This window comes from Rattus norvegicus, chromosome 6 (genome assembly GCF_021556685.1).
Source record: "Rattus norvegicus strain SHRSP/BbbUtx chromosome 6, alternate assembly SHRSP_T2T, whole genome shotgun sequence".
NCBI classification, from domain to species: domain Eukaryota; kingdom Metazoa; phylum Chordata; class Mammalia; order Rodentia; family Muridae; genus Rattus; species Rattus norvegicus.
Window position 1 is genome coordinate 138,310,421 of NC_141539.1, and position 70,976 is coordinate 138,381,396.

Below are 70,976 nucleotides of genomic sequence, written 5' to 3' on the forward strand. Positions count from 1 at the left end.
AGACACAGAGAAACACTGATGGGAGCAGTGAGAAAAGGAATGAGAGACAGGGGACCAGGCACACAGAGTATTTGAGAAGATACTGTGTGGGGACAAAGGGACACAAAGACATGGACGCTGGGAGAGATGAGGACAGACACACAGAAAGACAGAAATATCCAGAGGGACAGAAATGGGAACAAGAGGACACAGAGTTAAAGACTGATAGACACTGATGCAGACATGGGGATGAGGAGAGACCACAGGAAAGAAGAGACACAGAGACAGGAGAGAAAAGAGACACAGAGAGGGAGAGACAAGAGAGACAGATGCAGACAAGAGAGACAGGCCAAAGGAAGGGAGAGGCAAAAGGACAGACACACAGGGAAGGCAGAGGTACAGCATGGAGCCCACCAAGCACTCAAATGAAGGCAGCAACACTCTCTCTCTCTCTCTCTCTCTCTCTCTCTCTCTCTCTCTCTCTCTCTCTCTCTCTCTCTTTCTCTCTCTCTCAGATGAAAGCCATGCACCAGAAGAAAGAGACATGTGTGAACATTCCTCAGAGACATAGCCACAGCACTCACACCCAGCTCCACACAGACACACACAGCACCTGCCTGCCTGATCCAAACCCCAAACCCATGAACCCACTCCCTCTCCTCCAGGTCTTTGTTCTCAGAGTAGCACACTGAGGGTAGCTCAGCCTGGACACTTCCCAAGGGGCCTGGAGACACAGCAAGCATCTCTGGTCCACAGCCCCCATCCCTTGTTGGCCCTGTAATCCATGTGATGTCTCAGGAGAAGATGTTGTCTGAGAGCAGGGCCTGGTACAGTGTCCCTGGTACAGTGTCCCTGGTACAGTGTCCCTGGTAGAGTGTCCCTGGTGCAGTCTGCCTGGTAAAGTCTCTCTGGTACAAGATGCCTAGTATAGTCTGTGTGGTACAGTCTGCCTGGTACAGTCTCCCTGATACAGTCTGCCTGGTACAGTCTCCCTGATACAGTCTGCCTGGTACAGTCTCCCTGATACAGTCTGCCTGGTACAGTCTCTCTGGTACAGTCTGCCTGGCACAGTCTATCCCTGGTGCAGGCTTCAGGTCAGGCCCAAGTATGAAGAGTGCAGAAGACAGTGGGCAGAGCTGAGAGAGCGCTAGTCAGTTTTGTTCAGAGAACAGTGATGGCCGCTCCAGGCTACTGGACATCCCAGGTGTGCTTCTTACACTTCTCAAAGCTGTGGGAACACAACCGACCCTCTACTCACTTCAGTGTAATTGCCTATAGCAGGGCATGCCTCTGGGCATCAGGGAGTCACACAGAGGCAGGTAAGACTATAGACCTGGGGACTGAGAGGGGAAGGCATGTACAAGAGGGCCTCATCCTTAGGACACAGGGATTCGAGGCCTCTGGATAGCCAGTGAGCAACATATGCAGAGTGATGTGGCCCCAGGAGACTGATGGGCACCAGGAGGTCACAGAGCTAGAGGCCTGGAGGGCTAGAGTCTGTGGGAAGGGGGACTGCTTAGGTTCTTCCCACCCATGTCCAGGAGCAGAGGCTGAGCAGGGCCACAGAACAGGGTAAGGCAGGGAGACAGGGGCATGAAGGAGCCTTTGGGACTGTGTGATGAGAACTAGGCTGTGCTTTTACTGAGCCTGAGTTTGTGGCAGCTGCCTCATGGGGAAGGCACCCAGAGGTAAGGCAGAGGAAAGGAGTAACCAGGGCTGAGGGCACCACAGGATCTGAGGATTTAGAGGCAGCTATGACCCATTTGTCATGGTATTTGGACATGTACTTCATGGACACAGATCTGAGAACCAGGCCTGGCTCTCACTAACCGGCAGGAGGTGTCCCACTTGTGGCTGTAGGTCTTTCAGCACACCATGCCATGGGCCTCTCACACTGGACGATCTGTCTGAAAGGCTGATGTTGGGAGGTGGGAGCCCAGGCCTGGGGTCTGGGACACTGGGTGACAGAGGTGTCCAGAATGTAGAGTGCTCAGGGTGCGGGTGGGGACAAGCTGTAGAGTGTCCCCATGAGGGGACAGGCTGAGGTAGGGACTGAAGTCCATCCACAGGCCCACCACACTCCATGCTCTGGATGAGAGCACTGAGCTCTGCCACCCTACAACAGCAGGCACAGCGGCCTCCATGCTAGGAAAGCCAGGCAGCAGGGACAGAGTTCCTGGATGGGGCAGGTGGAATTGTCTCTGCTCGGCATCAAACTAAGTGGACCTTCAGCAGTAAGGTCTTACTGTCTAGTCATGGTGGACAGCCAGGAACATAGTCAATGAACAGCCTGCTTTGTTTGGATTCCTCTGGAGACTTCCTGATCAATAACTTGTAGGCCTCCATGTTTCATGTGACAACTTACATCTCTCTATGTATAACAGGGGCTTTCTGTGTAGTCCTGGGTATCCTAGAACACCCTGTGTAGACCAGGCTGGCTTCAAACTTGGGACATCCTCCTGTCTCTGCCTTCTAATCCATGCTGGGATTAAAGCCTGTGCCACCACACACAATCTAACCCATTTCTTCTGGAAACAACACTGTTCACCCAGCCATACACTGAGTTAAAATTCCTTAATAAATGTTAGTTCATTTACAAAATAGTGACTTTCCATAAGGCTTCTTCATGGATCCTAATCCAACTTTTACCTTCTCTTTTCCCCAATCCTCCAATCCCCCTATTCCCACTTAAATCTGAAATCCCCCTCCCTCCATTTTCAAGCTGCCTGTGTTCTATGTCCCCTCATATTGTTTTTTTCTTGTGTGGAGGTTTGCAGATTTGAATGCAGGAACCCTTCACTGGGGCTAAGCCTCCTGCCACCCAGCACTTCCCATCCCCACACCTCCTCACGCTTGATTTAGCCCATGTCCCCTCATGTGTATGGGTGTTTCTCTTCAGTCTGAGGCATTACTCCCCGTGTCCTCTGGAGAGCTGCCTACTGTCACAGATACCTTTCTTCTGTTTCTGCTAGGGGAAGCTTTTATTTCCCCTTGAATTTTAATCATTGTCTGGCTGTAATACCCTGGGTTGAGAGCTGTGGTCTTTCAGAACTTGGACTTTGTCTATCCAGGCATCTGGCCTTAAAGTTTCTACTGTGGGGCTGCAGAGATGGCTCAGTGGTTAACCACACATTTCTTCTTGCAGAGGACTTGGGCTTGATTCTTAGTACCTCCGTGGCAGCTAAGAACCATCTGTAACTCCAGCTGCACAGGATTCGATGCCCTTTTCTGGAGGTCATCTGGAGTAGTCAGCTCAGCAGGGCCCCGGGATGAGGCATGGAGAGTCCATGCTGACAGGCAGGGCTCCACAGAGAGAGAAAGACGGAAACACAGGCCACTGAAAGAGACAGTAATGGACTGAGGGGACAGAGAGAAACACACGGACAGACAGACAGACAGACAGACAGACAGACAGAGATAACAAAACACCGACACTCATAGACACAGAGAACAGAGGGGACAGGGAAGTTTTGAGAGCAATGGGTAGGAGGTGAGAGAGACACAGAGGCAATACATACAGAGAGTGACTCCAGAAGACAGAGTCTGAGAGGAGACACTGCAAGAGACAGAGACCCCAAAAGGGTTGAGAGCACTGGATGCTTTCACAGAGAATCCAGATTCAATTCCCAGCAGGTTCATGGCAGTTCATACTGCAATCCCAGTTCCAGGGTGCCCTGAAGGATCCTTCATGCATGTGGAGCACAGAAGCGCTCTCTCTCTCTCTCTCTCTCTCTCTCTCTCTCTCTCTCTCTCTCACACACACACACACACACACACACACACACACACACTGAAATGAAGGCAGTGGCACACACACACATACACACACACACACACACACACACACATACACTCTAATGAAGGCAGTGGCGCACACACACACTCTCAGATGAAAGCCATGAACCAGAAGACAGAGACATGTGTGAACACTCCTCAGAGACATAGCCACAGCACTCACACCCAGCTCCACACAGACACACACAGCACCTGCCTGCCTGATCCAAACCCCAAACCCATTGACCCACTCCCTCTCCTCCAGGTCTTTGTTCTCAGAGTAGCACACTGAGGGTAGCTCAGCCTGGACACTTCCCAAGGGGCCTGGACACACAGCATGCATCTCTGGTCCACAGCCCCCATCCCTTGTTGGCCCTGTAATCCATGTGATGTCTCAGGAGAAGATGTTGTCTGAGAGCAGGGCCTGGTACAGTGTCCCTGGTACAGTGTCCCTGGGACAGTGTCCCTGGTACAGTCTCCCTGGTACAGTCTCCCTGGTACAGTCTCTCTAGTAAAGTCTCTCTGGTACAGTTTCCCTGGTACAGTCTTCCTGGTACAGTGTCCCTGGTACAGTCTCTCTGGTAAAGTCTCTCTGGCACAGGATGCCTAGTATAGTCTTTCTGGTACAATCTGCCTGGTACAGTCTGCCTAGTACAGTCTCCCTGGTAAAGTCTGTCCCTGGTTCAGGCTTCAGGTCAGGCCCAAGTGTGAAGGGTGCAGAAGATAGTGGGCAGAGCTGAGAGAGCGCTAGTCAGTTTTGTTCAGAGATCAGTGATGGCCGCTCCAGGCTACTGGACATCCCAGGTGTGCTTCTTACACTTCTCAAAGCTGTGGGAACACAACCGACCCTCTACTCACTTCAGTGTAATTGCCTATAGCAGGGCATGCCTCTGGACATCAGGAAGTCACACAGAGGCAGGTAAGACTCTAGACCTGGGGACTGAGAGGGGAAGGCATGTACAAGAGGGCCTCATCCTTAGGACACAGGGATTTGAGGCCTCTGGATAGCCAGTGAGCAACATATGCAGAGTGATGTGGCCCCAGGAGACTGATGGGCACCAGGAGGTCACAGAGCTAGAGGCCTGGAGGGCTAGAGTCTGTGGGAAGGGGGACTGCTTAGGTTCTTCCCACCCATGTCCAGGAGCAGAGGCTGAGCAGGGCCACAGAACAGGGTAAGGCAGGGAGACAGGGGCATGAAGGAGCCTTTGGGACTGTGTGATGAGAACTAGGCTGTGCTTTTACTGAGCCTGAGTTTGTGGCAGCTGCCTCATGGGGAAGGCACCCAGAGGTAAGGCAGAGGAAAGGAGTAACCAGGGCTGAGGGCACCACAGGATCTGAGGATTTAGAGGCAGCTATGACCCATTTGTCATGGTATTTGGACATGTACTTCATGGACACAGATCTGAGAACCAGGCCTGGCTCTCACTAACCGGCAGGAGGTGTCCCACTTGTGGCTGTAGGTCTTTCAGCACACCATGCCATGGGCCTCTCACACTGGACGATCTGTCTGAAAGGCTGATGTTGGGAGGTGGGAGCCCAGGCCTGGGGTCTGGGACACTGGGTGACAGAGGTGTCCAGAATGTAGAGTGCTCAGGGTGCGGGTGGGGACAAGCTGTAGAGTGTCCCCATGAGGGGACAGGCTGAGGTAGGGACTGAAGTCCATCCACAGGCCCACCACACTCCATGCTCTGGATGAGAGCACTGAGCTCTGCCACCCTACAACAGCAGGCACAGCGGCCTCCATGCTAGGAAAGCCAGGCAGCAGGGACAGAGTTCCTGGATGGGGCAGGTGGAATTGTCTCTGCTCGGCATCAAACTAAGTGGACCTTCAGCAGTAAGGTCTTACTGTCTAGTCATGGTGGACAGCCAGGAACATAGTCAATGAACAGCCTGCTTTGTTTGGATTCCTCTGGAGACTTCCTGATCAATAACTTGTAGGCCTCCATGTTTCATGTGACAACTTACATCTCTCTATGTATAACAGGGGCTTTCTGTGTAGTCCTGGGTATCCTAGAACACCCTGTGTAGACCAGGCTGGCTTCAAACTTGGGACATCCTCCTGTCTCTGCCTTCTAATAAATGCTGGGATTAAAGCCTGTGCCACCACACACAATCTAACCCATTTCTTCTGGGAACAACACTGTTCACCCAGCCATACACTGAGTTAAAATTCCTTAATAAATGTTAGTTCATTTACAAAATAGTGGATTTCCATAAGGCTTCTTCATGGATCCTTAGTTTTGGATAACTGAACATCTCTCCTCTCCTCTCCTCTCCTCTCCTCTCCTCTCCTCTCCTCTCCTCTCCTCTCCTCTCCTCTCCTCTCCTCTCCTCTCCTCTCCTCTCCCCGGTCCCCCATCCCTGTTATCTACACTTAAATCTTTAATGCTAAAAGCATCCTCCATTTTCAAGCTGCCTGTGTTCTACGTCCCCTCATATTATTTTTTTCTTGTGTGGAGGTTTGCAGATTTGAATGCAGGAACCCTTCACTGGGGCTAAGCCTCCTGCCACCCAGCACTTCCCATCCCCACACCTCCTCACGCTTGATTTAGCCCCTGTCCCCTCATGTGAATGGGTGTTTCTCTTCAGTCTGAGGCATTACTCCCCGTGTCCTCTGAAGAGCTGCCTACTGTCACAGATACCTTTCTTCTGTTTCTGCTAGGGGAAGCTTTTATTTCCCCTTGAATTTTAATCATTGTCTGGGTGTAATACCCTGGGTTGAGAGATGTGGTCTTTCAGAACTTGGACTTTGTCTATCCAGGCATCTGACCTTAAAGTTTCTACTGTGGGGCTGCAGAGATGGCTCAGTGGTTAACCACACACGTTGTTCTTGCAGAGGACTTGGGCTTGATTCCTAGTACCTCCGTGGCAGCTAAGAACCATCTGTAACTCCAGCTGCACAGGATTCGATGCCCTTTTCTGGAGGTCATCTGGAGTAGTCAGCTCAGCAGGGCCCCGGGATGCAGCATGGAGAGTCCATGCTGACAGGCAGGGCTCCACAGAGAGAGAAAGACAGAAACACAGGCCACTGAAAGAGACAGTAATGGACTGAGGGGACAGAGAGAAACACACGGACAGACAGACAGACAGACAGACAGACAGACAGAGATAACAAAACACCGACACTCATAGACACAGAGAACAGAGGGGACAGGGAAGTTTTGAGAGCAATGGGTAGGAGGTGAGAGAGACACAGAGGCAATACATACAGAGAGTGACTCCAGAAGACAGAGTCTGAGAGGAGACACTGCAAGAGACAGAGACCCCAAAAGGGTTGAGAGCACTGGATGCTTTCACAGAGAATCCAGATTCAATTCCCAGCAGGTTCATGGCAGTTCATACTGAAATCCCAGTTCCAGGGTGCCCTGAAGGATCCTTCATGCATGTGGAGCACAGAAGCGCTCTCTCTCTCTCTCTCTCTCTCTCTCTCTCTCTCTCTCTCTCTCTCTCTCAGATGAAAGCCATGAACCAGAGACAGAGACATGAGTGAACGCTCCTCAGAGACATAGCCACAGCACTCACACCCAGCCTCCACACAGACACACACAGCACCTGCCTGCCTGATCCAAACCCCAAACCCATTGACCCACTCCCTCTCCTCCAGGCCTTTGTTCTCAGAGTAGCACACTGAGGGTAGCTCAGCCTGGACACTTCCCATGGGACCTGGTAACACAGTATGAGCCTCTGGTCCACAGCCCCCACCTCTTGCTGGCCCTGTAATCCATGTGATGTCTCAGTAAAAGATGTTGTCTGAGATCAGGGCCTGGTACAGTCTCCCTGGTGCAGTCTCCCTGGTACAGTCTCCCTGGTACAGTCTCCCTGGTGCAGTCTGCATGGTAAAGTCTCTCTGATATAGTGTGCCTTGTACAGTCTGCCTGGCACACTCTGCCTGGTACAATCTCCCTGGTACAGTCTTCCTGGTACAGTCTGCCTGGTAAAGTCTGTCCCTGGTGCAGGCTTCAGGTCAGGCCCAAGTGTGAAGGGTGCAGAAGATAGTGGGCAGAGCTGAGAGAATGCTAGTCAGTTTTGTTCAGAGAACAGTGATGGCCGCTCCAGGTTACTGGACATCCCAGGTGTGCTTCCTACACTTCTCAAAGCTGTGGGAACACAACCGACCCTCTACTCACTTCAGTGTAATTGTCTATAGCAGGGTATGCCTCTGGACATCAGGAAGTCACACAGAGGCAGGTAAGACTCTAGACCTGGGGACTGAGAGGGGAAGGCATGTACAAGAGCAACACATGCAGAGTGATGAGGCCCCAGGAGTCTAATGGACACCAGGAGGTCACAGAGCTAGAGGCCTGGAGGGCTAGGGTCTGTTGGAAGAGGGACTGCATTCACTCTTCCTATGCTTGCCCAGGAACTCTTGTCTGTGCAGGAGCACAGACAGGCTAAGGCAGGGAGACAGGGGCATGAAGCAACCTTTGGGACTGTATGGTAGGAACTAGGCTATGTTCTGACTGAGCCTGGGTTTGTGGCAGCTGCCTCATGGGGAAGGCACCCAGAGGCCAGGCCGAGGAAAGGAGTAACCAGGGCTGAGGGCCCACAGGGTCTGAGGAATTAGAGGCAGCTATGACCCATTTGTCATGGTATTTGGTCATGTACTTCATGGACACAGATCTGAGAACCAGGCCGGCTCTCACCAACCCTCAGGAAGTGGGTTTATGTTGTTCAGCACCATGAAATGGGTCTGTCACACTGGAAGATCTGTCTGAAAGGCAGATGTGATGTGGGAGCCAAGGATGGGACCTAGGACACTGGGTGACAGAGGTGTCCAGGACGTAGAGTACTCAGAGTGTGGGTAGAGACAAGCTGTGCTGTGTTCCTCCATGAGGGGACAGGCTAATACAGGCTTCGAAGTCTCTTTTGTATCCATAGGCACAGCCCATACTGCCCTTGTCCATGGTCCCTGTGGGGTCAGAAACTCAGTGCCAAGTGAGCCATCACCACGAACTAGAAGGGTCTACACTATCCTTGAAGTGTCTACACTCTTCATGATTCTCAACTCACACAGACTCTGTCCCAATCCACCATTGTGTTCAGTGTGCAGTCATGCCATGAACAGAGAGGGGAAGGGTGACACACCCAACAGTCTTGTGCATTTGACACTCATGTGTTCAAGCATGTTCGTACCCACTGTAGTTCTCCATCTAACAGGAAACAGTGGTGTCCTCCTTGGGAACTAATTCTCACTGTCAACATCTCCTCACACCAGAGGCCTATAGACTCAACCTCTTTGAGGAGCTAATGTTGGTAGCTAACAGGGCTCGATGTTGGTGGCTATAGCTGCTGTCCCAGTGGCTGCCAGAGATGCTTGACCACCATAGTCCCGGACTTGAGTATAGGAGTAACCTGGAATCAACCAAGTCCAGACACTGTAGGGTGAAAGAGGGTCGCCTCTCTGTCTTCCTGCTGTGTAGACAGATCCTGTAGGTGTGATCACAGAGTGGTGTTTCCCTTCTTGGCCAGTTTCAAGCCAGAGCATTCAGGAGGAGAGAGAATAAAACAGGGAAACATGGCAAGGGAGAGACAGAAACAGGCAGACCTGGAGACTGGGGGCTTGGGAAAGAGGTAAATGTGAGTATGAGGAACAAAGATAGGGAGTTGAAGATAGAGATAGAGACCAAGAGATAGGGGCAGAGAGAGACAGAGACAGAGAGAGACAGAGAGAGAGACAGAGAGACAGAGACAGAGAGACAGAGAAAAGTCCATGAAACAGGCAGAGAGATAAAGACAGTGAGAGAAAAGACAGAGAGACAGAGACAGGGAGTAACAGAAAGACAGAGAGATGAGGAGATAGAGAGATGGGAAGACAGGAGAAGGACCAAGAGACACATGCAGAGGCAAGTGTTAGTAGAGAGACCTCTGATGGAATTGGCAGAGACAGAGGCAAACATAGATGGACTCTCTCCAACTATGGCTGACAGACTGAGCAGAGAGAATCCCACTCAGAGAGAGACAGAGGCTAAGCTGGGAGAGGCAGGGGTGGCCAGAGAGGGAGACAGAGGAGAGCCTGTGGGACAGGTCAGACACCATCTTGGAAGACCCAGTGACAAGCCAGGGAGGTGACAGGTTAGTGCAGTTTCTACCCCACAGTCCACAGGCTGGAGCCACAGGCCTGTGTCCATGTGGCCACAGGCTAGCTCCCAGCCTGCCAAGCCTGTCTGTGGAGGGATTGCGGAGTGGGGCTGGGCTGAGGCAGGCCAGGATTCTTCCAGTGGAGCGGCCAGGAGTGGGCTGAGGGTCACTGCCCACCATCCCTAGGATTCTGGGTAACAGATGGCCTTTATTATTTTCCTTCATGTTTAGGGTGGAACCTGCTTAGGTCAGCTAGGGCTCACCATGATGGCCTGGACTGTGATGAGTTAATGGGCCCCTAAGGGTAGTTTTTCCACATGGGCTGGGGCACGGGGGCACAGATATCAGTACCTGAAACAGGGCTTGCTCACAACATCTCTCTCTCTGTCTCTCTGTCTCTCTGTGTGTGTCTCTCTCTGTCTCTGTCTCTCTCTGTCTCTCTGTCTCTGTGTGTGTCTCTCTCTGTCTCTCTCTCTGTCTCTCTGTCTCTCTCTCTGTCTCTGTCTCTCTCTCTCTCTCTCTCTCACACACACACACACACACACACACACACACACACACACACACCTGCCGAGTGACTCACTCTGTGCAGGGTTGGCCCTCGGGGCACATGCAAATGGATGTTTGTTCCATGCAGAAAAACATGTTTCTCATTCTCTGAGCCAAAAATAGCATCAATGATTCCCCCACCTGCAGCTGCAGGTTCACCCCACCCTGGCCAGGTTGACCAGCTTTGGGGATGGGGCTGGGGGTTCCATGACCCCTAACGGTGACATTGAATTCAGTGTTTTCCCATTTATCGACACTGCTGGAATCTGACCCTAGGAGGGAATGACAGGAGATAGGCAAGGTCCAAACACCCCAGGGAAGTGGGAGAGACAGGAAGGCTGTGTGTGCTCCAGGTCCTGGGTCTACCCAGAATCACGGGGATGGTGGGCAGTGACCCTCAGCCCAGTCACTGGCTGCTCCACTGGAAAAATCCTGGCCTGCCTCAGCCCAGCCCCACTCCGCAATCCCTCCACAGACAGGCTTGGCAGGCTGGGAGCTAGCCTGTGGCCACATGGACACAGGCCTGTGGCTCCAGCCTGTGGACTGTGGGGTAGAAACTGCACTAACCTGTCACCTCCCTGGCTTGTCACTGGGTCTTCCAAGATGGTGTCTGACCTGTCCCACAGGCTCTCCTCTGTCTCCCTCTCTGGCCACCCCTGCCTCTCCCAGCTTAGCCTCTGTCTCTCTCTGAGTGGGATTCTTTCTGCTCAGTCTGTTCCTCAGTTGCTGTATCTCTGTCTCTATCAAAACATAATGCTTTCTCCTCTAACACCGTGTCTCTCCTCTTTCTCTCCTCTCTCTCTCTCTCTCTCTCTCTCTCTCTCTCTCTCTCTCTCTCTGTATTATCTCTGCCTGTGCTTTCTTTCTCTAGGTGAGAGAGAACATCTTCAGGCATCTCTCTGTCTGTCTGTATTTCTGGCCTATTTCTCTGTCTTCCTATCTTTTGTCTTTTCTGTTTCTTGATTTTTTTTCTCCGTGTCTTTCTCTCTACTCTTCTCTCTCCCTCGTTGTTTCTCCATCTCTGTTTCTCTCTTTCTCTGTTTCCTGTCTCTCTCCTTGTATCTTTGTGTGCCTATCCATGTCTCTCTGCTGTCTCTTTTCTCCGGAAAGCAATTTACTAAAGGAACAATCATGTCTTTTCCCTGATGTCTGTTTCCGTCGGGCGTCTCCTTGTCTCTCCCTGCAATCCTGTGCTTTTCTCCCTTTGTCTTTCTCTGTCTCCATCTCACCTTTATTATGTCTCCCTGTCTTTCCTACCTTCCTGACTTTCTGTCTCTGGCCCTGAGTTCCTGGCCTGAAAATGGCCAAGAAGGGAAACACCACTCTGTGATCACACCTACAAGATCTGTCTACACAGCAGGAAGACAGAGAGGGGACACTCTTTCTAGAAAATTCCCCATTAGCAGACAAAGAGGAATAAAAGGAATAGAAGATGTTGTTGCATAAGGTTTTGTGAAATAACACACTAGGAAGAGAGGCCTTGGTCTACATAGAACTCTGGCCAGTGCCCTAAGTGTGTGCACTCTGTTGACCCCAGGCCATTCCTATATCTGAGGTCATGCCGATCAAGCATCTCTGGCAGCCACCGACACAGCAGCCGCAGTCACCAATACCAAGGAGCAGCTAGAAATGGGAGTGAGCCCAAGGAAGACCCCACTGACCCCTGACAGAGGGGTATGAGCATGCTTGTGCGTGTGGATGTGAAAGGCACAAGATTGTTGTGTGTGACAGTCTGAGACCACCACATTCCTTGCTCTCTGTGCCTGGCATGGTTTACAGTTGAGGACAGTGGTGGACCAGGGCAGAGCCTGTGTGAGCTATGAGAGTCAGGGAGAGCAAGCAAGGCAGGAAGACATCAGAGGCTCTGGTTTTCCAACAGTCTTCATGGTGATGATTCAGTGGGCACTAGATATGTGGCCCAAGCTAGGGCCATGAGCAGGGCCAGTATGGGTTAGGCCTATGGATGGACAAACAGCTTCAAGACCTCTTTCTGCTTGTCCCAACATGGAGGAACACTGCAGAGCTTGTCCCCCCCCCCCCCCCCGTACTCTGAGCACCATGTATACTGAACATGTTCTGCTACCCAGTATCTCAGGCCTCAGTCCTGAGACCCAGTCCCACAGCACAACCATTTTGAAAAGCCCTCCAGAGTGATATGCTATGGGATGATGTGCAGCTCCATATGAGGGCCTGTGGGAGCCAGGCCAGCCACCTCCACGTCCCCAGACCCTGTGGTCCGCTCAGCCCTGATTACTCTTTTCCTCTGTCTGGCCTCTGGGTGTCTTCCTCATGAGACAGCTGTCACAAACTCAGGCTCAGTCAGAGCACAGCCTAGACTCTCATCATACAGTCCCAAAGGCTCCTTCATGCCCCTGTCTCCCTGCCTTACCCTGTCCTGTGGCCCTGCATAGACAGTTGTTCCTGGGCAAGCATAGGAAGAGTGAATGCAGTCCCCCTTCCCACAGACCCTAGCCCTCCAGGCCTCTAGCTCTGTGACCTCCTGGTGCCCATCAGTCTCCTGGGGCCACATCACTCTGCATGTGTTTCTCACTGGCTGTATTGAAGCCTGAGACACCAGTGTTCCAAGGATGAGGCCCTGTTGTACTTACATACCTTCTACAGTCCCCAGGACTAGAGTCTTACCTGCCTCTGTGTGACTCCCTGATGCCCAGAGGCATGCCCTGCTATAGACAATTACAATGAATTGGGTAGAGGGTTGGTTGTGTTCCCACAGCTTTGAGAAGTGTAAGAAGCACACCTGGGATGTCCAGTAGCCTGGAGCAGCCATCACTGTTCTCTGAACAAAACTGACTAGCGCTCTCTCAGCTCTGCCCACTGTCTTCTGCACCCTTCACACTTGGGCCTGACCTGAAGCCTGCACCAGGGATAGAATGTTCCAGGCAGACTGTACCAGGCAGACTGTACCAGAGAGACTGTACCAGGGAGACTGTACCAGGCAGACTGTACCAGGCAGACTGTATCAGGGAGACTGTACCAAGGAGACTGTACCAGGGAGACTGTACCAGGCAGACTGTACCAGAGAGACTGTATCAGGGAGACTGCACCAAGGAGACTGTATCAGGGAGACTGTACCAAGGAGACTGTACCAGAGAGACTGTACCAGGCAGACTGTATCAGGCAGACTGTACCAGGCAGACTGTACCAGAGAGACTGTACCAGAGAGACTGTACCAGGCAGACTGTATCAGGGAGACTGTACCAAGGAGACTGTACCAGGGAGACTGTACCAGGCCGACTGTACCAGAGAGACTGTACCAGGCAGACAGTATCAGGCAGACTGTACCAGAGAGGCTGTACCAGAGAGACTGTATCAGGCAGACTGTACCAGGGAGACTGCACCAGGCCGACTGTACCAGAGAGACTGTACCAGGCAGACTGTATCAGGGAGACTGTACGAGGCAGATTGTACCAGAGAGACTGTACCAGAGAGACTGTATCAGGGAGACTGTACCAAGGAGACTGTATCAGGGAGACTGTACCAAGGAGACTGTACCAGAGAGACTATACCAGGCAGACTGTATCAGGCAGACTGTACCAGGCAGACTGTACCAGAGAGGCTGTACCAGAGAGACTGTATCAGAGAGACTGTACCAGGCAGACTGTATCAGGGAGACTGTACCAAGGAGACTGTACCAGGGAGACTGTACCAGGCCGACTGTACCAGAGAGGCTGTACCAGAGAGACTGTACCAGGCAGACTGTATCAGGGAGACTGTACCAGGGAGACTGTACCAGGCAGACTGTACCAGAGAGACTGTACCAGGCAGACTGTATCAGGGAGACTGTACGAGGCAGATTGTACCAGAGAGACTGTACCAGAGAGACTGTATCAGGAAGCCTGTACCAAGGAGACTGTACCAGAGAGACTGTACCAGGGGGACTGTACCAGGGGGACTGTACCAGGCCCTGCTCTCAGACAACATCTTTTCCTGAATCATCACATGGGTTATAGGGCCAACAAGAGGTGGCCCTGTGCACGCTATGTAACCAGGTCCCATGGGAAGTGTCTAGGCTGAGCTACCCTCGGTGTGCTACTCTGAAATCAAAGGCCTGAAGGAGAGGGAGTGAGTTAATGGGTTTGGGATTTGGAACAGGGAGGCAGGTGATTTGTGTGTCTGCGGGGAACTGGGTGTGAGTGTTGTGGCTATGTCTCTGAGGAGTGTTCACACATGTCTCTGTCTTCTGGTTCATGGCTTTCATTTGAGAGTGTATGTGTGTGTGTGTGTGCGTGTGTGTGTGTGTGTGTGTGTGTGTGTGTGTGTGTGAGAGAGAGAGAGAGAGAGAGCGAGAGAGCGAGCTTCTGTGCTCCACATGCATGAAGGATCCTTCAGGGCACCCTGGAACTGGGATTGCAGTATGAGCTGCCATGAGCCTGCTGGGAATTGAATCTGGATTCTCTGTGAAAGCATCCAGTGTTCTCAACCCTTTTGGGGTCTCTGTCTCTTGCAGTGTCTCCTCTCAGACTCTGTCTTCTGGAGTCACTCTCTGTATGTATTGCCTCTGTGTCTCTCTCACCTCCTACCCATTGCTCTCAAAACTTCCCTGTCCCCTTTGTTCTCTGTGTCTATGAGTGTCGGTGTTTTGTTATCTCTGTCTGTCTGTCTGTCTGTCTGTCTGTCTGTCTGTCTGTCTGTCTGTCTGTCCGTGTGTTTCTCTCTGTCCCCTCAGTCCATTACTGTCTCTTTCAGTGGCCTGTGTTTCCGTCTTTCTCTCTCTGTGGAGCCCTGCCTGTCAGCATGGACTCTCCATGCTGCATCCTGGGGCCCTGCTGAGCTGACTACTCAAGATGACCTCCAGAAAAGGGCATCGAATCCTGTGCAGCTGGAGTTACAGATGGTTCTTAGCTGCCACGGAGGTACTAGGAATCAAGCCCAAGTCCTCTGCAAGAACAACGTGTGTGGTTAACCACTGAGCCATCTCTGCAGCCCCACAGTAGAAACTTTAAGGCCAGATGCCTGGATAGACAAAGTCCAAGTTCTGAAAGACCACAGCTCTCAACCCAGGGTATTACACCCAGACAATGATTAAAATTCAAGGGGAAATAAAAGCTTGCCCTAGCAGAAACAGAAGAAAGGTATCTGTGACAGTAGGCAGCTCTTCAGAGAACACGGGGAGTAATGCCTCAGACTGAAGAGAAACACCCATTCACATGAGGAAACATGGGCTAAATCGAGCGTGAGGAGGTGTGGGGATGGGAAGTGCTGGGTGGCAGGAGGCTTAGCCCCAGTGAAGGGTTCCTGCATTCAAATCTGCAAACCTCCACACAAGAAAAAAACAATATGAGGGGACATAGAACACAGGCAGCTTGAAAATGGAGGGAGGGGGATTTCAGATTTAAGTGGGAATAGGGGGATTGGAGGATTGGGGAAAAGAGAAGGTAAAAGTTGGATTAGGATCCATGAAGAAGCCTTATGGAAAGTCACTATTTTGTAAATGAACTAACATTTATTAAGGAATTTTAACTCAGTGTATGGCTGGGTGAACAGTGTTGTTTCCAGAAGAAATGGGTTAGATTGTGTGTGGTGGCACAGGCTTTAATCCCAGCATGGATTAGAAGGCAGAGACAGGAGGATGTCCCAAGTTTGAAGCCAGCCTGGTCTACACAGGGTGTTCTAGGATACCCAGGACTACACAGAAAGCCCGTGTTATACATAGAGAGATGTAAGTTGTCACATGAAACATGGAGACCTACAAGTTATTGATCAGGAAGTCTCCAGAGGAATCCAAACAAAGCAGGCTGTTCATTGACTATGTTCCTGGCTGTCCACCATGACTAGACAGTAAGACCTTACTGCTGAAGGTCCACTTAGTTTGATGCCGAGCAGAGACAATTCCACCTGCCCCATCCAGGAACTCTGTCCCTGCTGCCTGGCTTTCCTAGCATGGAGGCCGCTGTGCCTGCTGTTGTAGGGTGGCAGAGCTCAGTGCTCTCATCCAGAGCCTGGTGTGTGGTGGGCCTGTGGATGGACTTCAGTCCCTACCTCAGCCTGTCCCCTCATGGGGACACTGTACAGCTTGTCCCCACCCGCACCCTGAGCACTCTACATTCTGGACACCTCTGTCACCCAGTGTCCCAGACCCCAGGCCTGGGCTCCCACCTCCCAACATCAGCCTTTCAGACAGATCGTCCAGTGTGAGAGGCCCATGGCATGGTGTGCTGAAAGACCTACAGCCACAAGTGGGACACCTCCTGCCGGTTAGTGAGAGCCAGGCCTGGTTCTCAGATCTGTGTCCATGAAGTACATGTCCAAATACAATGACAAATGGGTCATAGCTGCCTCTAAATCCTCAGACCCTGTGGTGCCCTCAGCCCTAGTTACTCCTTTCTTCTGCCTTACCTCTGGGTGCCTTCCCCATGAGGCAGCTGCCACAAACTCAGGCTCAGTAAAAGCACAGCCTAGTTCTCATCACACAGTCCCAAAGGCTCCTTCATGCCCCTGTCTCCCTGCCTTACCCTGTTCTGTGGCCCTGCTCAGCCTCTGCTCCTGGACATGGGTGGGAAGAACCTAAGCAGTCCCCCTTCCCACAGACTCTAGCCCTCCAGGCCTCTAGCTCTGTGACCTCCTGGTGCCCATCAGTCTCCTGGGGCCACATCACTCTGCATATGTTGCTCACTGGCTATCCAGAGGCCTCAAATCCCTGTGTCCTAAGGATGAGGCCCTCTTGTACATGCCTTCCCCTCTCAGTCCTCAGGTCTAGAGTCTTACCTGCCTCTGTGTGACTTCCTGATGTCCAGAGGCATGCCCTGCTATAGGCAATTACACTGAAGTGAGTAGAGGGTCGGTTGTGTTCCCACAGCTTTGAGAAGTGTAAGAAGCACACCTGGGATGTCCAGTAGCCTGGAGCGGCCATCACTGATCTCTGAACAAAACTGACTAGCGCTCTCTCAGCTCTGCCCACTATCTTCTGCACCCTTCACACTTGGGCCTGACCTGAAGCCTGAACCAGGGACAGACTTTACCAGGGAGACTGTACTAGGCAGACTGTACCAGGCAGATTGTACCAGAAAGACTATACTAGGCATCCTGTGCCAGAGAGACTTTACCAGAGAGACTGTACCAGGGACACTGTACCAGGAAGACTGTACCAGGGAAACTGTACCAGAGAGACTTTACTAGAGAGACTGTACCAGGGAGACTGTACCAGGGAGACTGTACCAGGGAGACTGTACCAGGGACACTGTCCCAGGGACACTGTACCAGGGACACTGTACCAGGGACACTGTACCAGGCCCTGCTCTCAGACAACATCTTCTCCTGAGACATCACATGGATTACAGGGCCAACAAGGGATGGGGGGCTGTGGACCAGAGATGCATGCTGTGTGTCCAGGCCCCTTGGGAAGTGTCCAGGCTGAGCTACCCTCAGTGTGCTACTCTGAGAACAAAGACCTGGAGGAGAGGGAGTGGGTCAATGGGTTTGGGGTTTGGATCAGGCAGGCAGGTGCTGTATGTGTCTGTGTGGAGCTGGGTGTGAGTGCTGTGGCTATGTCTCTGAGGAGTGTTCACACATGTCTCTGTCTTCTGGTTCATGGCTTTCATCTGAGAGTGTGTGTGTGCGCCACTGCCTTCATTAGAGTGTATGTGTGTGTGTGTGTGTGTGTGTGTGTGTATGTGTGTGTGCCACTGCCTTCATTTCAGTGTGTGTGTGTGTGTGTGTGTGTGTGTGAGAGAGAGAGAGAGAGAGAGAGAGAGAGAGAGAGAATGAGAGAGCTTCTGTGCTCCACATGCATGAAGGATCCTTCAGGGCACCCTGGAACTGGGATTGCAGTATGAACTGCTATGAACCTGCTGGGAATTGAATCTGGATTCTCTGTGAAAGCATCCAGTGCTCTCAACCCTTTTGGGGTCTCTGTCTCTTGCAGTGTCTCCTCTCAGACTCTGTCTTCTGGAGTCACTCTCTGTATGTATTGCCTCTGTGTCTCTCTCACCTCCTACCCATTGCTCTCAAAACTTCCCTGTCCCGTCTGTTCTCTGTGTCTATGAGTGTCGGTGTTTTGTTATCTCTGTCTGTCTGTCTGTCTGTCTGTCTGTCTGTCTGTCTGTCTGTCTGTCTGTCTGTCTGTCTGTCTGTCCGTGTGTTTCTCTCTGTCCCCTCAGTCCATTACTGTCTCTTTCAGTGGCCTGTGTTTCCGTCTTTCTCTCTCTGTGGAGCCCTGCCTGTCAGCATGGACTCTCCATGCTGCATCCCGGGGCCCTGCTGAGCTGACTACTCCAGATGACCTCCAGAAAAGGGCATCGAATCCTGTGCAGCTGGAGTTACAGATGGTTCTTAGCTGCCACGGAGGTACTAAGAATCAAGCCCAAGTCCTCTGCAAGAAGAAATGTGTGGTTAACCACTGAGCCATCTCTGCAGCCCCACAGTAGAAACTTTAAGGCCAGATGCCTGGATAGACAAAGTCCAAGTTCTGAAAGACCACAGCTCTCAACCCAGGGTATTACAGCCAGACAATGATTAAAATTCAAGGGGAAATAAAAGCTTCCCCTAGCAGAAACAGAAGAAAGGTATCTGTGACAGTAGGCAGCTCTCCAGAGGACACGGGGAGTAATGCCTCAGACTGAAGAGAAACACCCATACACATGAGGGGACATGGGCTAAATCAAGCGTGAGGAGGTGTGGGGATGGGAAGTGCTGGGTGGCAGGAGGCTTAGCCCCAGTGAAGGGTTCCTGCATTCAAATCTGCAAACCTCCACACAAGAAAAAAACAATATGAGGGGACATAGAACACAGGCAGCTTGAAAATGGAGGGAGGGGGATTTCAGATTTAAGTGAGAATAGGGGGATTGGACGATTGGGGAAAAGAGAAGGTAAAAGTTGGATTAGGATCCATGAAGAAGCCTTATGGAAATCCACTATTTTGTAAATGAACTAACATTTATTAAGGAATTTTAACTCAGTGTTTGGCTGGGTGAACAGTGTTGTTCCCAGAAGAAATGGGTTAGATTGTGTGTGGTGGCACAGGCTTTAATCCCAGCATGGATTAGAAGGCAGAGACAGGAGGATGTCCCAAGTTTGAAGCCAGCCTGGTCTACACGGGATGTTCTAGGATACCCAGGACTACACAGAAAGCCCGTGTTATACATAGAGAGATGTAAGTTGTCACATGAAACATGGAGGCCTACAAGTTATTGATCAGGAAGTCTCCAGAGGAATCCAAACAAAGCAGGCTGTTTATTGACTATGTTCCTGGCTGTCCACCATGACTAGACAGTAAGACCTTACTGCTGAAGGTCCACTTAGTTTGATGCCGAGCAGAGACAATTCCACCTGCCCCATCCAGGAACTCTGTCCCTGCTGCCTGGCTTTCCTAGCATGGAGGCCGCTGTGCCTGCTGTTGTAGGGTGGCAGAGCTCAGTGCTCTCATCCAGAGCCTGGTGTGTGGTGGGCCTGTGGATGGACTTCAGTCCCTACCTCAGCCTGTCCCCTCATGGGGACACTCTACAGCTTGTCCCCACCCGCACCCTGAGCACTCTACATTCTGGACACCTCTGTCACCCAGTGTCCCAGACCCCAGGCCTGGGCTCCCACCTCCCAACATCAGCCTTTCAGACAGATCGTCCAGTGTGAGAGGCCCATGGCATGGTGTGCTGAAAGACCTACAGCCACAAGTGGGACACCTCCTGCCGGTTAGTGAGAGCCAGGCCTGGTTCTCAGATCTGTGTCCATGAAGTACATGTCCAAATACAATGACAAATGGGTCATAGCTGCCTCTAATTCCTCAGACCCTGTGGTGCCCTCAGCCCTAGTTACTCCTTTCCTCTGCCTTACCTCTGGGTGCCTTCCCCATGAGGCAGCTGCCACAAACTCAGGCTCAGTAAAAGCACAGCCTAGTTCTCATCACACAGTCCCAAAGGCTCCTTCATGCCCCTGTCTCACTGCCTTACCCTGTCTAGTGCCCCTGCCCAGCTTCTGCTTCTGGACCAGGCCATGAGGAACTCAAGCAGTACCCCTTCGCACAGATTTACTCCCTTACACCTGTGGAACTGTTTTCTCTCGTGTGCTAGGGGTACACCCTATTAACTGGCTGAACGAACTGTTTCTGGGTGTGGGCTCTCATCTGTCCAGAGACTTATCCATGTGCCTTTCTCCTCTCTTTCTTATCGATGGAGGCTGTCGTCTTATTGGTTCTGTGTCTTACTGAGGTTCTTAGACTTAGGTATAGTTACCAGCAACAAAACAGAGACCTGGGTAGTTCCCCTTGACCTAGAGCTGAGATGAAAGGCCAAGCCTGGCAGCTGTAATGTTCCTCAGCCACCATATCCCTGAGCTCTATCCAGAGTGCTCCCATCTGCCATCTGATCTCCCCCATCGTCTTCTTCACTCTGTATTTGGACCTTAGTTGGACAAATCCTGATAGGGTTCTATCCCTTAGTACATGCTGACCACAGACGGTGTTTACTGCATTCAGTTAATTCCCTCTGAAGCATGACCTGGGGTACAGGGCCAGACAGTGAGAGCAACTGTGGACCCAGCCTCAGGCTGTTCAGTGAGCCCCAATCAGAAGTATCCCGACTGAGTTACCCTCAGCGTGCCTTCCTGAGGACAAAGGCCTGGAGGAGAGGGAGTGGGCAGACCTGTTTGAGGTTCAGACAGTTGTGCAGATGCTGTGTGTGTGTCTGTGTGGAGCTGTGTCTACGTGTTTGTAGGTGCATGGCTCTCATCGGAGTGTGTGCCAGGGCCTTCTTGTGAGTACCAGGTGGGCCACACTGCTGCACCTTTGTCTGTCTCTTCTCGCCTTTTCTTCCTTATGTCTGTCTCTCTTGCTTGCATGGGTCTTTCTGTCCCTGTCTCTTTCTCCTCTCGTCTTTGTGTCTCACCTTTCCCTGTGGTTACCTCTCATCTCTACATCCCTTACTGTCTTGTTTTCTCTGTACTTCTGTGTCCCTTGATCCCCTTTTCCATCTCTTACGTTTGTGTGTGTGTGTGTGTGTGTGTGTGTGTGTTAAGATCAAGCTGTACTCTGTTTTAAATTCCTCCATGTTGTGTCCCTTGCCCTGAGGGATTTCACTGTTTCAAATGGCCCTTGACTCCGTTTGGAAGATGGGGCGACGACTGGGCACCTTGGTGGCTATGTAAATAACGTCACCTTCCAAAGGCACAGCCTGATAAATAACTTATCCCTAAATTTGGTGTCACCCTATAATTTTATTAAAGATAATTAAGACTATAGAAACACATGGATCATTAAAAATCATACCAGGCCTGAGAATTTATTGTACACATCCAACTAAAGGGAGGTGCCACATCCTCACCGGAACCCATGAAGGGGAGGACACCTGACACTGTGATGGCAATGGCTCCACTAGACTGTCACTTGATCACCTGGTATATACATCAGGAGATCCAGAGGCCGAGAATCTCCGAGTGTCCCAGAGCCTTCTTTGGCTCACTATCTGCTCTTGACATGGTTCATTATGTGACATTGGACTGTTCACTCATTGGTCTGTCTGGACTCCATCCTGTCCATTGCCTGTATGGTCTTTAGCATCCTGAAGGTTGCTTCTGTACTGGACTCAATCCTGAGACTCAGTTTAGGTTTGATCTCTTGACTCTACAAAGAGACTCCACTGGGGCCTGTAGCAGACTTCTACTATCTATCTTCTGTTCTATTCCGTAGATACTTCTGTTCTCTGCATAAAATTTCTTATCCTGTTATCTTTCTGCATGCTTATCAAGAAGTAGTCTAGAACCAACTGCAGTGTGGGAAACATTCAGGGAGGTCATATGCAGTGAGGGAGCCTATCTGTGGAGCCCTGTCTGGCAGGAATACACTCTCCATTTTGCATCACCAGGGCCCTGTTGAGTTGACTATTCTAGTTGTCTACTAGAATAGTTGTGTGACCTTGGGTGATGCTGGCTGACCTCAGGCTGGCCTTGGCTGGCCTTGGTTGACACTCCTTGACACTGAATGACCCTGGGAAGACCAGACTTAATCTTAATTGGACTTGTTCTCACTGGGACAGAACATGGCCTCACTAAGGCATGACTGTGGATGGTTGTGGAGAACCTTGAGTGATGGGGGTTGGGGCCTTCTCAGTCCCTGTCAGGGCTCCCCTGGCTCTGACCCCTCATCCAGCCCCAGACCCACCTGGCCTGGTCCAGGGTGGTGTGATTCTCAGAACAGTAGCTCTGTTTTGGGGCACCTGGGCTGAGATAGGCTCAGGATGACTCAGCTGGCCTCAGAGTGGAGTTATTTTGAATGTTTCAGCAGGTGATAGAAAACAGAGACTTCAGAAGAAAGAAAAACAAGATGCTAATGTGACCATCCCTGCCCTACCCCCACACCTGCCCTGTAAACCTTCTCCACAGTGCTGACCCCACATCTGTAGACCCCAGGCCAGAGGCTCCAGCTCACAGGGCCTGGGCCTGCTTTGTTTCCATGAGCAAAAGGGGTCACTGTCCCAGTTGCAGCCCAGTATGTGAACAGTGTGGTGGGGATTCTGGAACCTTCTGCAGGAATCCCCTGTAGAGATCTTCCTAATGGGAATGAGGCTTGGAATATCAAAGGGACTTCTTGTAAAATACCACTGATTCCTTGGGCCTCATAGAATGGATGTGTGATGAGGACCAAGGTCCAGGACCAGTGTTGATAAGCAGAATTTGGGGCTAGAGTTCAGGCTTAGAAGTTGATGTTGAGGACCAGGGCCCAATGTCTAGGTCAGGGCCCATTGATCAGTACAGGACCTAGTTGTTAGAACCAGAACCCAGTACCTAGGACTAGGGCCCAGGGTCCATGCCCAGAACTCAGTGCCGTGGACTAGGGTCAAATGTCCATGACCAGGGCAAAGAGCTAGTGACCAGAATCAGGGCCCAGTTATCAGAATGTGAGTCTGATTATCAGAACCCAAGCAGACTGGTGGAGACCAGGGTTTAGTGATGAGGACTGGCACTTAGTGATCAAGACTGGATCTGGTGACAGGAATCAAAGAACACTGAGTTGGTCATAGGTGCCTCAGTAGAGAGAAGCTCACCAAAATGCTAAGCCTTCCTTTTCTGAAGGAGCAGAGGGGTTCATTCTTCTTGGAATAAAGATTAACCACAACTAGCCTACTGCCGTTACTTTATTCAAACATTATACAGAGTTAGTTGGGGCTGGGAAAGTTTTCAACTACCAAAGTCATCTTGCCCTTGCTGTGAGAGAGAGCAGACCACCCATACAACTCTCAGCCCTTTTCAACTATGGCTAGCCATAATCAAACGTAAGAGTTCTAAGTCTGCCAGGAGTGTTTAGGACCAAGGTGTGTGCAACTGCAAACCTTAATGTAGTACCAAGTGCAGATTGTCCAGGGAGACAACATTTCTTCAAGGTTCAAACAGCCTCAAAACCATTTCTCAGCCTTTCCTGATTAACCCAAAACATAGCAAAGGTCTGCCGAAACATTTCACTCAAAGCCAGATACAAAGGTTTTACCATACATTTCACTACACATTGTTTAGAAACAGGGTTCAGTGATCAGTATTGCGGCCCAGTGATTAGGAATGGGGACTAGTGATCAGGTTAGTTGTTAATGATCAGAACCAGTGATCAGTGATCAAGACTAGGCTCAGGAATGAGGACCAAACCCATTGATCATGACCAGGATTCAGTGACCTGGACCAGGACTCAGGGCTCAGGACTAGGGACCAGTTATTGGAACGAGTGGCCAGGACCAGGGTTTCATGATCGTGACTGAGGTCAGGGATCAGGATTATGGTTCAGTTACCAAGATAAGGCTCAGTATTCAGGACCAAGGTTCACAACCAGGACCAGTGTTTGGCAAGGGTGTTCACAGAGGCCAAATGTTTAGAAGTCAGGTCCAGAGATCAAGCTAATGGCCTGGTATTGGGTCTGAAGAGGCCACAAATACTTGTTGAAGTCAGTCAGTGTTCATCTTGGCTACAGCTACACACGGTTGTCTCGGACACTAGACAGTGGTCACCCTGTGTCTGCCCTGCCCAATGCCGCCACATTCTATACCGTAAGCAACAGTTTAGCATGGCACCACCACACTATCTCTGACCCCCTCACCCAATCCTTTGTTAACTTTTGTTTTTGATAGTAAGAAACTGTGCTTTTGCACCAGTTTATTGCTCAGCAAAGTATGGGAGTCGGGTGGGAAGCTGTCACATCAGTCTCTGAAACATAGAGGACTTTCTCCAAGCTTCATCCGTGCAAAGACACAAGTGGTCAGCCAGAGGGGAGGATCCTGGAGTTGGGTTATGTCTTTGCTTTTGCTGAGGTCTCAGCCTGGCTTCTGGAAGACTGGGTTAAACCCAGGAAGTGCTGCCATAATTTCCTTCTACTTCCTTCCACTTCCTTGATGTCTGTGAAGGGTTGCAAGGCCACATGTGGAGGGGCTGAGTAAATCCTCAAGGCCCCTGCCCCCACCCTGTACCCCACCGTCTCCATGACAGCCACCTGTGGCTGGCTCCTGGTCAGTACTGGGGGACCTCTTTGCTGCCAAATGGGCCTCGTACAGTTGTGACGGTGAGTGCTGTGCTGTAGAACAAGCTCAGTAGGAAGAGGGTGAGGAAGGTCACAGCGGTGGGCCACAGACTGGCACCCGGGGTCTCTTCCTCCAGGATGTCTTGTGACTGGTCCAGTATCACATAGGAAGGTGGCTCTTGGCATTCTGTAAGACATAGATGACCTTCTAGATCCAAACCCATGGGGATAGGGGCTCAGGCTTAAGGCCTCTGTTTCTATGCCCCCTTGGGCTTTGGGGACGGTGGTGGCAGGGGTTCCTTATCTCTGAGAAGGGACTTGTTCTGGGATAATGAGAAGGCAGGGTCCCAGGTAAGGAGCTGGAATCCTTGAAGTTCTTGAGATGCCCCCCAAGACCTGACTCTCTCTCTTTCCCTCAGGGGATCTTAATTAGAGAACTATCATGGTAAGAGAGTTGTTTCTGTCTTTGAGGCTCTGAGAAGAGTTTGAGCCCAAGGCCACTTGTCTCAGACCTCTCTAGACATTTAGCAACACCTCACAAAAGCCCCAGTTCTTAGGTTGAACTTGGCCTGGGTACTAGGGTTAGGTAAGATCGGACACTCTCAAACAGATACAGGCCAAGGTGATTTCTGGGCTGAGGTTGGAATACCAAGGGGTGGACATGTGGTCAGAGGATTCTGTTGCATTATAAAGAACTTGGGGGGGGGGTTAACCAACACTAAAGTCTCCCGGTAGAGACAACCCCACTGCCCTCAGAGTCTCCGCGCATAGAACTTTGATTTTAAGTGGAGGTAGGGACTGTGTGCCGATACTCAGTCACTCATATTTCTGTCACTGCAGCCATCCATCAGTCCATCCACCATTCCCATCATTCATCTGCATATCCACCCAACCTTGCTCCAGTCACTAACTCATGGCCTCACCCACCAGCCCCCCTCTCTCGACTATCGTGCTCCTCTGTCTTCTCTCCCTGTGTGTGTTCAGTCTTTCACCTATTGGCTCCTCCTTACTAGAATTCTGTTTTGGACCAGGCCTTGGGTTCCATGGGTGGCTATCGTGCTTTTCTGGGTCAGGTTTCCAAAGCTGGCCTGTCGCTTTTGCTATCCTCGGGGAAGTGGACTTTCAAGCTGGAGGGTATCCAGGGTGTGCATGGGCCTTGCTCTGACAGCAGAGGGAAGTTGCTAGAAACCAGGCCCCTGGAGAGGTTCTGAAGGCCCGTGAGACAGGAGCAGGGGCCCCACTGCCCTCTTGTGGGCATCTGGGTGCCAAGTGTACCTGGTTGTAGAACTTTGTGTTCTAGGGGTGCCCATGGAGGAGGCCAAGGCCTGTGTGAGAGTGGTCTCTATGGCCTGCTCCTGTCTTTTCCCAGCTTGCCACATACCCTGTTTCTGGTTTGTTATACTTGGGCTCAGGGTGGGAAGGGAGACTTAGGTTAGAAAGGGGCCACCTGGAGGAGCTTATAGACTTGTCCATGAGTTGTCATGGTTGGGCTTGGGAGGGGACTCCCATTGCTTTCCAGAAGCTGGGTGTGGGCTGTGAACTTCGTCCTCCTCCAGGGTTCGGGTCTGTGTGAGTGTGCAAATGTATGTGCGTGTATGCCCATGTACCTGTATGCAGACCAGGGTGTATGCCCATGTGCATATATGCAGAGCAGGGTGCTGCTGAGGGCTGTCTGTGCCATGTTATGTCTCTTTCTCATGAGTCAGTGGTCACCCTGAGTGGCTATGCACGTCTCCATTCAGGGCTGGTCAACTGAGGGTGGGTGGCATCTTCTTCCCAGTGCCCCTTGAATTCATCTCCTCACTCCTTTACCATCCCTATTGTGACTCCCAGGCAGTACCAGCCTTGGTCTTGCTACTCTCTTGCTCCATCTATCCCTTTCTTGTTTAGGACAAAAGCTGTAATCTTATACTCACACAGCCACACCACCATTCAGAAGTACCATTCAGAGTACTTCTGCAGCAACCCACTGCTCTTGGGACTCTCCCCTGAGCTTTGCCTGTCTTGGCTGAATCTGCTCATCTCGGACTTCACCCCCATTCTCACCTCCCTTTCATTGCACATCCACCTGGCAGGTACACACACTCATAGGCACACATGTTTCCACCAACATGAGCATACACAGATACGTGCACACTCATAGGCATACACAGACACACAGGTGTTCACGGGGACACAGATATGCTCACACTTAAAGGCGTATGCACTTATGCCCATATACATACCTATATAAACCCGTAGGCACGCACAAACCCACTCCTCTCTTGTTACGCACAGGTACACACGCAAAGGCACTCACTAATACGTATACATTCATACACATATACTCTAGGCATGCAGGTCCTTCAGAATCTCTGAGGCCTTACAAGCTCAGGTGGTGGGGGTTCCTCCTTCCCTGGGCCCTGACCCCTCCCAGTGTTTTGTAGACCCTAAGGATGATGGACAGGCACTGGATGGAAGTTCAGGGATACTTTGGATGAGCACAGAGTTTATTTAAGGAGTAGGGGCAGGCAAGGTGGCTCAGTAGCAAATGCCATCTCCCTCTGACATGATCACAGACACGTTGACGTTGGTGGGTTTACCCGACAGACGGTCGATGGTCTTCTGAGTGAAGCTCATGGGCAAGGCCTCGTGGCCCACCATGCAGGAGTACTGGGCACCCTGCTTCCAGGTTTCAGCTGACACACGCAGCACGCTTGTCACCAGGTAGGTGATGGCTCCTTCGCCTGGCTCCCTCAGGGGCTCAAACACTAGGTAGCTTTCAGAGGGCAGCTCCTCATTCCCTTGCAGCCAACGCACCAGCACATCTTTAGGGTTGAATCCTCGCACCAGGCATGTCAGGGACACGAGCTCATTCAGGGCCAGCTCCTCCGACGGCGGCGGTAGCAGGTGGACCTGGGGTGGGAAGGTGTTTTCTGGAAGGTAGAAAGAAGAGTTATGGCTCAGACAAGGAGAGCAGAGACCTCTCTGCCCTTCCCTTCTGGGCAGTTCTTTGGATAGCTCCAGTTTCCCTCTGTGACACAAGGGCCTGAGCAGCTGAGCATCTGTATTAGAGGAAGAAAGCAGGTACGCAAGCAGGGAACATCATACGATGTCCCAGGTATGCATCTGGGCCCACCTCTGACTTTGGCAATTTCTCTGGTTAAGGGGGTCTCAGATTCAGGGTGGGTAGCTGTGCATGTGAAGGTCTCTCCATTGTTCCAGCGCTCAGCACAGCCAGGCAGGACGCTGGACACACTGTAGCAGCCACAGGAGTCCTGCACAGGTTCCTTCTGCACTGCATCCTTCCCAGTGGTGGGCTGCCAGGTGAAGACGGCTCCGTCAGACTTTTTCAGGCCGCTCAGAGTACATGTGAGGCTGGCCTCTGAACCCAGGAGCAGGTCCTCGAGAGCTGGCCGTTGCAGTGACAGGCTGGGTTGGCAGGATAGGGGAGGACACACTATAAATGTAACAGAGAAGTCCTAGCAAATCAGAATAGTTTCCTTTTCTCCTTTGCTGTCCCCCTTTCTGGATGTTCTGAGGCCTCTGCTCCCTCTGGCCTGTCCACACCCCCTCCCCCATCCCTCATGGGAGGTTTCTGAGTGGGATGTGTGCTTCAGAGGGGTAGTGGGTCCAGATACCAGGTTAAGGTAGGACTTAGCCCATCCCCAGATGACCCCTCCACCAACCTTTACCAGGGCATTTCACACTCAATTCTTTGACGGGGCTCGTGTTATATTGCACAGAGCACTTCACAGTTGTGTCTTCTGGGCACTCTGCAGCTGGCAACGTCAACTGGCTGCACATGGTGTATGGCCCCCCAGAGATCTGGGCAGGTGGGAAGTTTATGACGCTTATATCCTTCCCACTCTTGCCCCAGGTCACATTCATATTTCCGGATGGGAAGTAATTCTGAATCAGGCAGCCGATTATCACTGGGTCGCTTGACAGAGATGGTGGGGGTCTCAGTGGGTAGATGGTGGGATCTCTCGGGGTCTCTGGAACATAAAACATGAGTGAGATAGTAGTCCTCACACTGCCCATCTTGAGACAATCTCTGGAGAAAGGACCATGTCTTTTTCTTCTTTATACCGGAGAACCTAGGCCCAGTATCACATAGGGGTTGCATCATGTACCCGCAGTTGGAGCTGACCGACTGGCTGCATAGATTTTGAACGTGACCTGCAGGTTGTCTTTTACAAGGATCTGGCTAGATGCCTCCAGCAGGGCTTGTACGCACTGTGAGTGTCTTTGTAAACATGGCTATGCTCCTGAGCAGTCTAGCGCCCCAGATTTCTGAGCCCCACTCCTGCTTGGGCAGTGGGTAGAGCTGTGTTCTCAGTCCCAGGGTTAGGAGGTCCAGAACTGGTGGGCCTGAGCAGGGACGGCCAACCTCAGCCAGCACAGGGCAGGAATGGTTGGGGAACAGCTGGCTTGGAGGTTACACTGGGGTGTGGGGGCCATTTTGTTGTGTTTTTACTTTATACTTGCCTTGTCCTGGCTTCAGACCCACCACTCCAGCCACCTGCTCATCACCCTGCAAGCAGTGGACCGAAAGGCCAGAGGACTAAATCTGAGCAGTGGTTCTGTCCATGTAGGCACCATCTACAGGTACATGTGAGTTTCCACCAGGTAATCAGGGAAGGAGAAGAGGGCGTGAGAATTGGACACTGAGTGGCGTGGCTCCATTCATATAAGACAAACAGAGGCCACAGTCTGGACCCATGAAACAAGAGTTGGTTCATGTTTACTCCAAAGTCTTCCTATTACCTCAGCACTGAGGAGAACAAACCAGTAAAGCCCAGACTAGAGCTGTGAAGACGTCCAGCCATGCAAACTCACCCAGGCTAGCTCACAGTCCGGTGTGGTTCAGCCAGCCTAATTTATGTTAGCCCATCTTAACCAGCCAAACCAAGTTTAGCCTAATTCCAGCCTAGCTCTGCCTCATTCTGGCCAGCCCAGCTAGACTATCCAGCCCAGCTCAGCCCAGCAAGGCCGACTGAGCCCAGCTCAGTCAGTTCAGCCTATCCCTTCCCATCCCATCCTAGTTCAGCTCAGTGTAGCCCATTCCAGTCTAACTCTGCCCAGGCTACACTAAGTCAGCCCAGGCTAGACTAACTCCAGTTTGGCCCAGTCCAGCCCAGTTCAGCAAGCCCGTTTCAACCTAGGTCACGTCATTACAACTAAGCCCATCTTAGGTCAGCCCAGACAGTGTAGCTAGCCTAACTCAGCCCAGCTCAGACAACCATGTCTAACCTACCTCAGAGCAACTTTAGGTCGGCCCAGCCTAGCTCAGCTCAACTCATTCTAGCCTTACTAAGTTTATCTCAGCTCAGCTCAGCTCAACTCGGCTCATTCCAGCTCAGCCTGGCCTAGTCTAGCTCAGCCATTCCAGCCTACCTCATGCAGCTCACCCCGGCTCATCCCAGTTTAGTTTATCCTAGCCCAAGTCAACTTAGCCCAGCCCAGCTCAGCTCATCCCAGTATAGCCTAGCCAGACAGTTCAGTGCAGCCTTGCTTTGTCCAGGGCTTCTCGGCCCATTTCAGTCCAGCTCAGTCCAGCTCAGCCCAGCTCAGCTCAGCCAATCCTAACCTAGCTCAGCTCAGCCCAGCTCAGTCCAGCTTAGTCCAGTTTAGTCCAGCTTAGCTTAGCTCAGCCAATTCCAGTCTACCTTAGCTCACCCAGCTCAGTCCAGCTCAGCTCAGCTCAGCCAAACCCAGCCTAGCTCAGCTCAGCCCAGCTCAGTCCAGCTCAGTCCAGCCTAGCTCAGCTCAGCCCAGCTCAGTCTAGCTCAGTCCAGCTCAGCTCAGCTCAGCTCAGCCAAACCAAGCCTGGCTCAGCTCAGCCCAGCCCAGCTCAGTCCAGCTCAGTTCAGCTCAGCTCAGCCCAGCCAATTCCAGCCTACCTTAGCTCACCCAGCTCAGCTCAGCCCAGCCAATTCCAGCCTACCTTAGCTCACCCAGCTCAGCTCAGCCCAGCCAATTCCAGCCTACCTTAGCTCACCCAGCTCAGCTCAGCCCAGCCAATTCCAGCCTACCTTAGCTCACCCAGCTCAGTCCAGCTCAGCTCAGTCAATCCCATCCTAGCTCCGTCCAGCCCAGCTTGTTACAGCTCAGCTCAGCCTAACTTGGATTAGCCCAGCCATCGAGCCCATTCCACCCTAGCTCAACCCAGTCTAGCCCATCACATCCTACTCCAGCTCAGTTCAGCTCAGCTCAGCCCAGCCAATTCCAGCCTACCTTAGCTCACCCAGCTCAGCTCAGCCCAGCCAATTCCAGCCTACCTTAGCTCACCCAGCTCAGCTCAGCCCAGCCAATTCCAGCCTACCTTAGCTCACCCAGCTCAGCTCAGCCCAGCCAATTCCAGCCTACCTTAGCTCACCCAGCTCAGTCCAGCTCAGCTCAGTCAATCCCATCCTAGCTCCGTCCAGCCCAGCTTGTTACAGCTCAGCTCAGCCTAACTTGGATTAGCCCAGCCATCGAGCCCATTCCACCCTAGCTCAACCCAGTCTAGCCCATCACATCCTACTCCAGCTCAGCCCAGCTCAGTGCAGACCATTCCAGCCTAGTTTAGCCAGTCTAGACTAGTTTATCCCAGCTCAGCACAGCTCAGTCCAGCCCAGCCTGGCCCAGCCCAGTTTAGCTTGGGTAGCCCAGTCTGGTTTACCCCCATGCAGCACAGCCCAGCCTAGCTGAGACCAGCCCAGCTCAGCTCATCCCAATATAGCCTAGCCGGACAGTTCAGTGCAGCCTTGCATTGTCCAGGTCTGCTCAGCCCAGCTCAGCCCAGCTCAGCCCAGCTCAGCCCAGCTCAGCCCAGCTCAGCGAATCTCAGCCTAGCTCAGCTCAGCCCATTTAATCCAGCTCAGCCCAGCTCAGCCCAGCTCAGCCCAGCTCAGCGAATCTCAGCCTAGCTCAGCTCAGCCCAGCTCAGTCCAGCTCAGTCCAGTCAATTCCAACCTACCTTAGCTCACCCAGCTCAGTCCAGCTCAGCTCAGCCTAGCTTGGATTAGCCCAGCCATCGAGCCCATCCCACCCTAGCTCAGCCCAGCTTGGCCCAGCACAGCCCAGCTTAGTCTGGGTAGCCTAGTCTGGTTTACCCCCATTCAGCACAACCCAGCCCAGCTGAGACCAGCTCGGCTCAGTCCATTCCAGCCTAGCCCAGATCATCCCAGATTAGCTTAGCTCATCCCAGCTCATTACAGTTCATCTCAGCCTAGTTTAGCTCAGGCAGCCTATCTTAGACCGGTTTATTCCAGCCTAGCTCAGTGAGCCTAGCCTAGCTCATCCCAGCTTAATCTAGCCTATCCCAGCTCAGTCTGCCCCATCCCAGATTAGCTCACCTCAGACCGGTCTAGCTCAGTTAGCCCAGCCCAGCCTGGTTCAGTACAGACCGTCCCAGCCGATTTTGGCCAGTCCACTCTAGTTTATTCTAGCTTAGCACAGCCCAGCACATTCCAACCCAGCCAGTTTAGCTTACACTAGCCCATTCTAGCCCAGTTTAGCTTGGGATAGCCCATCCCATCCCATCCCATCCCCTTAATATAGCTCAGGTCGTCCTAACTCATCTCAGCCTAGTCCACCTATTTTAGCTAACCCCACTCCAGCCCAGCTTGACCTAGTCCATTTCAGCAAGCCCATCCCAGCCTACACCAGTTCAGATCAACTCAGCCTAGGTTAGGCCAGCCTAGCCAAGCCCAGGCTAGATAAGCTAAGCCCAGTTCAGGCCATTCCAAGTCCAGTTCAGCTCATTCTAGACTGGTTCAGTAAGCCAACACTAAGCCTATCTTTTTCTATCTCAGTCCAGTTTCCATCTCGAATTTTCTCAGCCTCACCCAGTCTACTTAGATCAGGACAGCATAGCAAATACCATCCTGGTCTAGCCCAGTTCAAATCAGCTCCATTCATGCCAACCAAACCCAGCCTGGTGTAGTAAGGTCAGCACAGCCCAGGCTAGTTTACTGTAGCTCAACTCAACTTAACCCAGCCAAGCCCAGCTCGGTCTGGCTTAGCTATCGTTCCCACCCCAGGCCATCTTAAATCAGCATTCTAGTCCACCCTAGCTTAACCTAGCTCAGCCCAGTTTAGCCCAGTTCACCTCATTCTACCCTAGTCCAGCTCAGTCTAGTCCAGTTTGGACCAGTCTAGTTCAGTTTATCCAACTCTAGACTAGCTTAGTTACCCAAGTCAGGCCATCTTATCCCACCTCAGCCCAGTTTATCCCAGCTCAACTTAGCTCAGTTCAGCTCAGACCAGTCCAGATCAGACTAGCCCAGACCAGTGTAGACTAGCTCAGTCAGCCCAACTTGGCCTACCTTGTCCCAGCTCAGCTCAGCTCAGTCTCATTCACCTCAGTTAAGCTTAGTTCAGCTCAGCCTGGCTAAATCCAGCTCAGCTCAGCCATGGCAGCCTGAGTCACCCCATTCTTTGTTGACGCCTCCTTATCCTTGCCTCAGTCTAGCCTGGGAGTCTCTTGTTGCTGCTTTCCAGGAAGCTGAGTTTCATCCATTTTTCTCTCTTCTCTGCAGCTCAGACCACGACCTTTTCTCGTGCCTGTGTTTATGTCCTATATTCGTCTGGTTCTTGCTCTCCGAATCACCTTCTCCTTGCTAATGCTTCTCTGCCTTATGTTCTCAGGTCTGGCCTAGTTGAGACTCCCCAGTGCACCAAGGAGCAGAGGAGTCCAGATGGTACCGGGACCCACCTGCTCAAGGTTGTTGAGTGTCCTTCATAGGGGAACAGCCAGGCCTCCCATGGCCAGGTGGTCCCACCCTGAAGGTCCATTCTCATGGCTAAAGGCCGTCTGCCCTACCGGAGAGAGCTTAGGACTGGGTGAAGCCTTGGCTGGAAACTGGTTTTCTCTGTGTGGTTGCCTGTGGATGGGTCAGACTGAGCGGTGAGGGGGCTGCACGACTGTGTGTCTGGCCTCTGGATGGGGTCCCTCACCCACTTCCTGTTCCACCTCCACATTGTGGCCGCTTACCTCCACGTCATGTCTGGCCTGTGGTCTGGCTGTGGTGGAGACAGGTGTGTCTGACCACACGGGCCTGGATGGGGCCAGGACTCCACACGCATGGCCACAGGGGTAGGTTGGGCAGGAGATGCAGGAGGGAATGAAATGAACATCTAGTTTCTCAGAGACTCCAAGGCAGAGATGGAGAGGGAGAGGACAATTAGGGGTAGAAGGGAGACCTGAGAGCTTGTTGTCAAGGAGCCAAAGTAACAGGGCTACTCCAGAGGGGTCCCTAAGCTGAGGGGGGCCTCAGAGAAGAGCTTTGAGGTCACAGGGTTGACAACGGGGTGAGGTAAGTGTCTGGAATGGCTTGTCACGAGCTGTGGCTACCTCCATGGCTACGTCCATGAGAAAGTGGGTGCCCCAACTTGAGGACCAACATGGAGGTCTGTAGGTCACAGTTAGGTGCTACCCTCATTTGGATCCCATCTGCCCTGAGTCAATTTCCTATCACAGCTTTCTCAGGATGGGCCTTTGACCTATGGAGCCTCTTGAAGATTGTCAGGGTAGGGCTCCACCCTTCATATGATCCTCTACACATCCGACTGTCCCCAGTGTCCTCTCTCCACAATGTCACTCTTTGTAGATTGTCAGGGTAGGGCTCCACCCTTCATATGATCCTCTACACATCCGACTGTCCCCAGTGTCCTCTCTCCACAATGTCACTCTTTGTAGATTGTCAGGGTAGGGCTCCACCCTTCATATGATCCTCTACACATCCGACTGTCCCCAGTGTCCTCTCTCCACAATGTCACTCTTTGTAGCTTGCCTCTGCCACTGTGCCTCATTTATACAACAATAGGACTCTGGGCCCTCACACCACAGTCTTTGCCCAGGAATGGCCCTGTCTGGGAGAAAGGTTGTAAATCAGTGGGTATGGTCAGGTGTGTCAGTGGTGCTAAGTGTTGAGTTGGGGAAGTTAGCCTTTTCTGGGTTCTTGGATAGATACTTCGCAGAGGAAGGGCTCCTGCATCAGACTTAGAAAGTGTGGAATAAACTGATGTCCTCCTAGCCTTTTATCTGTGAAGCTAGTCAAAGATGTTGGGGAGGTAGAGAGGAGAAAGCTTGGTCCTGCCCTCCAGAGATCTGCCTGTCTCAAGGAGGCTCTGGAGGTCCTGTCATCAGGCCAAGAATGCCCTGGAGCCATCAGCAGTGGGGGACATTGTGGTTGCCTGTCTTAGTCATTTCTGTTGCCGTTAGAGAATACCACAGGCTGAGTGGCTGCCAGTGGCTTAGTCAGTAGAGGCTCAAAGGTGGAAACGTGAAGCAGGGTGCTGGTATAGTCTTTCTGGTTAAAGCTGCTTCCTAGTCCACAGAGGCTCATTTAACACCATGTGTCCAGCCACGAGGCCGCTCTCGTGAACCAAGCACCTCCTTTTGGTCTTAGGGTTTGCCATCCCGAGTCAGAAGACACCCTCACAGGACATCGTGCTAACATGGCATCACTGGTTACAGTGTGTCATCAAGGATGTGACATGCACACTTGGACAGGTTATTCAGGCTGCAGCTGTCTGCGCACAGCAACGAGGTGGGACTGACGTTGAGCTGATGTCCCATAGGTACATTTTCTATGTAGGGTTACGGTGGCCGAGTGTAGGTTGTGGTTTTATCTAAGCGCTTGTGCCTGCTCTTGTTAGGCAACCTCTCATGAGCCTCCCCCATTGGTCTTGACCAGTGTTGGGCACGGTACTTCTGTTTTGCTGCCATATTTCTGTTTTGACACTTTGATTTTGGAGAATGCAGGCCCTGTTTACCCCCTAGGTCCTGCTTCTGTCTCTTATGACTCTTGTCACCAGGTTAAAGTCCACTAGCTAGTCCTTGATGACCTCGTCTTGAGATAGTTACCTTGGTCACATTGATGAAGAACTATTCCCAAGAGGCTACATTTATGGGTTCCAAAATGTGATTATGTCTTTTGGGGTTTTCCATGTAGCCCTCCATGGTGGACTGATAATGTAGGAATAGAGAAGAAAGCGACCTCTTAGTCTCAGAAGGTCATTCATTCATGGTATGTAGAAGCCAGGGTCACTGTCTGGGTTGTCTAGAGTGAGTCTAGCTCTCTGTGGGACTTTCCTTCCTTCTAGTTGGGATTTGGTAGGAGTTCCTGCCACACCGTGTTCTTTGAGCTGAACCCTTGCTGCCCGTGTCCAGTGTCTATGGGGTCTCGTGGCTTGGAGGGATAGTGATTAGAAGAAGACACTGAGCTATGCCTCAGGGATGTTGGTCTAGGAGCTGGTTGAGGAAGAGGCACCTAGGCCTCAGCTTGGCAGGGGATATGGCTTAGGAGAATGTGGCAGGAGGACAGGGTAGTCCACACCTGGGCTTCCTGAGACAATGTGTGTCTAAGTACAAGACCGTGCAGATCTGTGTTTTAAAGCATCATGTGTATGTGTGGTCCCATGTGCCCACAGGCATGTGCCACATGAGTGGGTCTGCGCAAACTACGTGACTGTGTGCGTGGTATACATTTGATTGTGAGCAATGGTTTGCAGCATGAATGCACATTAATGAGCTGGCCACACTAATGGCTTGGGACACATCCTAAGCAGAGCCTCTTTTCTCATCAGAACAGTCATTCTCCCAGTCCTGGGTCTTCTGCACCCAGGAGGGGTAGCTTTCTGTGTCTTTGCCATCTGGGCCCTACTCCAAGGCCCGTAGAAGCCGGACTCAGCAGCAGAGGGCTCAGATGCCTGTGGACTATGGCCTGATCCCGGCTGGTTTATCCCTATCTTAGTTCCCCCAAAGTCCCCTGGTACTGAGCTTGACACCCCAGTGTGGACCTCCTTGTGAGACTGTCACTTGTGATGACAAGAGTGTTTGGCCAATTGACCCTCAAAATGGTCTAAGTAGTTCTCATGCCTTTCTTTACCCAGGGCCCAGCAGGGCCACACTCACCCTAACATCCTTCTTTCTAGAAGTGTTCTCACCATTGAAGCATTTTCTTCAGGAAAAAAAACAGTGACTGCTGGTTTTTCCGTCCCATGAAGAGGTCTTTCTTCTTAGTCCCTGAGCAATCATTATATATGAGAGAAGCCTGTCTTTTGTCATGTGAGATCATGTCTTGAGGATGGCACAACCCATTTTGGATGGTTCTTGTACACTTGCGTGCTGTTACCTAGTCCCTCTAGTGTCCCAGCTTGGGTCAGGGGACTGGCCTGTCAGTCTGCACTTACTGGGTGGGCAGATTGTGGTCTTGAAGAGTGACCTGCAGCCAGGTTCCCGGGGGCCCAGCCCTAATTCCACCTCAATTCCCCTGGGAGGTGAGTCTGGTCAGCAGGAATGATGGACCGGATGGAGACTGGGGCAGAACTCTGTGGTTTGAGGAGGATGGCATAGAGGTGGATGTTTAATCCCCAGGCTCTTACCATCTGGTCCTTGTCCATGTTCTTGGGACCTGTCATCACCATAATGGTAGCCTTAAATACCTTCTCAAAGCACTCTCAGGAGTTATGGAAAAGAACTTTACTAAAGAGACCAGAGACAAAGTAGGACTGCCAGGCTGGGGCTGGGGTTGATGGGGCCTCAGAGCTTGAGTCTGCTGCTGCCCTGTGGGAGGCTCCTTATCTGGCAGTAGGACGATCTGCCTAGGCCAGAGGTCTGTCTGGAAGCAGTGGGGCAGGATTCCTTCTGAGGAGCAAGGGTCTGGACTTTGGGTTGATTCTGAGTGTCCCAGCTTTGACTCTGTGCTCTAGGTGGGGCCTAGTGGGGACTCTAGGCTCTGGGTTCTTGTGCTTTTGTGGTTATTCAGTCAATATGGAGTGACCCTGATGCTGAAAGACCTGGGTGACCAGCATTTGATAGGTCAAATTGAGGCTCTTCAAAGTCCTGTCTCAAAGTATCCATGCGGGACAGCCCACATTGCTGCCCCAAGCCGCACCTTCTACATGTTGACATCTCACCAACTCTGGTGCCTTTAGGGGTCTCTGCTCCCACCTACCATCCAAGGCAAACAGGCACCTCAGGAGGCTCAGACACACATGGCTGCAGGCCTGCACGGGTGCTGGCATCGCATCTATGCCCTGGTCTGGAGGATGTTGGCATAGTCTTGGAAGGTCTGGGGTGTATCGTGCATCAGTGTGGAGAAGACCCACTTCACCTGGGGGAAAGGTGTATGTGAGGATGGCGCTGCAGCTTGGCCTAGACCTCCCTGACCCACCCACCGAGGTGCAGGATCCCACCTTGAGAACAGTGACAGTGGCCCCATAGCTCACACTGAGCAGGAACAGGCTGATGAAGATATAAGTGCTGGTCCACAGCTCTTCCAGCTCCTCGCCCTCCACCTCTTCGGTACATAGGTCCTGGATGTCTAGCTCTGGGATGGGGGGACCAGCCAGTTAGCGTCCCCAGACTCCAAGTGACAGTGTGGCAGGGTGGATCCCTCACTGGTCTCAGGCAGTCCTGGTGAAACTGGAGTGGCAGAGCTCCCCATCCCACTTGCTCTGGGACTGCTCCAAGTCTCTGTTCAGCCCTGGAGGCAGATGTCCTTTTCCCCTGACCCTGACTGCTCATTCCCTCTTTCTACTCCGGTGCCCACCATGACCCAGTATCTCCCACCCTCAACAGGGCTATCGCTAGAGAGCATGATGAAGGCTACCTGCGGTGTGTGTGTGTGTGTGTGTGTGTGTGTGTGTGTGTGTGTGTGTGTGTATGTGTGTGTGTGTGTGCATGCATGTGTGTGGGCATGTGTGTGTGTCTGTGTCTCTGTGTGTGTATGTGTGTGCATGTGTGTATGCATGTGTGTGGGCATGTGTGTGTGTCTGTGTCTCTGTGTGTGTATGTGTGTGCATGTGTGTGTGTATCTGACAGGATGCCTCTATACAGCCTACAGAATTGCCTTTTGTTCAGAGTGCCCAGGGCCCTCCAGGAAGGGCTCTAAGCTCCATTTCTAGGGCCTGCATGCACACTCTGGCTCCAGGAATCTTGGTTGTGATATCTGAGGAGCAAGTCAGGACACATGGACTCCCAGCCCAGACTTATAGGACTCTAAGGTAGACTACTGGCCTTGTAGGAGCTCTATTCCTGCCTCAGTCTCCCTATAATCTGGTTTACTACTCTCTCCATACAGACCATCTTCCTGTCTCTGGTTTTCCACAGCTCAGGCCTCCACCTCCTCCATCTCTCATGGCCTGCAGTGGGCCAAAGTATAAGGATTGGCCTGGAGGCTGAGGTGCTGGCCGACTCTGCCATTGGTGATCCTCAGAGGTATCTCAGACTCAGACACTTGTCTCTGGATATGGTGGATGTGTACGGGCTTGTGTGTGTGTGTGTGTGTGTGTGTGTGTGTGTGTGTGTGTGTGTGTGTGATGGGAGCCACTGGTCTCAGGTGTGTGAACCGTATGTGCTGGTGGTTGGTGGTTGGGCGTGGGATGGGCGTGGGTATGTCTTGATTCTGGTCTCCTCATCCCTCTGGGCCTGAGATGGATGCATAGCTTGCTTTGGGCTATTGCTAAACCAAAGAGCATGATGAAGCCTACTTGGGGTGTGTGTGTGTGTGTGTGTGTGTGTGTGTGTGTGTGTGTGTGTGTGTCTGTATGTATTTATGTTCGTGTGGGTGTATCTTACTGTCTTAGTGTTGTAGAAGGTAGGGAAGAGTGTTCTGGGAGCTGAGGCCACAGGAAGAAGACACTGGTCTCTCCCTCAGGGCGTAAGTCTTCTGTTTTTATTTTGGACTCAAGTGTAAAAGGTAAAGGACTGGAAACAGACTGAAGCCTAGCGCAGGCCACATGTGAACATGGGTGAGGTGTGTTGTTGTGTCAGGTGGCTGCAAGTGTGTGCTGTTGGTGGAGTCTCTTTAAGACTTGGTGGCCTGAGTGTTTGTGGCTCTGTGTGTGTGTGTGTGTGTGTGTGTGTGTGTGTGAGAACATGGCATAGATGGGAGAACCCAACTGTGTGAAGCTGGCTTCCCATTCTGGGCCTTGGGATGACTTTGGGTTGAAAGATGAGGAGCACCAGGTTCTGATCCGGGTCTGGTATGATCACATGGCACACAGGAGGTCAGGGCCGTAGGCTCAGCCTCAATGGCTGCTGAGTACAGAGGGAAGGAGCAGGGCCATGCTGACTTCTGCCTTTCCAGATGTTGACTTTGGCTGTTTCTCTACCTTAAGGAGTTCCAGCATCCAGGAATACCTGGGAGCAGGAGCTTGCAAGACTGAGGGGTGGGTGCCGAGGCCTCTCAGGTTGGTTCATTTTACCTACATCTCTAGAGACCACCTCTCTGGCTCTTTGGATCCCTTTCAGGTGCATGATACAGTGAAGGGCAGGAAGGACCAGGGTTATCTATGCTGAAGCCCTGTGATGTCCTATTTGTCAAATACCCAACACATAGACAGATGGGTGAGCCATGCTTCACTCCTGTCCCTCTCTTGGGGTTTCCCTTCTTTCAGGCCAAGATACTTCTTCCCACAACCCACCTTCCCCGAAGAAGGGCACCCAGGGCTCTAATCAGGCACTGAGTGTTTATTGGGGTGGCTTCCCAGTGTTACAACAGTGGGCAGATGTCTGCCATTCACCTTCCCCATCACAGCTACATGGAGGCCTGGGAGGGACGGAGGGAAGTGTTACCAAGGCTCTTGGATATTGTTCTCTCCAGCTTCCTGGGTTCCCGAAGTGCCTCATGGATCACTCGGCAGGTGAACTGTTTTGTCTGTGTCCAGAGTGCCTTGGTGACCTCCAGGCGGCTAAAGATGAAGAAGCGTTGGTTGGAGCCATTGTATTTCAGAGGTGTCGTGGTACTATGTTGGCTTTTGGGGATCAGCTTGCTATCCTGCAGCCACTGCACAGAGATATCCTCGGGGAAGAAATTCTGGATCAAGCAGGTGAGTGTTCGTTTGTCCTTCTCCTCCTCCTCCGGTGGCAGGAACACATATATCTCTGGGGCTGAGCGCTTGCCTGTGGGCAGACACGAGTTAACCAGTTAACCGTGCCATCTGAACACAGAGAAGGGCCGGCCCACTCTCCATCTCCTGTGCTCACCTGGGGCCTTGGTGATGGAACGCACAATGGGCTTGGGAAAGTGAGGGTGGTCCACTCTGCACTGGTAGCCTTCACCTTCGATCCAGTCCTTGGCATCCACTGGCAAGATGGAGGTGATACTGGTTGTGGCATTATGGTGCTTGGTACTCCTCTGGGATGCCGAACCTATAGACTTCTTACGCTCTCGGACCCACGTCACGGTGATATTCTCCTCACTTTCCAGGTCCAAAACCAGACAGGTAAGTTTGGGAGTCCCATTTTCATACAGGTCGAGGGGACTGGGTGGGATCAGGTAGGTAATCACACCCCGGGGCTCATCATCTGTAAGAGAGGAAGGGCTGCGTAAGAGCCTGCCTTCCCTTCAGAACTCTGAGGTCTCAGCATCAGGCGAGTGTGGGCCTACCTGAGCATCTCCGAGTGTGGGCCCAATAGTTCTCGCCTTGGGAGGTGACCTTGCAGGTGAAGGTGCTTTCAGACATCCATTGCTGCTGGGTGATGTTGAGTCTACTGTAGGTAGAGGCTAGTTTGCCTTCCTCCTTGATTAGGACATTTTGTGCATGTGTTTCATATATCTTCCGATCGTCCATTAGCCAGTGGATAGAGACATCATTTTGGATGTGGCCGTAAACAAAGCAGTACAGCTGGATGGTGGAGTGGAATGTGTTGGGGTCGCAGGATGAATGGAGTAGATCTACAGTGGGCTTGGTGATGTTGACAGGTCGAGCTAGGGCAGAGGCAGTGAGCTGTGAGTATCTCCCTAACCTTATGTCCCCTCAAGCCTCAAACCAGGCCCCTGAGTATGTTGGGTCCCCTGGCCCCCTGTTATAGGTATATATGAGCGGTCCTTTCTGCTCTGACCATGTTCCCTCTTGTGGTAACTGTAACCAGCTCAACCCTGCTTACCCCGGATAGTCAAGTCACTGACGAATGTGGATGGGGCATGTGTCACGTGGCAAGTGAAGTTCTTGGCTGACTTGCCCCAGCTGGTCATTTGGCTGGTTGTGGTCTTAAGATCAGAACCGACAGACGGGAAGTTCATGGTGCTCGTGTTCAGGGAGTCTGAATACCAGGTCACAGTCACCGGATCAGGGAAGTAGTCCTTTACCAGGCAGCCCAATGTCACCGAAGCCGTGTTTTCGCTGCTACAGGGCTTCAAGGGATAGAGTGAAGGGGCCTTGACAGAAACTGTGGGACAGGAAGGACCTAGGTTAGATTTGTTTAGATCACTGCATGCCTGCAGCATAGGGGACTGATTAGGGCAGCTGTGACAGGAGCAGGGTTCTGGGGATTCTCTTCCAGTCTAGGAGACAGTCTCCTTCTGGGTCTTGTCTTCATTCTCTAAACCCAAGCACAAACCCAGGGAGGCCCCTGATTATTGATGCTCTGCCAAGCTTTGCTCACTGCCCCTAGCTGGCTTAGCACAGGGGCTTCCAGGAGGGCTGGGTATGAGCTTTGGAGGAAGAGGCAACTTTGCTCTCTTTCTTGACTGAGAACTTTTGGGGATGTGTGTGTTAGTTATTTCCTGTCTGTCCTTTAAGCAGGGTGACAGTGGTATTATCTCTGATATGCCCATAAATGAAGCAGGAGAACTGGGTGGCAGACTGGAAGCCATTAGGTTCTCAGGGTGAATGGAGTAGCTTTAAGGTAGGCTGTATGATATTGCCAGAGGGACCAGGCTATACTTTAAATCCAAGACACAGGTACCCCAAAGGGCTTGGGAACCCAGAGATCCAGTGAATTACTTTTGTATCTTCCGTCCCCACTTTTGGGACCTGGGGATTCAGAGCTTTCCCAGGAGCACCAGTTCCTTGGCGAGACACATTAAATCTGTTTTGGGACACATTAATGACAGAACTGTGAGACCCTTGTTTCCTAGGGCTATTGGTCTCAGCCTTTCAGATTCATGGGGCTCTTGGCTTTACCACAGGCTAACCTGCAAAGTGTTCTGCCTCCTAGTGACCTCTGCAGATCCTAGACAGCACACAGTTAGAGAATACAACCACTTCAGAAGCCACCTTGATGGCTGCCTAAATTATTCTGGAGTGCCCGCATGCCCGTGACATTCTCCTGAGCCTGGGGCCCAGTTCAGCTCTGTGCCAGGCCCCCAGAAAGCATAGGATATTTCTGATAAACCTGATTGTCTCTACCTACCCTGATATAGTCTGGCTACTATATCAGGACAATCTTCTTGGAGAACAGTTAAAAACATCCATAAAAAATTTCGAGCAATCTATTTTTTTTAAATTAATTTATTTTTTGGATTTTTTTTAAACTTACATTTCAAATGTTATCACTTTTCCCCCACCCAACCACCCACCCCTTTCCACCTCTCTGTCCTGACATTCCCCTACACTGGTGTGTGTGTGGGGTCCAGCCTTGGCAGGGCCAAGGGCTTCTCCTCCCTCTGGTTTGAGCAATCGATCTTAAACACAGTTCAGTTAAGCACCAGAAAGTTCAACTAGACCAAAAGACCTATAATAGTTTGGCCTAGTCCAGCTTGACTCCTCCTAGCCTGACCTATCCCAGCTTAGCCCAGTTGGTGTAGCTCAGGCCGGTCCATTCCAGCCTGTCCCAGTTCAGATCAATAAACTCATGCAGCCTGGCAGAGCTCAGCATAGCCTACCCCACTTAGCTCAATCCCACCCAGTTCAGGTCAACCCAGAACAGCCTGGAATGATCTAGAAGTACCCAATTCAGCCTAGTTCATCTCATAGCTCAACTTTGCTTAGCCCAACAGAGCTCAACCCCAGCCCAGTCTACCTTAGTCCAGATCAGACTAGAACAGTAATTCTAGCTCATCCCAGTTCAGCCTAGCTTAGCCTAGCTCAGTTGGGCCCAGTTGACTCTTATTCCAACTAAACTCAGCCTAGTTCAGCCCAGCTCAACTAATTATAGTTAATCCAAGTTCAGCTCAGCACAGCTCAGTTCACCCTAGCAGAGTTCAGCCATCTTATAGAAGTCTAGCCCAGCTCATCTCAGCTAAATTCAACCTAAACCAGTTCAGCCCAGTTTAGCCTAGCTCATTCCAGCCTAGCCTCACTCAGACCCACTCAGCTCCACTCAACCCAGTTTAGCTCAGACAGTCCAGTCCAGCTCAAGCCACCTGATCCCAGATTACACCAAATCAGCTCAGCTTAGCCCAACCCAGTCCAGTCCAACCAACTCCAGCTCAGCCCAATTTAGTCTAGCTCAGCCTAGTCTACCCGAGATAGCTCAGCCCAGTTTAGCCCAACCCAACGTAGCTCAGCTCAGTCTAGTTTAGCCTTCCTTAGCTGAGTTCAGTTTAGTTCAACTCAGCATAGCCCAGCCTTCCTCAGGCAAGAATAGTCTAGTTCAGCCTAGATCAGTCCACCCAATCTAGCTCAGCCCAGTCCAGCTAAGCTAGATCTAGAGTGATCCAGGGTTGGCCCAGTGCAGCACAGCTCAGTGAGGTCCAGATAAGTTCAGTGTAGTCCAATTGAGTTCAGTCCAGCCCAGGTCAATCCACCTTAGACAAAACCAGCTCAGCTTAGCTCAGCTCAGCTCAGCTCAGCTCAGCTCAGCTCAGCTCAGCCTGTTAAATTTAGTGTAGCTCAATACAGTCCAGCCCAGCCTAATTCAGCTAAGCTAAACTTAGCTGAGCTTGGCCTAGCTTGGTCTAGCTCAGATCAGGCCAGATTAGTCCTGCTTAGCCCACTTCACCCAAGTTAGCTTAGCATAGTCCAATGATGCTCATCCAAGCTCAGTCCAGGCCAATCCAGTCCTTCTCAGCTCAGGGCAGCCTTACTTAGCTTAGCCTAGCCAATTTTAGGCCAATTTAGCCCATTCCAGTTTAGTTTTGTTCAGCTCAACCCAGTCCAGCTCAGTCCAGCTCATCCCAGCTCAGTCCAGTTCAGCCCGGCTCAATCCAGCTCAGCCCAGCTCAGCCCAGCTCAGCCCAGCCTGGCCCAGCTCAGCCCAGCCTGGCCCAGCCCAGCCCAGCCCAGCCAAGTCCCTCCTAATTTAACTCAGACCTTTCCAGCCCAGTCTTGCCTAGTTCAGTGTAGTTCAGCTTAGTTTAGCCCAACTAAAAATCAACCTAGACCATCCTGACTCAGTTTAGCCAAACCCAGTTTAGCCAAGTCTAATCCAGCCAGTACAACCTAGTTTAGCCCAGTCTGGTTCAGCCCAGGTTAACTCAGTGTAGTCCAGCTGAGACCAGCCCTGCCCAGTTCAGCCCAGATCAGGACATCTCAGGTCAGCCTGGCTCAGCCTAGTCCAGTCCAGTTCAATCTAGCCAGACCAGCCCATCTCAGCTGAGTATACCCCCCATCTAGCTTAGGCTAGCCCGGCTCAGTCCAGTTCAGTCCAGACCAGACCAAACAATGTCAGCTGAATATACCCCACCTGGTTCAGTCCAGTCCAATCTAGCTCAGCCTTACCTAGCCAAACCTAGCTAAACCCAGCTAGGCCTACTTAGGCCTGCTGAGCCCAGCCCAGCCCAGCCCAGCCCAGCCCAGCCCAGCCCAGCCCAGCCCAGCCCAGCCCAGCCCAGTCCAGTCCAGCCCAGTCCAGTCCACTCTAGCCCAGCTCTGTCCAGTGCAATTTAGCTCAGCCTAGCCCAGCCCAGTCCAGCCCAATCCAACCCAGTCCAGTCCACTCCAGCCCAGCTCTGTCCAGTGCAACTTAGCTCAGCCCAGTCCAGCCAGTCCAGCTCAGCTTAGCCCAGCCTATCCTAGATCAGACCAGGCTAGTGTAGCCCAGTTCAACCCAGCCCAGTTCTGCTTAGTCTAGCCTAGTCTGATTCAGTTAAGCCCAGCCTACCCTAGTTTAAGCTGGTTTAGCCTACCTATTTCAGGCCAGCCCAGCCCAACACAAACTAGTCCAGGCCAATTCAACTCAGTCCAACCCACTTTGCTTGGCTCATCCCGGCTCATTCCAGCCCAGTGCAGCACAGATCCCACTCCTAGCTTAGCCCAGGTCAGCCCAGCTTTGTTGTTAGTTCATCACAGGGCAATTCCTTGCTGTCACTCGTTGGCTCTGTCACTTGTTATTGCCTCCTTGCCCTGATGGTTTGCAGGCAGATTCCTATTCAGCTTCTCCTGGCGTTTTCTGAGCTTCTCACGACATCTTCAGTTTCTCTTGGTTCAGCCATGTCTGGTTGAGATCCACAGTCCCCTGTCTTTGTGGATAGCGGTAGTAGTGTCTAATAACTGTGTGCCTTAATGCAGAGGAGTGACAGCTGAAGGACAGGCAATGACCAAGAGACTCTGTCCTTGTTAGAAGGCAGCCCAGGTGCCCCCTTCCCCATCCAGGACCCTGTAACCTGTTTGCCCATTCTCCTTGGGCAAACCCTTTGGCTCAGGGTCCCACAGGCTATGATACCTGAGGTCCGCTGGTAAGTGGCTGTGGCTAGCCAGGCTCTTCTCATCTGCAGCCATCTCCTGTCCCTGTGCAGGCTCCCAGATGTTGTGAACCTTTAGTAACCATTATTGCATTCGTGCCCAGATGGTAGTACCTAGGGGCCGCTCTGCCTCAGTGCCCTCAGCTAAAAGTGGGGTGGGAACCCCCGGCCTTAGCAGCCTTGGAAGTTCCCTTTTTTATTCTGTTCTTGGGAAGTTGACTAAGGGACAGTGGCGACTCAGGTGAGGCCTCTTTCTAGGAGACACACCTGCACGCTCTGGTCAGGGCACTTTTCGTTGTCTGGTGTTCTGCACAGCTCTCACGTTAGAACCTTGCATGTTCCTGCAGTCACGATGCCTGCCCCTTTGGAGTGCTACTGCCCTGAAAAGGGACTGGACTCAAGCCATTGCCTTTTCTGTTCCCTTGGCAGTCCTTCGGGGCAGTGTGGCAGTCACGTTGTAAGTTATTAACGATACACAAAGAGGAACAGCCTGTGGGCACGATATGACACGCAGGGCCTCTGATAGAGGCCCCCTGGTTCCTGTCTCAGCTTTGGAGCTGGCATGCTAGAGACAGTGGGCTTCCCTGGTAATCACTCACAAGTGGCCGCCCTTCGGCTTGGGGTCCTCTACTTGCTACTCTGGCAAGGACAGAGCACATCTGGGGAGTAACTGGGTCTCATGGAACACCATAGAAACAGCTAACGTCTCTTCCAGGCCTGTGGTCTACGTCTGCACTGAGGGAAGGGGAGAGGGTAAAGATGCTGTGTGGGCCCAGCAGCTTCCCTGGGGTACTAGCAACATCCGTTTTAACTAACACTTTGTAGAGCAAGTTCATCTTTTGAGTTCAGGGTTTCCCTCTACACTCTGACGTCTCTGTAGGCCCACGGTTCCCAGGAGTTCCGTGAAGACATACACATAAGCTATAGGAGCCACTAACTTAGCTTGTGAGTGTTGGATCTTGAGAGAGGCACACGGAGATTTGGGGAAGGGTATCAGCGCCCCATCCCTTGGACCCTGGCCGCTCAGGGTCGATGGTCCCGGTGCAAAGGACTGGGGGACTTAGGCTTTGCCAAGTCTGACTTCCACAGAAGGGTGTTTAATTGTATTTGGAAGACATCAGAGAGCTAACTGACAGTGGAAGAACCAGGTAGGCCCCGGGCTGGCCCAGGAAAGTTAGTTAGGGACTTTGGGAACACGGGGTGTGAGATCTGAGGGAATTGGGGGTCTTGCCTGGTTTTATCTCTTTCAGATAGTCTGAGGTGACAGGCTTGGCCTTTAGCCTAACAGACCTGGGTGGGAATCTGAGGGGTAAATACAGAGTTTCCTGGAAAGACCTGTGGTTCTGAGGGAAAACACAGGGGTGAGGAGCCTTTGCTCCAACTGGATCAGGTGCTGCTGTCTGTGGTGTGCCCCGAATAGTGGGAAGGACTCCATCTCCCTCATAGCCTGAGGACCAAGAAACTCTGTGTCCAGCCTGCTTGGGCCTGATTCTTCTTTGACACTCAGCTTATGCTGGGCTGCTGGTTCTGAGTCCTCAGAGTTCTATGCTGGGTGGCAGTGGGTGGTCCTCTGGAAGGAGAGGAGGCAGTTGCAACTACTTAAACCTTAGGGTTACACTGGGAGCTCTCTCTCCTTCCTGGTTCAGACTCCACGGTGACTCTTCTGGTTTTCAGGAATCATCCTCCCTCCCCCCTCCTGTCTACAGGCTGATCATTCCATTTCTGGCCACCAGTGTCCATAGTGGCCCCAGCAGCACAGTGGCTTTAGTGCCCTTGTCTTGCCCTACCTAGCCTTTATTCCACCTCCTCCTGTGGGCCAGGACTCCAGTGGGATCCTCCTTTAGTCATTCCCTTGAGTGGTTCCTTAACTCAAGCGATCATGACAGATCTGTTCCTGAATGGGCCATGTCCAAGATGTGCTGTGTGTGTTAGTGTATGCGAACTCATGTATGTGATGTGGGTGTGAACGTATCTTGAGGGCCAGGGTTAGGGTCTTACTGCTACCCCCAACTCTCTAGTAGCTCTGTAAGTCTCAGAAGTGTGCCTTAGAACAGTGTTATTTTGGTGACTGGGTGGAGGTGAGATGGACGAGACTGCTCAGCTCTCCCTAGGATCATCTGCTAAGGGATGCCAAGGACCGTAGTGTAAATGTAACATGTCTTTATTGGGCATAGTGTAATGGTCACCTTTTCTTCATGTAAAACGAGCCATTAGGGGCCAGAAGGCTTGACCTTTTGATGTACTTAAGTTGGCCTTTTTCTATATCTAGTAGTCTTAGGTCTCTTTTAGAGACCGGTGGAAGTGTCATCATGGGATTCTAGGTGCTTTGAATACCTCACAGAGCCCTGAGGAGACCATATTTGAGCTGCAAAGTATACAGCAATCATGGCTGCTGCTGAAACCACAGCCTTGTTCCAACTACCATGGCTCCAGCCTGTACCATGGCCTTAAAACTCCACTCCACCTATGACCTTCAGGTGACTTCACACACACAGCTCCAGAGGACCTTGGAATAGCAGCTCTCAAGGTCAGAAAGGAAGAAGAGCATCTTCCCTGGTGGCTCAAACCACCTGATTATTAGGGTTGGGAGATACACGGAGGGGGCACCACTGGCTCAGAGGTGAAAGGGAGAGGGGTGGGGGAAGGATCTTGGGAGGGGATGATGGGGAGAGGGGTAGTGAGTGGGATGTAAAATAATAAATAAAAAATGAATAAAATAAATAGAAATAATAAACACGCAAGCAAATAAAAAAATCCTGGTTATGTCAGAAAGAAAGGTGAACATATTTGAGACCTGCAATCTGTGCAAGGGCTGTGATGGGTTCATACGGGAGGGTTGTGATTGGTGAGACTGGAAGCGGAGCACATGCAGGGCTGTGTTTGTGGGGAGTATAATCCACGCCATCATGACCCTATACTGTCTCTAGATACAGTATGTTCCCCACTATTCCTTGAGGCTTCTCTCCAATGGATGACTCCTGATCCAAGTGTGCACCCATTAGGCCCTGATAAAGGCTTTCCCCAAATGGTCTCCAAGTCTCCTTATTTGTCATGGGTAGAGTAAGCTGTGTGGCTGTGCCAAGAGCAGACAAGGCTCCAGGTTTCCAGCCCTGAGGGCGACAGTGGCAGGAAGTAGTTGAGGAGCCAGTAAGCCATTGAGGGCAGCGTCTACAAGAATCTAAGGTGATGAGGGACAGTGGAAATATTGAGAAGACAAGCTGAGAAGAGTTGGATGTAGGGGGTGATACAGGAGAACGAGTTCCAAAGCTCAGGAGCAGTCACTTAGCTGCTGGATGTCAGCTTTCTCTATGCCAAAAGCAGCACGCCACCGGGTGTCCAAGTTCAGTGCCATAGCCTCTAGGTTTGCAAACCAGCAGGCAAGTCTCTTGAATGCAAGGCCATCAGTGCTAAGAGAACCATTCTTTAGCTGTCTGAAATTTCTCAAATAGCCAGTGGTTTGTGATGGAACACGGTAGAGGTGGAAATGCTTGCCTATATGAACCCTTTGGGTGACTTGGAGCTGGGAGCCAGGATGACCAGATACCTCAAAGAAACTTAAAGGGTGGGGGGCTTATGTGCTTAGGGCCATAATGACAGTGGGGTTGTGTGGAAGAGGCTATTTATTTCTTGACTGATGGGAAGTAGAGATAAAGGGAATGTAGTGTCCAGGGTCAGATGTAATGGCCCATGCACACCCCCAGTAATCTGCTTCCTCCACCTGGACTTCTTCTTACTGTTCAGCATTTTTCTATAATGCCACCACATTCTCACTCCACCAAAGGGCTAAGTCAGAGCCCCCTAAGACCTAACACTTCTGGAAAGTCCTTCATAGACACCTCCACAGGCATTCATTCCTTAATCTAGTCAAGGCGAACCATAAAACTCTAAGTCTTTATGTGTTATCCCTCTGTTGTCTCTTACGTGTTATCTCCCTGTTGTCTCTTATGCGCTGTCCCTCTGTTGTCTCTTATGTATTATCTCTCTTCTGTCTTTTGTGTGTTATCCCTGTGTTGTCTCTTATGTGTTATCTCCCTGTTGTCTCTTATATGCTGTCCCTCTGTTTCTAACTACATATCATCCTAATTGTCCTCCAGCTCTGTTGTTTGTTGTTTATGGGTTCATCTACCAGCCCTCTCTCCGCCATCTCCCACTACTTGTGCTTCTCTGGAGAACTTATCTTCGAAACCCTGAAACAAAATCTAACATAGAATGGTATCAGGTACAGTTACTGGATACATTTACTTCAAGTGGAAGATCAGGATTATTACTACTTTTAAAGATAAGGTTGGTCTCTAATTTGCTATGTAGACAAGAATGACTTCGAAAGTCTCATCCTCCTGTGTACGCCTTTGGAGATTTGGGATTTGGGATTACAGGCATGCATTACCACATTTGGTTTATTCTGTAATGGAGATCAGATCCAGGGCTCCTGCATTACAGACAAATACTCTAACAATTGAACTATACCCTTAGCTCAAGACCAGAAATAAAGCATTTATTTTTGCCTTTGGGATTAAAATATGGTTATATCAATAAAGGCAGTAGAAGTCTAGTACAGGATACTTTTGGTTTCTACCTGCACCCGGAGCTGAACCGCTCCCACAGCTCTCTGTTCCCAAATCCTGTGGGGGAGAGAGATGGACTCTCAAAAGTGTGGACAGTCCTGAGAGCTCAGAGGAGACAACTACTTCTGCTGACATTCATGGACCAAGAGGAACCCACCTAGTGCCCTCTGTGCCCTCTGGACATAGGAAGCTAGGAGCAGTCAGGGGCAGAAATCTTCTGGTTTCTGCCTGTGTCCAGAGCTGAAAGCCAGTTGCCAGAAGTGCTGACACACCTGAGAGCAGAGGTAAGACCAACGCTTCTGCTCCAAGCGACCTGCCTGGTGGCCTCAGGACACACAAACCCAGGAGCAGCTCTCTGTTCCCAGATCCAGCTGAAAGAAAAAAGGTCTACAGGAGTGCTGACACACAGGCTTACAGGAGGGTCAAGCCAGTGTCAGAGACAGCAAGACAATCTAACACCAGAGACAACCTGATGGCAAGAGGCAAGCGCAGCACCTAAGAAAGAGAAACTAAGGACACTTGGCATCATCAGAGCCCAGTTCTCACACCAAAGCAAATACTGGATCCAAACACACAGGAAAAGCAAGATTTGGATTTAAAAATCACATCTCATGATGGTGATAGAGGACTTTAAGAAGGACATAAGTAACTTCCTTAAAGAAATACAGGACAACATAGATAAACAAGTAGAAGCCCTTAAAGAGGAAACACAAGTAGAAGCCTGTAAAGAGAAAATACAAAAACCCCTTAAAGAATTACAGGAAAATACAATCAAACAGGTGAAGGAATTGAACAAAACCATCCAGGATCTAAAAACGGAAACAGAAACAATAAAGAAATCACAAAGGGAGACAACCCTGGAGATAGAAAACCTAGGGAAGAGATCAGGAGTCATAGATGCAAAGAATCCCCAACAGAATACAATAGATAGAAGAGAGAATCTCAGGGCAGAAGATACCATAGAAAACAACCATCAAAGATAATGTAAAATGCAGAAAGTTCCTAACCTAAAACATCCAGGAAATCTAGGACACAATGAGAAGATCAAGCCTAAGGATAATAGGTATAGAAGAGAGTGAGGACTCTCAACTTAAAGGGCCAGTAAATATCTTCAACAAAAATTATAGAAGAAAATTTCCCTAACCTAAAGAAAGAGATGCCCATAAACATATAAGAAGCCTACAGAACTCCAAATAGATTGAACTAGAAAAGAAATTCCTTCCATCACATAAAAGTCAAAACACCAAATGCACAAAACAAAGAAAGAATATTAAAAGCAGTAAGGAAAAAAGGTCAAGTAACATACAAAGGAAGACCTATCATAATTATAGCAGATTTCTTACCAGAGACTATGAAAAGCCAGAAGATCCTGGGCAGATATCATACAGACCCTAAGAGAACACAAATGCCAGGCCAGGCTACTATATCCAGCAAAACTCTCAATTAACATAGATAGAGAAACCAAGATATTCCGTGAGAAAACCAAATTTACACAATATCTTTCCACAAACACAGTCCTAAAAAGGATAATACATGGAAAACTCCAACACAATAAAGGAAATTATGCCCTAGAAAAAGCAAGAAAGTAATCTTCTTGCAACAAACCCAAAAGAAGAAAGCCCCACAAATACAATTCTACCTCTAACAAATATAAACAGGAAAGAACAATCACTATTCCTTAATATCTCTTAACATCAATGAACTCTATTTCCCAATAAAAAGACATAGAGTAGGGGCTGGGGATTTAGCTCAGTGGTAGAGCGCTTACCTAGGAAGCGCAAGGCCCTGGGTTCGGTCCTCAGCTCCGAAAAAAAGAACCAAAAAAAAAAAAAAGACATAGAGTAACAGACTGGACATGTAAAGAGGACCCAGCATTTTGCTGCATACAGAAAACACACCTCAGAGACAAAGACAGACACTACCTCAAATGGTCTGAAGAAGCAAGCTGGAGTAACCATTCTAATATTGAATAAAATCGACTTTCAACCAAAAGTGATCAAAAAAGATAAGAAAGGACACTTCACATCCATCAAAGGAAAAATCCACCAAGATGAACTCTTAATCCTGAATATCTATGCTCCAAATGCAAAGGTACTTACATTTATAAAAGAAGCCTTACTAAAGCCCAAAGCACACATTGAGCCTCACACAATAATAGTAGGAGATTTCAACATCCCACTCTCATCAATGGACAGATAATGGAAACAGAAACCAAACAGAGACATAGAGAAACTAACAGAAGTTATGAACCAAATGGATTTAACAGATATTTATAGAACATTTTATCCTAAAACAAAAGAATATACCTTCTTCTCAGCACCTCATGGTAGCTTCTCCAAAATTGACCATATAATCTGTCACAAAACAGGCCTCAACAGATACAAGAAGATTGCAGTAATCCCATGCATCCTATCAGATCACCATGGACTAAGGCTGGTCTTCAATAACAACAAAAACAACAGAAAGCCCACATATACATGGAAGTTGAACAACGCTCTACTCAATGATAACTTGGTCAAGGAAGAAATAAAGAAAGAAATTAAAGACTTTTTAGAATTTAGTGAAAATGAAGGCCCAACATACCCAAACTTATGGAACACAAATGAAAGCAGTGCTAAGAGGAAAACTCATAGCTCTGAGTGCCTCCAAAAAGAAACAGGGGAGAGCATACATTAGTAGGTTGACAGCACACCTAAAAGCTCTAGAACAAAAAGAAGCAAATACACCCAAGAGGAGTAGAGGAGTTTGAAGAGCCCTTCAAACTCAGGGCTGAAATCAACCAAGTAGTAACAAAAAGGACTATACAAAGAACCAGGAGCTGCTTCTTTGAGAAAAGCAACAAGATAGATAAATCCTCAGCCAGACTAATCAGAGGGCACAGATAACGTATCCAAATTAACAAAGTCAGAACTGAAAAGGGAGAAATAACAGAATCCGAGGAAATTAAAAAAATCATCAGATTCTATTACAAAAACTTACGTTCAACAAAACTAGAAAATCTGGAGGAAATGTACAATTTTCTAGATGGATACCAGGTACCAAAGTTAAATCAGGGTCAGATAAACCATCTAAACAGTACCATAACTTCTAAAGAAATAGGAGCAGTTATTAAAAGTCTCCAACTAAAAAAAAAAAAAAAAGCCCAGGAGAGGATGGGTTTAGTTCAGAATTCTATCAGACCTTTATAGAAGACCTCATACTAAACTATGCCCAAACTATTCCAGAAAATAGAAACAGAAGGAGCACTACCCAATTCCTTGTATTAAGCCACAATTATGCTTATACCTAATCCACATCAAGACTCGACAAAGAAAGAGAACTTCAGACCAACTTCCCTTACGAATATGGACGTAAAAATACTCAATAAAATTCTCACAAACCAAATCTAAGAATACATCAAAACAATCATCCATCATGATCAAGTAGGCTTCATCCCAGGGTTGCAGGGATGGTTTAATATACAGAAAACCATCAACGTGATCCACTATATAAACAAACTCAAAGATAGAAACCACATGATCATTTCATTAGATGCAGAGAAAGCATTTGTCAAAATTCAACACCCCTTCATGATAAAAGTCATGGACAGATCAATAATTCAAAGCCTATACCTAAACATAAAAAAAGTAATATAAAATGTAAAAGTAATATACAGCAAGCCAGTAGCCAACATTAAACTAAATCGAGAGAAACTTGAATAATCCCACTAAAATTGAACTAGACAAGGCTGCCTACTCTTTTCCTACTTATTCAATATAGCATTCAAAGTCCTACCCAGAGAAATCAGACAACAAAAGGAGGTCAAATAGATACAAATTGGAAAGGAAGAAGTCAAAATACCTCTATTTGCAGGTGATAAGATAGTATATAGTTAAGTGACCCGAAAAGTTCCACAAGAGACTACTTAACCTGACAAACAACTTCAGCAAAGTGGCTGGGTATAAAATTAACTCAAACCAATCAGTAACCTTCCTCTACTCCAAGGATAAAAGACTGAGAAAGAAATTATGACACAATAGTCACATATACCATAAAATACCTTGGTGTGACTTTAACCAAGCAAGTGAAAGATCTGTATGATAAGAACTTCGAGTTTCTGAAGAAAGAAATTGAGGAAGATCTCAGAAGATGGAAAGATCACCCATGCTCATGGATAGGCTGGATTAATATAGTAAAAATGGCCATTTTGCCTAAAGCAATCTACAGATTCAATGGAATCCCCATCAAAATTCCAACTCAATTTTTCATAGAGTTAGAAAGAGCAATTTGCAAATTCATTTGGAATAACAAAAAATCCAGGATGGCGAAAACTATCCTCAACCATAAAAGAACTTCTGGGGGAATCACCATCCATGACCTCAAGCAGTACTACAGAGCAATAGTGATAAAAACTGTGTGATATTCGTACAGAGATAGGCAGGAAGATCAGTGGAATAGAATTGAGTACCCAGAAATGAACCCACACAAGTATGGTCACTTGATCTTTGACAAAGGATCTAAAATCATTCAATGGACAAAAATTAGCATTTTCAACAAATGGCGCTGGTTTAACTGGAGGTCAGCATGTAGAAGAATGCAAATTGATCCATTTTTATCACCATGTACAAAGCTTAAGTCCAAGTGGATCAAGGACCTCCACATGCAATCATATATATTCAAACTAATAGAAGAAAAAGTGGGAAGAACCCTCGAACACATGGGAACTGGGGAAAATTTCCTGAACAAAACACCAATGGCTTATGTTGTAAGATCAAGAATCGACAAATGGGACCTCATAAAACTGCAAAGCTTCTGTAAGACAAAGGACACTGTCATTAGGACAAAATGGCAACCAACAGATCGGAAAAGATTTTTTATCAATCATACATCTGATAGAGGGCTAATTTCCAATATATACAAAGAACTGAAGAAATTAGACTCCAGAGAGTCAAATAATCCTATTAAAATGGGGTACAAAGGTAATCAAAGAATTCTCAGCTGAGGAATATCGAATGGCTCAGAAGTACCCAAAGAAATGCTCAACATCCTTAGTCATCAGGGAAATGCAAATCAAAACAACCCAGAGATTCCACCTCACACCAGTCAGAATGGCTAAGATCAAAAACTCAGGTGACTGAGTGAGGTAACCCAATCACAGAAAAGCACACATGGTATGCACTCATTGATAAGTGGCTATTAGCCCAAATGCTTGAATTACCCTAGATGCCTAGAACAAATGAAACTCAAGACGGATGATCAAAATGTGAATGCTTCACTCCTTCTTTAAAAGGGGAACAAGAATACCCTTGGCAGGGAAGAGAGAGGCAAAGATTAAAACAGACACAGAAGGAAGACCCATTCAGAGCCTGCCCCACATGTGGCCCATACATATACAGCCATCCAATTAGACAAGATGGATGAAGCAAAGAAGTGCAGGCCGACAGGAGCCGGATGTAGATCGCTCCTGAGAGACACAGCCAGAATACAGCAAATACAGAGGCGAATGCCAGCAGCAAACCACTGAACTGAGAATAGGATCCCCGTTGAAGGAATCAGAGAAAGAACTGGAAGAGCTTGAAGGGGCTCGAGACTCCATATGTACAACAATGCCAAGCAACCAGAGCTTCCAGGGACTAAGCCACTACCCAAAGACTATACATGGACTGACCCTGGACTCTGACCTCATAGGTAGCAATGAATATCCTAGTAAGAGCACCAGTGGAAGGGGAAGCCCTGGGTCCTGCTAAGACTGAACCTCCAGTGAACTAGACTATGGGGGGAGGGTGGCAATGGGGGGAGGGTTGGGAGGGGAACATCCATAAAGAAGGAGAGGGGGGAGGGGGATGTTTGCCCGGAAACCGGGAAAGGGAATAACACTCGAAATGTATATAAGAAATACTCAAGTTAATAAAAAAAACAAAACCACAGGCTGAGCAAGCCATAAATATAGACCAACAAACAATCTTCTTCCATGTCTCTCTAAAAAAAAAAAAAAAAAACTCAGGTGACAGCAGATGCTGGCGAGGATGTGGAGAAAGAGGAACACTCCTCCATTGTTGGTGGGATTGCAAGCTGGTACAAACACTCTGGAAATCAGTCTGGAGGATCCTCAGAAAATTGGACATTGAACTGCCTGAGGATCCAGCTATACCTCTCTTGGGCATATACCCAAAAGATGCCCCGACATATAACAAGGACACGTGCTCCACTATGTTCATAGTAGCCTTATTTATAATAGCCAGAAGCTGGAAAGAACCCAGATGCCCTTCAACAGAGGAATGGATACAGAAAATGTGGTATATCTATACAATGAATGCTTAGCTATCAAAAATAATAACTTCATGAAATCTGTAGGCAAATGGATGGAAGTAGAAAACATCATCCTGAGTGAGGTAACCCAATTACACAAACACACACATGGTATGCACTCATTGATAAGTGGAAATTAGCCCAGAAGCTTGAAGTACCCAAGATACTCAGAGCTTGAATTACTCAAGATACAATCCACAGACCACATGAAGCTCAAGAAGAATGACGACCAAGGTGCAGATGCTTCAGTCCTTCTTAAAAGGGGGAACAAAAATATGCACAGGAGGAGATATTGAGACAAATTTCTGAGTAGAGACTGAAGGAATGGACATTCAGAGCCTGCCCCACCTGGGGATCCAGTCCATATATATACACCCACCATAACTAGACATTATTGATTAAGCTAATAAGTGCATGTTGACAGGAGCCTGATATAGCCGTCTCCTGAGAGGCTTAGCCAGAGTGTGTCAAATACAGAGGCGGATGTTAGCAGCAAACCATTGAACTGAGCATGGGGTCCCTGTTGGAAGAGTTAGAGAAAGGATTGAAGGAGCTGAAGGGTTTTGCAACCCCATAAGAACAAACAATACTAACCAACCAGAGCTCCCAGGGACTAAACCACTACCCAAAGTGTACATATGAACAGACCCATGGCTCCAGCTGCATGTGTAGCAGAGGATGGCCTTGTTGGGTACCAATGGGAGGAGAAGTCCTTGGTCCTGCCAAGGCTGGAACCCCATCCCCCCCACCCCAATGCAGGGAAATGTCAGGGCAGGGAGGCGGGAATGGGGTGTGGTTGGAGAGGGGGAACACCCTTATAGAAGAAGGGGGAGGGAGATGGGACAGGGGGCTTATGGACGAGAAACCTGGAAAAGGAATAACATTTGAAATGTAAATATAAATTATCCAATAAAAATATGATTATATCATTTCCAACTTTAATTTCCTCCCTCTAACATCGTCTTTATTTTTTACCTGTTGTCTCCACACACACACACACACACACACACACACACACACACACACACACACACACACACACAGACATTTCTAAATATGTATTTACAACCAGGACTGGCATTTTGATGACATCTGTTTTATATCTTTGCCAGGGATAAGTGTGGCAACAACCTTTGCCAGCAGAGAAACAACAGCACTGTGTTGTTCTTACTTCCGTGTCTACTATAGTGTCTGGTCTCTTTTCTGGGGTCTAGGTCAAAGGAACAAGTAGTTCTGGAACATGACATTTTGGGGCAAAAGAACAGAACTATATGGACTCACTCTGTGGCTGCTCTCATGTACATCCTGACTTGAGGCTGAGGTCTTCCTCCTATGGGCAGATGCTTGAGTATGGAGTGAACAATGAGAGAGCTGATAGTAGGATACATATGTGCTTGGGCAGAAAACAGGGAGGATGGCTTCCCTAAGTCCAGCATATCCTTTGTGCCCGGCAGCCTGACTCTCCCACACTTGCTATGTCAGCCTGACTCTCCCACACTTGCTATGTCAGCCTGACTCTCCCACACTTGCTATGTCAGCCTGACTCTCCCACACTTGCTATGGCAGCCTGACTCTCCCACACTTGCTATGTCAGCCTGACTCTCCCACACTTGCTATGTCAGCCTGACTCTCCCACACTTGCTATGTCAGCCTGACTCTCCCACACTTGCTATGTCAGCCTGACTCTCCCACACTTGCTATGTCAGCCTGACTCTCCCATACCTGCTATGGGGGGCCCATCCACTTGGTCTTCTTCCTCTATGTGGTGTCTGTACCCTGCCTTGGGGGAAAGATCTTATGGCTACATGGTAGGCGTGGGGAAGACTTTAGAGTTGAAGGGTCAGCACATGGACCTACTGGTCTGCACCATTGGCCAGCATCATATCCTACTTTGACCATCTACTTAGTTCCCAGCACATAACTATGCCAGATTAGAAGACTAGTTAGGGGGTGAGGGACTTGGTGTGACTTCATCACAGATGCTGAACAGTTGGATAGAACTGCAGGAACATGAATCTGGAGGGACGTTCTTGTCCCCAGAGCTCAAGCTTCACTGGAAGATGGACACACATGGTCACTGAGTGAACAAAGCTAGCACAGTAGTGGGGCGCCGTGCTAGGTGGGATGGGGGCAGTCATGGAAGAGAGGTGGGTGGTGTGCTGAAGGTAATGGGGTAAACACAGGAAGGGAATACAGTGGATCTGTGTGTGCAAAGCTTGAAGCATGGGAAGTGTGCTGGGCCAGGGTGGCCAGTGCTGAGCCTGAGGCCAGGAGTTCTGGGAACTGGCAGACATGTATGTTCTTGTAAGAACTTGTGTGACTGTGTCATGTATGCTGTGGCTACTACATGATACCACACTGTGATGCCCATGTGGACATGTCTGTGACCACACTATGATGCTCATGTGGATGTGTCTGTGTGTGTTTTCCGAGACACTTTTTCGTGTGGTTTGTGTGTACACATGTCATGTGTGTACACATGTCAAGTCTCATGCAGGCCCATGACCTGGTGCTACAATCGGCGTTTGTGTCATGTTATGATTCCCAGAATGTGACAGAATGCAAGTGGGTCAAGTGTCAGTAGCTGTCTGGTCAGTCATGGCTACTGGCTAGCACAGGTATTCTGCAATTGATGTCCCCTATAGAAGTCATAAAAGATATATATATATATATATACATGTCCACCACAGGCATCATGTGGGGATGTTTCACACACATATCATATGTGGTAACACACGGTATGACATACCTACGTGTTATGACACAGGACACACACCATGGATGTCACACTATAGAGGTCAGGAGGGCAGGACTCAGATAGCTTTTACCGAATGGACACATTCAGTAAAACACAGCCTGAGATCAGTTGGTCTCAGAGATGGGGGCGGGGTCAGAAGGTGTGTCCAGGGTTATGGCACTTGTGTCTATATGTTTATAGTGCTGATGGAGGTGTAAGGGGTGGGAGCTATGGTACGTCCTGCTGTGGGAAGCCCCTGCTGCAGGACACCAGGAGGTGGTGGGTGATGGTGCAGGGCCATACATACATACAGACAGACAGACAGACAGACAGACAGACATGAGAGAAGGGTTTGGAGGTGGCGAATCTGTACTTTCTGAGACCATGCCGTCAGTTTTGGTTTGGGACCATCTTCCAGTAAGAGGTTGAGGCAGGGCTGGAGAAATGCCTCAGTAGTTAACATTTACTGGTCTTGCAGAGGATATGGGCTCAATTCCCAACATTTGCTCCAGGGAAGACAACTAGAGAAACAGAGCCAGACCTAAGAGGAAGCGTGGGCAGGATCTCACTGGTCTCACTGGCCAGTTGGTGTTGTCTGGGTGATTAGCCTGTCTGTGTGACTCCCATAGGAGTAATGCCATTCACGCAGCTCTGTTCCCTTCTGTCCTGGCTAAAACAGAACTGTCCCATGGAAGCTACAGTGGTGTTGGTCAGGTTGGCTTCTGTCTCTGCTGCAGCTTTGTTGACCTGATCCTTTTGTCCCTTGTCCAGTCCTTCATTCAGCCTCCACCATCACCTACACAGACCCAAACAGATAGAGTGTCTAACAGCCAAGGCCACAATCTGAAGATGTCTCAGCTACTAAATGCCACCTGGGAAATACTGGGAGATGATAACTGCCCAGCCAGCACCCGACTCCTGCTCTCGGAGATCAGTAAGCATCGGATGAGGAGGCCTTTGGTTGTGAATCATCCCATTTCTTCCCCTGCCGATGTCTGTATTTTCCATGTCCCGGGAGTATCTGGGCCCAAGCCCCTCCACCACAGTGCCACACAAAGATGTGGAACCTGTATCCCTTGATCTACAGAGTAGCATGGAATCCTGATGTCAACCATAACAGAAAACAGACATTGCAAACACCAGGCTACCTCTAGTAATCTTTTGCTTCTCCAACTCTGTGGAACCTCCACTTCTCTCTACAAATCCCTCACTCTCCCTTAGAAACTGTCACCTCAGCGTAAGTGGGAGGGGACCCTGTTTGCCCTCAGCTTTCTTCTGGACAGCACATTATCAGTCTGTCCAGTTCATCACGGTATACGTCTCTCCCCTGTGCCTCTCTCCTGCCCCTTCCTCCTGGAAACCATGGCTGAATCCTATCTCAGGACGAACCCCACACGATCTGATCCTTACTTGACTAGCAGGCCTTTGGAGGTGACTTGGGATAGAGCTGAATGCTGGATGGGTGAGACTTTGGGATGTTGGCATGGGGAAGGGGCATTGTATGTAGGAAGCCCCAGAAGACTCACCAATTGACATTTAAATCACCAGGACCTCAGACTATGCCTATGTTTGCAGACAGGATCATAAACTGGTAAGGACTACATGAAACTCTGAGGCAAATGGATGGATCTAGAAAATATACTGAGTGAAGTAACCCAGTCACAAAACACACACACACACACACACACACACACACACACACACACACACACACACACACACAGAGAGAGAGAGAGAGAGAGAGGGGGGGGGGCTCTGAGGTCACATGGAGGAGAAGACACCTACCAACCAAGGAGAGAGCTCTCCACCCTGTCAATGCCTAATCTGGAACTTCTCTGGACATGGCTTGAGACAATGAGCACCAGCTGTGGAGGTAGCTGGATCCATGTCCTTTGCTGACTCTGTAGCAGCCCAAGGCCAGTGAGAGGCACATGCTTCTCTGCTGTCATGGGACCTTTGTCTGGCTAGCCTAGGGTCTACCCTGGGTATCAACCCTGCTCCACAGCCTGCCCATGGCAGCAGAGCAGTCTCCAGCTGGGGAAAAAAAAACTGTGTGTGTGGAGGAATATGCCCAAGCTTTTGGTGACTCTGGTAGGGCTAGAACCCAGCCGTGAGGGACCCACTGAGGGAACCCTGGGAGGACAGGGTCAGGAGGGATGTGCATGGCTAATTGATCTGTTAACTGTGCCCTGTTCCTTGGTGTTAGGGTTAATCCATTAAGAAGGGACACCATGAGATACAAAATGTTAAAAGAATGTTTTATTGTTTAAAATGCCAAAACAACAGTGTGTGTGAGTGCACACACACACACACACACACACACACACACACACACACACACACACAGAGAGAGAGAGAGAGAGAGAGAGAGAGAGAGAGAGAGAGAGAGAGAGAGAGGGAGGGAGGGAGGGAGGGAGGGAATGGAGAGGAAAGAGAGTGCTTAAAGACATTCACAGTCTAGAAAAAAGCTGTTTTAAAGATCCAAGTTCTCTAAGCATTTCCTACCAGTCACAGAAACGCACACTCTTTCTTTCTGCCTGGATGCTCTGGCTTCTTATTGGCCATGAGAGGTAATGGAGAAGTAGATGCAGGGCTACTCTCCACTGGCCACAGCAGCCCTGGTATTCCAGGTCCACTCTCCTAGATGCTTACTGTAACTGTTGTTTTCTGCTGTAAGTGGTCCAGTCTGGAAAGCAGGCCTGCAGGGCAGACCTGCGGCACTGTGACTGTCTTCTAATCATCTGTTCACACCCTGCCCACTGTTCTTTCCCACCCGCCCCCCTCCCCCCATCCCATTTTTTGAGCCCAATATGAATCTTCTCATCAGGGCCCTCTCCTGGAGGTTTTCCTGCCTGGTCACCTCACCAATACTCAGTGGTCTGTGCACTTGTCCCTGCTAGGGCTTTGCGGAGGTTACACAAAGCAGTCCTCCTGTCCCTGCAGAGTGTGGATGGAGTCTCTATGGAGGTGACAGTGGCCTTGTCTTGAGGTTGCGTCATCAACGGTGTCTTCGGATCGGATCCTGAACCCAAGAGTCCAGCATGTCGAGTGGGTTTCGGGAAGAGAAGACTGCACAAGGAGCTTCATCTCGGGGAGGCTCATCCCAACAGTTTGAGAAACATAAACCCCTTACTCAGCCCAGGGTTCACAGAAGTACTGGGAAAGAAGGTGTCCAGATATAACTGGTTCAAAGGCTACCAGAGTGAAGTGACTCTTTGGGGCTGTGGCGACCATGGTCTTCCTAGCAGATGTTTCCTTTCAAGGATCTGAAAACATTGCTCTTTCTGGGAAGATCCATTTCAGACACGGCTGATTCCCATGGAGCTCGACTCAGGCACCGTGGACTCCCAGCCCCTCTGAGGCAAACATCCTAGAGATGGTTCTTCTGGTCCCAACCAGTTAGTTTCCTGGCAACTGCTGTGGAGGTGTTGTTTGGGTCTGGGGTATAGCTCATTGTCCACATGATCCTCCAAAAGGAAGACAGTCTAGAGTTCTGGATCAGAGTCACAGGGCTAGAGGGTGGCACTGTCAGACGGCAGTGTGGCCTCCACGTTAGGCTGCACAGTAGGATGGATGGGGTTGTGCGGGGCCCAGGAAGCTCATCCCAGAGGAAGTGGCCTAGGCTCCTTGACCAATCATGTTTCTGTAGTCAGGGGAGATTGTCTGCTTCAGCTCCACCACTGAGGAGAAGATCCACTTTACCTGTGGGGAGGTGGGAGTAAGTCAGAGAACACACCTATGCTTAGGCCCTTCAGCCCTGTGGGCAAGACAGAGGCCCGTCCCTCCTGCAGTTCCTTTCATACAGGCAGGAGACTGGGGATGGCAAGGGGTCAGGGTGACATAGACTAGGAGCCGGTGTGGAGACATCGTGGGAGTTGAGGTTGAGATGGTATGAGGATAGCTCAAAGAATACATGGTGAGGCTGATGGGGACACCCAGAGGGGTAGCATGGTAGATAGCAGGGACGTCATGAAGGGTAGTGTGGCATGCAAGGAGGTTTCGTAAGACAGTGTGGAGATCACATAGGACAGCAAGAGAGATAGAATGTCAGACAGTATGGACGCCATGGGTAGCCACACAGAGCAATGTGGGACGGCTCAGGGAACGGTGGGAATGGTGTGTGGGGCAGAGTGGGGACAGCAAGGGAACATCCTACTACGTCAGGAGAGGAGTGTGAGGACATCACAGGGTTGACACAGGCATCACAGCAGATGGTGGGGGATGGTGTGGCTGACCTTGAAGAGTGTGATGGAGGCACTGTAGCACACACTGAGCAGGAAGAGGCTGATGAAGATGGTGATGGTCGTCCAGAGCCCATCCAGCTCCCCGTCCTGAGCCTCAGCACAATCATCATCCACTTCTAGCCCTGGACAGAGAGGGCAGTCAGAATTTGTCCCAATAAAGTGGGGGGCTGGGAGCAATTCCCCATGTGGCAGAGGAGAAAGCTCCATTTGGGCTGGGCCAGCAGAGTCTCCCTGGGGCCTACTTTCCTTTCTTTTCCCTCTGGGACATCAGTCTAAGTTCCCTCCGGCTGAGTTGGATAAGGCCTTGGGGTTTGCCAGACACAGTGGACCTCATGGCGGCCTGGATTGTGCAAGGGCCCTCTCTGTTTGCAGTACAGGAGAAGGTGAAGGGTCAGCAGGGCCTGTGACCCCAGTGGACAGTGGCTATACAGCTGGTCTGACCCTTTACCTGTCCCTCAATCACCAGCGGAGCCTGTGCCTGGTCTTGCCTGAACTTGAGAAAATTCCAGAGTGTGAAGTGACTCAGACCATTATGGCTCTGGGTTGTATAATTCATGTGGGGTTGAAGCGTGACCCTGAGGTACCAGAGACGGATCTGGCTTCAGAGGACTTGTGCTGAGCCTAGAATGCAGTGACCTTAGAAGGGGAAAGGTGTGTCTGGTTGTGATGGCAGAAACGTGGGCACTCAAGTGGTGGTTGTGGGTATCCTGATACACTGCTGGGTGTAGGTGCTGTGCAGGGCACACAGGCGGGGTCCTGGTGTGTTAAATGTGTGTGCACATGTGCACGTGGATACATGTGCTATATGGACTGGATGATGTTCGGCAGGCTGATTTGAATGGGTCAGGATTCAGTATGCATGTGGCTAACAGACTCCCTTTGGGCGGCAAGAGCCATCTGCCTCAGTCTCACGTGGCACAGGCATGAGTGGGCAGTCTGTATGGGTGTGCAGACCTAGCCCATGAAAAGCTGCCTGGGTTTAGTTGAGTGTAGGGATAGCAAGGGTCTCTGGCACGCCCATGGCTATGTGTGCAATAGACTCAGAGAAACCCATAGGCAGAGGAGTGGGACACAGGGATAGGAACAGGCAGAGGGTGGTGGAGTTTGTGTGTTTCTTCCCTTGGAGGTTTCCTAGGTGTATCTCTCCGTCTGGCAGCTGCTGGTTAGTTTGAAGTCAAGGAATAGGCACTTCCTAAAGTTAAGCCCCAACACTCCAGGCCCTGATGACTCATGAGCTCTGAGTCTGGCAGTGTGGAAACCTCACTCTCTTCCTGAAGACAACTCTGGCCTTAAACCCCAGCCAGACCTTAAGCCCGTGACTTAGGCTCTATACCCCGGAAAGAACCAGGACAGTTTTGCAGGGTCCCAGGGCAGTGCTGGGTGCTTTATTTACACAAGGGAAGGGTGGAGATGGGTGTCAGTGTCCCTTAGGACCTGAGAGCTTTCTGGGTGCCGTGCTCATTTACCCGGAGGCCGGGAGATGCTCTTCTCCACGTGGCGATTGTGCAGACCCTCGTGGACCACGGAGCAGACGAAGGACGCTCTGCTATCCCACCTGCTCCTTTCCACATTGAGCTTGCTGTACATGAAGAAAGAACCGTCAGAGTCCATCACTGGCTCGGTGTTCTTGTAGTTCTTTTCTATACGCCCGTTGCTGGTCCACTCCACACCGATGTTGTTAGGGAGGAAGTCTGTGATCAAGCAGGTCAAAATGACCGCTTTCTCAGTCAACTGCTCTGTCGGTGGACCCATGACATATACCTGTGGTTTTCTGACTAGCCCTGTGGGGATAGAAACAGACACAGAGGTCATGGCCGTCCACGCGGGCATTCATTCTTATACCTATCCCAGTCCCCAGGCAGTCGGCCTGCAGCTCTCACCTTTGGGTTTTGAGATGGTTTTCTCGATGGGGCTTGGGAGGGCTTTGTTGTTGACCTTGCATTTGAACTCCTTGCCGCTCATCCAGTCCTGGTGCTGGATGGGGAGGGCACTGACCACTCTGAAGGTGCTGTTGTACTGCTCCTCACGGGGTTGTGTCTGAGCTGTGTGTACTTCTACGTTGTTCACAAACCAGCTGAACTGGACGTCTGGCTCCTCCTCGCTCACATCCACCACCACACACGTGACCTTGGCGTTCTGGGAGATCAAGAGGATGTCCTTGGGCTTTGGGGGGAAGATGAAGACGGATGGTCCACCCAAGAGTTCAGGAGCTGATGAGGAGAGATAGAAATGGGTCAGTACGTGGCTTATCCTGCAGTGCTGGGATGCTTACAGCTCTTGCCATCATTGTGGAGCTGGGGCCCAGGTCTAGTGACTTACCTGGGCATTTGTGACATGTAGGGCATGTAGGGATGGGTTTGGGTTCAATGCCGCCATTTCTGCGCTCTGTAGAGAGAAGACTGGATGTTACTGGGTTTTCAAGGAGAGAAGGCACCAAACCAGAGAGGAAAGTTTGTCCCTGGTATGATCCTATACATGACATAGACATCTATACCAGAGGATCATGTCTTAGGGGGTGGGTGGCCATAGGCAGAGGCCTCCAGGAGGCCTCCAGGAGGGAGGCAGTGACAGTGTCTCCCGGGCTGAGGCCCCCTCCCTGGTGATGTCTGCCCACCCTGGTTGGTGTAGGCAGTCTAATGCCTTATCCTCACGTCTAGTGAGCCCCTCGTCCCTTGGTTGTCCTCTCACCAATTTTCTTGTCCACCTTGGTGCTGCTGGCCGGGTGGGCTACGTTGCAGGTGACGGTCTGGCTGGGCCAGGTGCTGGAGGGTACAGTCACTGAGCTGGTGAGAGTGTAGAGCCCAGACTGCAGGACAGCTGGGAAGGTGTGCACATCGCTGGACAGGGGTCCAGAGTTCCAGGTCACGGTGACTGGCTCAGGGAAATAGCCCTTGACCAGGCATCCCAGGGTCACCGTGGAGCTGGTTGTATCACCACATCCAGGAGCCAGTGGATAGACAGATGGGGCTGTTGTTTGGGCTGCAAGAGAGGAGGGAGTGTGAGCTTTTCAACATGCGTGGCCTCAGATATTTGGAGAGGCTCTGGCCTTAGCTTTGCTCTAAAAAGACTGTGTCTTCTCAAGTTGCTCTGGGGTAAGTGGTGTCAGCAGCTTCCACCTCTAGACCCTGCACTCTGACCTTAATTTTTTTTTAGGTATTTTATTTTAGATGTATGACTATGTGTACTATGTGTGTGCCTGATGCCTGTGCTGTTAGAAGAGGGTATTGAATCTCGAGAAACTGGAGTTTCTTACAGATAGTTGTAAGATGCCATGTGGTTGTTGGGAACTGGACTTGGGTCCTCTGGAAGAGCAGCAACCACTGAGCCAACTCTCCAGCCCCAGGAGCCTTGATCTTTCAGTGATGAGGCCCTTCAGAAGCCCCTACTGAATCTACTAACATTACACAAACTCTGGCTCCTAAATCTGTGCCCTAGGTCTCTATCCGTGACTTTAGCTCTCCTTGGACCTTGCTCCCTGCTTCCTGGGGATTACTACCAACCCTCTACCCTACACCTTCTGCGTGTAGGCATCCTTTCTGTCTTGACCTAGCTGGTCACTCTTGTTCTACACAGCTCAGTGCCTCCTGATGAGAAGCTGATGAGTGCAGACACCTTCCTCCCCCTACCTCACCCTTCGCACTGCCCTGGGTTCTCTCTGACAGTGCTAATGTTACTGGGCACATCCCAGAAGCATCCCTTTCTCTTGCCGGTAGCTCTTGAAATAGGAATGTATGCTGCATTACTCAGGAAGACATTTAGTCCTCTTTCCCTTTTGAATCTGGTTCATTCTTTTTTACTTTTAATAGCACATTTTCCCCCCCTTCTATATATCAAAACTCACACTGAACAATGAGTTCTTGGTTGCGAAAGAGGATCAGTTTCTCATCTATTTTCCCTGCCTTTGCCTTCATCGAACCAAACCACACATAAATTCTTGATTCATTCTTACTCTGGGGACCTTTCTGGTCTTTCTGCCTCTCCTGTACACTACCTTCCTCAACCCCCTGCTCAAACTCTGAGAGTTACCTTGCTCTTCTTCTGTGGGCCAACACAGGCTACTTCATGCTGTCCTAAGAGGTTTCACTTCCTGCCTTATGTTCCCATAAGCCCCTAGGATCTGAGCGAGGGGTTCTGATACTAGAACTTTAACCTGTAAGATTTGTCTGGGAATGTGAGCACCAGGGTCTTTTCCTGACTATGTTCCTGCTCAGTCAGACACCTTCCTTGGCCCCCAGCATCCTGAAGCCAAGCTGCTCTTCTGCCTGAATTCAGTAGAGCCCTGAGTCCTTTCCCATCCCTTTTCTCTTCTCTCCCTGTTGTCTCTTTTCTTTCTTATCCAGCTCACACACAGCTACTCTGTCTGCCTGAGCTCCCGCTCTCCTCCATGCCATGAGGTCTATAAGGGAGTTCCCAGGATGATCGCCATTCCCCGAAGAACTCCCAAGCAGAGCTTTTCACTGTTCTTCACCCTCTGAGATAAACTCCTAGACCCCCGAGGATCTCACAGTCTCCCGTTCTCCCATGCTCTCCGCTGTGGGAGCTTTTTGCTCTATTTTGCTCATTTAACTGTTTTAGCCTCATTAGCTAACAGGTGCTTAGCCCCTTCAACACAGTCAGAGCAGACAGCCAGAATAGTTCCAGCCATGAGCTCTTGGCTTTCTTATTCTTTTGTCTGTTGCTCAGCCCCTGTCAGCATGAGGTCAGGGTGGTTAATTCACCCCTCTCCCACTAAGTTGCCCTTCTTGCTAGCCACCTAGCCTCATCCCTGTCTCTCACACCCTGCTGGCTACAGCTGTCCCATTCCTGTTGGTCTCCTTCCCTCCTTCCTGGCTGCTCCATTGGCCTGGACAGGATAGCTTGGAAACCTACCACCTCTCCTTCCTCTGTGCTTTTGATTCACTGTCTGAACTGAGCTCCCAGATGTCCCTGCTGGGGCTACTTCCTGGGAGTTTCTTGGATCCCCATCAATCCTATCTTTCCTTGCTTTCTTCCAGGTGCTTGATTCCTTTTAACTTTGCCTGTTCCAGCTCCCCTGAAGATTCTCAATCCAGTCCCCTAAGTGCCTAGGGTTACCGTGGACCCCATTAGCCTGCCTCTACTCAAGCCCCTGAACCAAGCTGCTGGGTTTGGTACTGCACATACTGCCAAGGCTCCAACCTCTATAAACCTGCTGGGACTGTGTCCCCACACACCCCAATAACCCCAATAATAGCTCTTCAGTGGCTACTTGGCTGGGTCTTTCATACTCCTGTTTTCTCCAGCTCTTCTGCAGCTACATGGTCTCCTACGATCCCACCAGCCCCAAGTCCACTGTAACTGCTCGGCTCCATCGCCAGAGCTTCTAGGGCTTCTCTGGGGTTCCACTCCCATCCGACCCAGAGCCCTGCCTCAGCCCTTCCACAGATGCTCGGCCTGGTCCCTCACACTCCCACCTTCTTCAGCTCCTCCATAGGACCTAGGATCTGATTCAGCTCCACTATGGCTTCTTGGTACACTTGCCTATATTTCAAAGTTTCCCTATAACTGCTGCTTCTGGCCCCTCATATGTCCACATGCCCCAGCTCCCTTATAGGTGCCAAATCTGGTCCCCCACATCGCTACTTTCCCCAGGTTTCCCATGGCTGCTGGGTCTGGTTCTTTACACCCTGACAACCTGTTGCAGTTGCACCATAGCTTTTCAGCGTGCTCATCTACACTCCCAAGTTCCACCATAGCTACTGAATCTGGTCCCTTACACTCCCATATATCCCAGTTCCCCATAGCCACTATGTCTGCTCCCTTACACTCCTACCAGTCTCTGGTACTGCATAACTGGTTTATCACATTCTTACCTGCTCCACTTCCCCCATAGTTTCTAGGTCTGGTTCCTTACACCCGCCCTCACCTGCCCCAGCTTCCCTCTAGCTGCTAGGATTTGCCCCTTTTCATCCTTGCCATCCCCAGCTCCTCCATAGCTCAAGGATTGTTTTCTCACATTCCCACCTGCCCCAGCTCCCCACAGCTGCGAGGACTGGTCCCCCACATTCCTACTATCCTCAACTCTCCCATAGCTGCTAGGACAGGCCCCCCCCCCCATTCCTACCATCCCCAGCTTCCCCACAGCTGAGAGGACTGGTCCTCCACATTCCTACCATCCCCAGCTCTCCCATAGCTGCTAGGACTGGTCCCCCACATTCCTACCATCTACAGCTACTCCATAGCTGCTAGGACTGGACCCCACATTGCTACCATTCCCAGCTCTCAAAAACTGCTAGGTCTGGTCCCCCACATTCCTACCATCCCAACTCCCCCCATAGCTGCTAGGACTGGTTCCCAACATTCCTACCATCCCCAGCTCCCCCCAAAACTGCTAGGTCTGGTCCCCCACATTCCTACCATCCCCAGCTCTCCCATAGCTGCTAGGACTGGTCCCCCATACTCCTACCATCCACAGCCCCCCACATAGCTGCTAGGACTGGTCCTCCACATTCCTACCATCCCCAGCTTTCCCACAGCTGTGAGGACTGGTCCTCCACATTCCTACCATCCCCAGCTCTCCCATAGCTGCTAGGACTGGTCCCCCACATTCCTACCATCTACAGCTACTCCATAGCTGCTAGGACTGGACCCCACATTGCTACCATTCCCAGCTCTCAAAAACTGCTAGGTCTGGTCCCCCACATTCCTACCATCCCAACTCCCCCCATAGCTGCTAGGACTGGTCCCCCACATTCCTACCATCCCCAGCTTCCCCACAGCTGCTAGGACTGGTCCTCCACATTCCTACCATCCCCTACTCTCCCACAGCTTCTCAGAATTTTCCCCTAATCCCCTGGGCAGCTCTGAGACCCAAACTGTGACAACTGCTACCTTATCTTTACAGATGCCCAGCCTGTCTCCCCAACTCCTTCCTCCTCTAGAACTCCTGTAAAGCTCTTTCTGGTTCCTGGGGGTGCCCTGGACCTCTCTTAGCCACACCTGCCACAGCCCTTGCCCCCTCTGTAGCTCCTTAGC

At 50.5% G+C, this 70,976-nt stretch overlaps 1 long non-coding RNA gene, 1 other non-coding gene, 1 pseudogene and 3 gene segments (V, D, J or C); all 6 read right to left on the minus strand.

Moving 5' to 3' along the window:
* Positions 1-23,441: 23,441 nt before the first annotated feature.
* LOC148005497 (uncharacterized) lies at positions 23,442-25,552 on the minus strand. Its single transcript, XR_015623430.1, has 2 exons — positions 24,797-25,552; positions 23,442-24,702 (listed from the first exon to the last, which is right to left on the minus strand). It is a non-coding gene; the product is annotated as an uncharacterized LOC148005497 (long non-coding RNA).
* Positions 25,553-27,291: 1,739 nt separating this feature from the next.
* On the minus strand, positions 27,292-31,702 carry LOC148005498 (Ig alpha chain C region-like). The segment is given in 4 exon segments: positions 27,292-27,738; positions 27,942-28,262; positions 28,492-30,708; positions 31,087-31,702. Coding segments are annotated over 3 exon segments (1,071 nt in total).
* Positions 31,703-37,264: 5,562 nt separating this feature from the next.
* Positions 37,265-46,270, minus strand: LOC134479158 (immunoglobulin heavy constant epsilon-like). The segment is given in 7 exon segments: positions 37,265-37,911; positions 37,994-38,127; positions 40,377-40,703; positions 40,788-41,108; positions 41,191-41,511; positions 41,691-41,972; positions 46,131-46,270. Coding segments are annotated over 7 exon segments (1,515 nt in total).
* A 19,066-nt stretch (positions 46,271-65,336) lies between these two features.
* LOC148005499 (Ig gamma-2B chain C region-like) lies at positions 65,337-69,698 on the minus strand. The segment is given in 5 exon segments: positions 65,337-65,764; positions 65,864-66,193; positions 66,303-66,368; positions 66,672-67,108; positions 69,626-69,698. Coding segments are annotated over 2 exon segments (405 nt in total).
* On the minus strand, positions 66,637-67,894 carry LOC148005500 (Ig gamma-2B chain C region pseudogene; annotated as a pseudogene).
* On the minus strand, positions 67,794-67,918 carry LOC120093476 (small nucleolar RNA SNORA40). Its single transcript, XR_015623634.1, has one exon. It is a non-coding gene; the product is annotated as a small nucleolar RNA SNORA40 (small nucleolar RNA).
* Positions 69,699-70,976: the final 1,278 nt, after the last annotated feature.